Source organism: Melanotaenia boesemani, chromosome 6, assembly GCF_017639745.1.
Source record: "Melanotaenia boesemani isolate fMelBoe1 chromosome 6, fMelBoe1.pri, whole genome shotgun sequence".
Lineage (NCBI taxonomy): Eukaryota > Metazoa > Chordata > Actinopteri > Atheriniformes > Melanotaeniidae > Melanotaenia > Melanotaenia boesemani.
In genome coordinates this window covers 21,011,374-21,076,273 of record NC_055687.1, presented here as the reverse complement: position 1 = coordinate 21,076,273, position 64,900 = coordinate 21,011,374, and the positions used below count along the sequence as shown (strand labels likewise).

The 64,900-nt window shown below is 37.3% G+C and overlaps 3 protein-coding genes across 7 annotated transcripts; all 3 read left to right on the top strand.

Moving 5' to 3' along the window:
* Nucleotides 1-12,803: 12,803 nt before the first annotated feature.
* Nucleotides 12,804-18,006, top strand: sp8b (sp8 transcription factor b). Of its 3 annotated transcripts, none has more exons than XM_041986896.1 (2): nt 12,804-12,912; nt 15,526-18,006. In XM_041986896.1, the coding sequence occupies exon 2, from the start codon at nt 15,559-15,561 to the stop codon at nt 16,861-16,863; it is 1,305 nt and encodes a 434-aa protein (XP_041842830.1). In that variant the 5' UTR covers nt 12,804-12,912; nt 15,526-15,558; the 3' UTR covers nt 16,864-18,006. The 3 variants fall into 3 exon arrangements, with proteins under 3 accessions (XP_041842830.1, XP_041842828.1, XP_041842831.1); XM_041986894.1 differs by lacking the exon at nt 12,804-12,912 and adding an exon at nt 14,958-15,043; XM_041986897.1 differs by lacking the exon at nt 12,804-12,912 and adding an exon at nt 15,127-15,309.
* A 6,838-nt stretch (nt 18,007-24,844) lies between these two features.
* On the top strand, nt 24,845-35,206 carry macc1 (MET transcriptional regulator MACC1). Of its 2 annotated transcripts, XM_041988237.1 has the most exons (5): nt 24,845-24,970; nt 26,197-26,319; nt 26,416-28,445; nt 30,837-31,025; nt 34,103-35,206. In XM_041988237.1, exons 2-5 carry the CDS (start codon nt 26,205-26,207, stop codon nt 34,304-34,306), a joined length of 2,538 nt encoding a protein of 845 aa, XP_041844171.1. In that variant the 5' UTR covers nt 24,845-24,970; nt 26,197-26,204; the 3' UTR covers nt 34,307-35,206. The 2 variants fall into 2 exon arrangements, with proteins under 2 accessions (XP_041844171.1, XP_041844170.1); XM_041988236.1 differs by lacking the exon at nt 24,845-24,970 and having other exon boundaries at nt 26,187-26,319.
* Nucleotides 35,207-53,105: 17,899 nt separating this feature from the next.
* Nucleotides 53,106-54,494, top strand: twist1b (twist family bHLH transcription factor 1b). Of its 2 annotated transcripts, none has more exons than XR_006010814.1 (2): nt 53,106-53,840; nt 53,995-54,494. XR_006010814.1 is itself a non-coding variant. In XM_041988269.1 (2 exons), the coding sequence occupies exon 1, from the start codon at nt 53,261-53,263 to the stop codon at nt 53,765-53,767; it is 507 nt and encodes a 168-aa protein (XP_041844203.1). In that variant the 5' UTR covers nt 53,106-53,260; the 3' UTR covers nt 53,768-53,793; nt 53,995-54,494. The 2 variants fall into 2 exon arrangements, 1 of the variants encoding a protein (XP_041844203.1); XM_041988269.1 differs by having other exon boundaries at nt 53,106-53,793.
* Nucleotides 54,495-64,900: the final 10,406 nt, after the last annotated feature.

Below are 64,900 nucleotides of genomic sequence, written 5' to 3'. Positions count from 1 at the left end.
GCTCTGAAAGCTTTTGGTGGATCTGTGAGCTCATTCTAGTCAAGTGACTAAGGGCTCCCATGTTGACAGTTAACTAAGTAGACAGAGAGGAACTATAATTAGATTCATCTACTCTTATTGACAGATGCGCCAAGACTCCAGTCTGATCAATACACACACTCACCATATTGTTCCAGATACCTATAACTGTGAATATTTGTCTTAACTGCATTAGTTACAGTCAAGTAATTAAATGGAACCTTTTTTAAAAAATGAGTGTGACAACGTTTTTTTTTATATATATATTTTTAGCTCATTTAAAAAAAAATAATTTAAATATTTTGTAGTTGAAAACGTGGCAATATGAAAGACAGAATTATTCAGTGATTAAAATACAGACTGTAACAAATTATTTGGTGACCTCTGAACTGATTTGGACCTTTTCGTTTTTACAAGGAGCAATTTACATCAAAATAACTATATTTAAAGGTAGAAATACAAATTCCCCTCTCTGCATCATCTAATTTTAGAGGGAAGGAAGATGCTCTATACTCTATCTTAATCATGTGTTTGGACTGTTTTATCAGTATCTACACAATATAGTGTTCTTGCATGAATGACTTTGGCCCACCACATCCTGCCCACCGGGAAAAAGCTTTTCCCCGTGAATATCTCACACTCAAACAGTGAATCCATTATTGACAATACCAAACACTCTTCATCTCCCTGCCATTGACGTTTGACCCCCTCAGTATCTTTTTTTTCTATTTAGAATCACTGATAGCTTTTTGTTTGCCATAACTCCCCACTTATATTTTCACAGCCATGACCTTGCATTGACTGACTGCTGAGCAGATTTGCAGATGGCCTACTGGTGTGTAGCAAGAAAGGATCACTATCTTTTTAGCCTTTAACACTGCTGCAGAAATCTACTCAATGGTGACGTCTCAGTAGCTCTCAGAGATGTCAATATCTGTTTTCTGCAAGTCCAAGCAGAACTTAAGCTAATTGCTGTGCATCAAAATTGGAGAAAAAAAGAGGTGATAATTGATATCAATCTACCAATGACAAGTATAGTCATGTTTGTGTTACAGGTAGTCATGTTTGTGCTTTAACTAATGACTGGGATGTGTTCTGCAACATGAAACTGACAATCTTCATTCTGTTAAAAAGCTTTTTCACTTTCCTGCATGTTGACTGATCCACTCTTAGTTACAACAGCCAAACAGGAAGTCATTTTAAAACTTACTACTAATACCTCATAATACCAATTTGCTGCATACACTGTACTTTAGGATAGTTATAAACAATTATGACTTTACTTGCAATCAAATAAAGGTTGAAAGATCGCAACAAGGAACCATTAAAAGTTTGAGAAAAGTTGAGTGAATGTGGTTATTGCTAACAAACTTGGAGCGTGATGGTTTCAACTTGTGACAGGTAATTACTCACGCTAAACGACTGCTGAGAACAGGAGAGACGCTCATTTCTGATGAATGATTCACATGTATTTTAATTTTTTCTGTCCTTTGACCTCCAGGGAAGGCTAATGTCTTTTGGGCAACCCCCCCACCACAACCACCTACACACACACACACATGCACAGACACTGCCTCCTTGGTGCTCCCTCTGAAACACAAACGCACACACTGGGAGAGAGGGCTATTGGAGTCACAGTTAATGGGATTACCCCAGCAGTCCTTAGCCAGCTCTAACCTCACCTCCAGGTCCCACTGTGGCAATGAGAGGCATCAGCATCTTTAACGCATCACGGAGAGTGCTTGTGATACCACGCTGTGGGGACCTCTGCTCTCTAACCTCTTAACACAGTAGCACTCTAACTGAAGTGACCTCTGCTGCTTTATTGAGCTACCCCCAGAGGAGACCTAAACACAGCATCCACCAGGTCACAGTATAAGACACCATTAACCCGAAACCTCTCGCTAGACTCAGTATGTTTAAAAACGTCTCCGCTGACAATCACAGCAGCATCAACACCTTGTAGGTTGACCTTGTCACACAGCAGTCCAGATACTCGATCTTTAATGTGAGGGTCACATCTCTAATGGATCTGTGCTCATGTGTCTGCGATATGTGCAGCTGACAATAAAAAGAAATGCTAATTTTTATGCTACTTTGATACTGAAAACACGGGAACTGGTACACATTCCTTCCTATCCACACTCCCAACACGATTACTTAGAAATGAAGCGGAAAATGGAAGCGATTTATTAACGAGACATTAGAGGCACTTTTAATAACCTTTCCATCCTGCACAGCAGGGAGCTGCGGATTACACCACACAGGTTTCGGTGACACCAGAAAGGAAGTCCCCCGCCGGGTGTGTGAAGAGTGCAGAGGGACACAATACCAAGCCTGGGGTTCTCACATCCCGCTCTGGGCCCTCACCCCAGGGGGAAGGACAATGGGTTAAAAAGGCATGAATGTCCTGCCTATCCAGGATATAATGTAGGTGGCTGCCACTGGGTCTGAAAGGCCTGACAGAGCAGCGGAGGGAGAGGCACAAAGAGCCCGTAATAAAAGAGATTCCTCAGGTCAGTAAAGCATTGCATTCACTCTGGCCTCCATAGCTCACAGCCTTCCCTCTCACATTCACCTTTAGTCTGTAACAACTACAGGATAGATTCAAAATAGCAAACACATCTGTGAAGTGTAAGCATTGTTCTGTTGTCTGGAAATGAATCTAATTAAAAAGTCATGTGTTTTAAGCTATTATTCATATCTGAATAATGACGTTTTTTAAAGCTAATTTTAATAATCTTTTTGTTATTTTTCCATTGTAACTACAGAGTGGAAGCAGACTTACTGGTACAAACTGCACCTGACATATTTTTAAAGGAAGCTGTTCATCTGAGCACTTTGTGAAAAAACCATCTAGATTAAAAAGAGAAGTGTCACTCCCACAAGAAGTAGAGGGAAGGATTAGAGGAATTCTGCGGTATCGGGTGACGTATGTTCGTGCAGAACTGTGAGAAATCAGCAGCTTGATTAGTTTCTTTTAAACGACCGCAGCATTCAGTTTGTCTCAGCTGAGCGCCATGCTTGGGTTACATTCATCTTTGTGTGTGCCAAACGCCACAAATCAAGTGCAGAAGTGTATTTTTTTGCAGCAAAAATTAAAGGACTAGTCAGCCGTCCAGTCTATACAAAACTGTCCCATTTGCTGCATGGAATGAACAATCATTAAAATGTGTAGCATTGTCCAATTCAATGGTTGGGACAATCAGATAATGCAAGGAGACACGGGATAATGCCCAAACAGACACATGCCTTTACTGCTCCCTTAATCTAATTAAACTAAATAAACTTATAACTGATCTCCTCTGTAACAAAACACTGCTGAGGAAGCTAATTTGCTTCCTTGTTGTGGCTCCAGAAACAGATAATACTGTTTTATTACACAAAGGTCACCAGGGAAATTAACTTCTGGGCCAGCAAATAAAAGAAAGGCCTGGCACTCAGAATAACAAGTACACACTGATTACATTCAATCATGAGAGCCCCAGCTGGATAGGACGCTGACCTTTCTGCTGTCTCGTCAGAAAATAAGATATGTAAACTCAGGGTAGGCCACTTGAGCAGGACCATCTCTGTGTTGTATTGTGGAAACAATCCAGCCAGGCAGCTACTACAAGGCAAATTGTGCAAGTTATCCATTTGAAAGAAGTTTAATTTTAACATTTGAATAGAAATTCATGGCGTTTTTCAGACTGGGTGAACACTGAATTGGATTAGGAGCACCCCACTGAATTCACAATGAATGAACAAAAGTTTTAGTTTCTTTGCCTCAAATTAAATACAGCCAAACTCTATCATTACTAGCCCACAAATGACCGAAGAAAATTTATGTTTTTATTTTTATTTTAGATGATCTTACATAAATGAACAATCTAGCAATCATTTGATGATTATCTACTCACATTCTGGCATTGTTTATAGTGGTTTCTCTAACAAGTTCTAAGCTGGATGTTTCTTTTATTGTATACTTTAATTTCATTCGCCTCTTGCTGGTGCAGTTAGTCACTGTCTTCCTTTTTCTCCATGATTGATGTTTACAGGTCATAGCAATACTCTTAACTCATTAGTTAGAAAGGGAAAGATGGGAGCACTTGCTGGAGTGAGATATTGCTGAGGAACAGAGGGAGCTATTTCAACATGAAGACAGAGAAACTTAGCGTCAGTGTGATAATAGCCCCTGAACTATTGCATGTTTCAATCAATGGAGACAGAAGTAAATAAAAACCAGAGGGGAAGATTCACCGGCATCGATCCCAGCTCAACACAGACCTTGCTGACAATCTATGGTCTGGGCCAGTAATGCTCACAGTCATCCACAAAATCAATAAAACCCATCCTTTCAATAGCATCCAATTATTAGCACAAAGTAAAGGCAGCCTTCCTCAATAAATCAGAAAACTTTATTGAAAAGCATCACAGACAAGATAAATGCTAATTGGAATATGACTAATGTGCAATACTAAAACAATACTATTAAAATTGTCAACTATGTCCCCAACGGGGTTACATTTTTATGTAAATGACACTTCAAATGATCAGCATTGATACAAACTTTACACAGTACTGAATTTGACATTAAAATTATGTCTTTTTTTACACTTATTTTAACTTCTGTTCTATATGCAGTTTTGAAACTATTGAGATAAATGTTAAAATGATGTCAGCGTCTACAAGAACTTCAGTAGTTTTACTGAGTCACATTCCAACACAGTCCATAACTAATTGGATCACCCATTTGTAAAATGGTATACAAAATGTTAAGATTTATTATTAAAGGTCTGGTTCACACAAATCCTCCCCAAAAGAAGTTCTCTTAGACATGCAGATTTTTAGAGTTTTGCTCTCACCCCCCAAAAAATAGGAGGTCCATGGAATTTTCTTTGTGGTACTAAAACCACTGAAGAGTGAGATTTTCTAAATCAAACTGACTTTTAGTCAAATCTTTGCTCTCCAGATGCAACTGTGGATAATAATGATGGAAGAACCTTTCTTGAAAGATGTTCACTCAGCTGTGTTTATTCATTTATTTAGTTAGTTAGTTATTCAGCGATGTGACACAAAAACATTTAATCTAACAAAGAACATTCTGGCTTCATAAATTATACCTTTAAAAATGGGCATGTTGTCCAAGTTTCTCCAACATTTTTTGTTTGTCCATCAGAGATCAACGTTGCAAGATGAAGCCTTGTGAGGTACTTTTCTTTATTTTTTTCTTTTAAAAAAATCTAAAGAAAGGTTTGAACATTACTTGCCTGTAGTAAGATGATCTTTATCATTTCCACACCTCCTTCTGGAGGGGCGGCTGTAGCTCAGGAGGAAGAGCAGTCGTCTTTCGACCGGAAGTTAGGTGGATCGATTCCAGGCTTCCACTGACTACATGCCGAAGTGTCCTTGGGCAAGACACTTAACCCCACGTTGCCTCCCCATGTGCCTATCGGGGTGTGAATGTGTGTGTGAATGGGTAAATGTGATAAGTAGTGTAAAGCGCTTTGAGTATTCAAATTGACTGGGAAAGCGCTATATAAGTACAAGTCCATAAATATAAGAATTGTCCAATATTTAAATATGCTCCTCTGCATTTACTTAAATTGTTTAAAGACAAACAATTACTCTGTTTCTTTATGTCACATGAAACCACATGACACCAATAAATGTGAAAAATTACACCTCATTTTTCAAATAGCCTTATATAAATTTATAGCTAAAAATCTTTATATATGTTTCTTTATATAAATCATTGGACCTGCACCACAGTTATAGTACTATCTCCTTGCCCAATGCAGACTCATCATGCATCACTGAATTTCCCCTTCCTTTAATCATCCACAGTCCTCTTCTTTAAAGCACACTTTTTTCCATTTTCATGTAAATTCAATTACTCTCTGTCCATTTTTTTGAAGTGCAGTCACAGATATTGATAATTACTTCTTCCCATTCATTGCTCATCCTTTTAGTTATGCATCTCGTATGTTTCCCTTTTATAAATTTCCTATTTTACTTGTACTTGTGTATAGTGTGTATACTTCTTCCTTATTGAGCCGCTCATTTAACCTTGTCATCATGACCAGCTCGAGTCTGAACATTTCAGGCCAGTCCAGACTTCTCAATGTGCTCTCTAGTTTACATTATGAGTGGTGATATCCACTGTTACCCTCTGCTAGCCCAGGAGTAATAACCATTAATTTCCCATCATAGTTTGTGTTAATTAAAAAAGCTACAGGTCTAATTGCCGTTTAATGTAATGATGTTAGATCTCATGTTCATGTGTTCGGCTCCTCCCATCACTAGCTCGTTACTCAGACTTGCTGGGTTTAATCAGATAGAGGAGAAAGACTTGTCTCTAATTATCTGCTCCGCTTCATCATTTAATCTCACTGAAGCAGCTCTTCACATGTGCTGCAGCCTCAACTTACAATACATCTTTGCTGAAATGAGCCCTGATGATGAAACACTGCCAGAAACTGTTCTGCCAACATAATTATCTGTTTACATATTATTTCATTGTATTTTCACTCAGAAACACCGAGTATTTCTTGGTATTCTCTTAACTGGTTTTAATCTGTTGTCAGGAAGGCTGTCCTTCAGTGCGAAGCACAGAAAGTGTCAAATTAGCAAAGCACACACACACACACACACAAATATGGTGACTGTGTGCTTCATTTTTATCATGTTTGGAAAAAAACAGCATTATTTGGGATGCAGAAAGAACCATTTTCATGCAAAATCAGATTTAAGATACATATTTACATTTGTTTAGGGTGGAGATATGACGATCAAAGTCCCCTCATTAAAGAGTTTTAATAAATAAGTTGTGACAAAGTGTTAGAGTTATTAACCCATAAGAGCCTGATGTGACATATATGTTACATACTGTTTCTGAGACATTTTGCTTCAATTTATGTATAAACTTTGCTCAAAATCCTGTTGAACACAATCTGATACTTGTCTTCTGTCCCCTAATCGATACCCAGAAGCAGAAAAACATTTTATAATAGTTTTAATGTATCACATGGTCATAAATGGTAGATATCCCTCCCAAAAAGATGTTAATTTTTTGTTACATTTTGTTAAATGGCCAAATAAAGACCTCATATTTAAAAAATTTGACTTTTCTTACCATTTTTTTTCATGGGTCGGGCCTTAATGGGTTAAAAAAAAACAATTATTTAATTATCTAAAGTTGCTTTGCACTAGTTGCAACAGAGAGCAAAACTAGTTGTTGTCCCATTGAACACTAATTATCTGTTGCAAGTGTGGGAAGATATTACTCCACTAATTCCTTAGCTTTCTCCAAATACCTCTGATCAACAGCTCATCAAAACCACTGATGTCACAGGACAGCAAGTCTGAACACAAGATCAAACAGTTAATCTTAACCCAAAAAGTATTTTAAAGTGATTTTATCACTAAGTTTTTGATAATGCAATAACAGCTTGTACCATATTTGTGCGCTTCAAAAGGCCAATACCAGCAGCTGCATCTTTAAAAATGTGAAGATGTGAATTTCTTAGAGGTGTTTTGGTTTATAACTAAACATCACAATTCTGCAGTATATACCTTAAACAGATTGACCCCTGAGTCATCGGATAGTGCAGGCTTCTTTCTCTGCATTGCTGGACAAAGTGCTGGTAGAAAGCACTTGCTTGGACTATGGAGGGGAAGAAAATCTGATTAAACAATTAGTGTCAATTAGCCCCGACCAAATCATTCTACAAACAATTGGTCTCTAGTGCCCGGCTTAATTACGGGCGACTTTCAACTCCTTATCAGGAGCCATGTCGCCTGTGATTCATGTCCGACTCATGCTTGTCCCTCAAGCACCATCAATTATCCACCAGTAAACAAAACACCAGGCAAAAAAAAAGAAAAAAAAATAGCTCTAGGTCCCTGGCCTGATTAGCATACCTCTGTGCATGCTCGTCAGCTGCTGAGCAACGAGCAGCAATGAAAGCGGGGATGTGATGAGACAGAAAACTGAAAGGATAAGGTCAGATGATGATCAACAAATAAATAAATAAACATATCATTTTTGTACAGGATTTGTTAAGACTTTGTTAGATGAGGGTTGGCTAAATATTGGCACATATCACATGGTTCATACTCTGCCCTCACACATAGGAGATTTATTTGATTCCAGTCTCTGAAGATATGTAGTGATAAAACATGACATTGTGAGGTTTGATCATGCAAAACAAAAGATGTGAGGTCAGCGCAGATTGACTTCGATACAGTCGCTCACACATAACCACCAAACATGCTCTGTGCACAAAACGTGTGAAGGGGAGCAACAGCAGGCATGATGACATGTTAAATTACCCTGGTGATGTATAGCTTAATGAACCCCTTGTGTTGATCACGTTCCACATTAATCAACAGCCATGAACAGATTCCCTTATTTTCTCAATGCTGCCCTGATAAACTGCAATTTCATTTAACCTTGGACAGCAACTTTAATAGCTTCCACAGGACAACTGTCAATACTTCCCTGGGTATACAGTGATTAAATTGCAAGGCGAGAAGTGTGTCCAAGCATCCTGCTAATCCTGCATCTCCCCTTCTTCACACTGCTGCCACCCCACCAACCCCCCCTTTACCTCAAATCACAATTTGTACTTTCACACTTGCAGTCTGCACTTAAATCAAAAGTCAAAACAGACCTTTCTGGACTGATGTGTAATCACCAGAGTGCCGTTCGTTGTGGTTTTACTTCTTCTTTTGGATAACATTTGGATTTTTTCCAAATCACATTGAAAACAGTATTAATATCTTTATTTTCCCAGTTGAAAATTAAAAAAAGAACACATACATAACTTTAAACCAAACCATAACATTAATGGCCTTTTTGTCTATGAGCTTCCAAGAAACTTTGATAAACTTTTTAAAGAACTTATGTATAATCATGAAGATGTGTGCAGTCTCCAATATTTCCATCACATTTAACTGCCATTTGTGAAGTTTGTTGTTGCCTATGAGCTCAGTGGATAGGATAAAACAAGACAGTGACAGGCAGTGACCTGAGCCCTGTCATAATGATTTTCTGTGATATCCTCCACCCTTGTCAATTTAGCATAAATTACCAGCCATGAAAGGCCTGCTGGCTGATTAAAACCAATTGTCTGGGTAGGGAAGGACAAGGCAACCTCTTTATTATATGATAAACTAACTTAATGGAAGAAGACAATTTCCCCTCTGGGAAATCGGACGGACTCTTAATTAAAGCATTGTGTTTTCTCTGCAGGATAGAGAGGTCTTTCTATAATTTTAACATGCACATCTATGAAAACTTTTTTAAGGAAGTGATGGATAAAAATGAGGCCACAATGGGACAAAAACAAAGATAAAGCATTCTTCCTGTGTAAATATTTGACAAGAGAGTAATGGAAGAAAAGGGATCCTCTGTTTCCTGTATGTGCATCTTACAAATCAGTTCCAATCAGATGATAGTCACACTAAACACTTGATGCCGCTGTGTGTTTTAACAGATTTGTTTATCAAAAACAAATGTGTGACACTTCATAATAACACTTTGATAAAAAAAAAATTATTTGGATAACATGTTTCATTATCACATACAGAGCTGAAAAGATTCCAAGTTGTGTTGCAAACACAAGAAAATCAGCGTTGTTTTTCAGCTTCATCTGCAAACAGTGAACAAAACAAGTTTGCCTTACTCTTGATGACATAACAGAAAAGCAAACATTTCTCTGCACTGCAACGCTTGCTGGCTTCCTCCACCCACACTTGAGTGGTGACAGGCGTACACCCGCACTTCCATTATTATCCAACACAACAAGAATGCCTCCAGGAGGATAATTACTGAAACTTGAAGAGCCAGGGCTAATCCTAAGTACTTCACTTTGTATGACTGCCTTGCCTGCCTGCCTGTCTTTTAGACTGCCGCTCACACTGACAAAGTGTGATGTTTGGCGCAGAGAAGTCAATAAGAAGACTTCATGGCCCACAGATGCAGCAGTAAAGGCAAAATTTGCTGTCATCTCTGTTTGTCATTAACAGCCTCTGTTGGAAACACTCTGATCTTTTACCTCGGGCAACCAAAGATGCAGCCTGGGGAAAAAAAATCATACAATTTAATAAGTTTATCCAGGAAATCCCAGAATGAATTGCTGAACTTATGTGAGTTATAGAGGTGGTCATCATTTTGCTGAAAGAGGAGCATAAAGAACCCTCCCACAGTGGAAGGTGGGCAGCTCTGACAGTCGCTATAGAGCTTCCCCTATAGGGACTTTACCAGAGAATTTCATCTCTGATGTTGTCAGGCTTGTTTTGACTGACAGGTGTTGAGACGGATCATTAAAAGCCTTTCCAGACATATTTTCATGACAAGAACTATCACACAGCATCCACTGCAATTCTGAGGATATTCAGCGTTATTTAACATACAATTACCTTCATATAGGGAGAGAAATTATCCCCATCCAAATTTCCCATGACATGGTAACCATGTGTATCATCAACATGACAACAAAGAATCTACTGCCAAGTAACATAGCAACTTTAAATCACAGCTTTTTAAACAGCCTCAAGAGGGTAGCAAGCTGATGTGTGTGTGTGTATTGTCCTATCCTCTGTCCTTTGCATATTTGCTGCTGTGGAATGTATATTTCCCCACTGACAGATCAATAAAGTCTTATCTTATCTTATCTTATCTTATCTTATCTTATCTTATCTTATCTTATCCTTTTTACAAAACTGTCTTAAATTAGATTTTTGGCCTACTGGAGAAAATGAAAAGCTTCTTGTTTTGATTTTTTGTTGCAGGCAGACAAAACTTGAAAGGCAGGAAAAAGTTTTTGCCTGCTGTGTCCATTCATCCCAGGAGGAATCAGAGGCTCCGGTTCTGCCACACAAAGCTGGGAACAGCTGGCTGATCGATACCCGACAAAGGCTCAGAGGTTAGAGCAGTCAAAAGATTGTTAACTAGCCATTTTCTTTGCCAGACATTTATATCATTGTTTATGGTTCATTGCACCCCTTCAGAACAGGCCATGCAGTCCACCTGCGCTTGGAACACTTTCAGGGCCTCTTCAGACACTTTTCATGACCTCGTGGGGATAAAAAAAGAAAACCAAAGATAGATAGATAGATAGATAGATAGATAGATAGATAGATAGATAGATAGATAGACAGACAGACAGACAGACAGACAGACAGATAGATAGATAGATAGATAGATAGATAGATAGATAGATAGATAGATAGATAGATAGATAGATAGATAGATAGATAGATAGATAGATAGATAGATAGATAGATAGACTATACACATTCCTAAAAAGACACCATGTTTGTGTCAGTATGAGTGTTGTGTTGATGCACACACCTCAGCTTGTAACACATGGCTTTGCTGCCACTGCTCTGGCTTGTGTTGTGAGTGCCCCTGCAGGCTGGCAGAGAGGGGAGACCCTCTCTGTGGCTCACCCAGGCGGAGCGGGGCTTCCTGCACATCTTTTGTCACACCATTTGGGCCCTTGTGTCTGTGGCTGCCCTGCTCCTCCGGACCCATTTGGCAGCCACTATGCAGACAGACATCTGCTCTTTCCAACCTCCTGGTGAATAGAGAAAACAACAACCAGCAGGCCCTGCACTCTTTGCCATCTATCTATCTATCTATCTATCTATCTATCTATCTATCTATCTATCTATCTATCTATCTATCTATCTATCTATCTATCTATCTATTTGTCTATCTATCTATCTATCTATCTATCTATCTATCTATCTATCTATCTATCTATCTATCTATCTATCTATCTATCTATCTATCTATCTATCTATCTATCTATCGATTCAAGGAAAGTATAAAGTTGAAAACTGTGACCTTATAAGTCCATACATGTAGGACAATGTGCTGCAGGTTTAAAAGGATTACCTTCACAAAAATCTATGAAAGAAAGTCCCTCAGGTTTCTGAGCTGCCGTCTAAATCTCCCTATATATAAATATAAATAAAAAAATAAAAATAAAAAAAGTAGTATAGTTTGGTTTCTATGACCTGACTGCTTCCTCCCGGTTTTCCAAGCTGAGTGATTCTGGAGCACGCAATATTGAACACACTTTGTTCGTGCTCAGCAGCCCAGAATAACTCGGTCATTATGGTGGCGAAAGGAACAGGTTTTGAGTTTGATTTCATGATGGTAATATAGCCCATGTGTGCAGGAGAAGAAAGCCTTCAATGGGGACATCTGTTCAAGGCTTACAGTTACAGCCGTGCGCGATAGGAGCAACCTGTGCACAACATATGAGAAAGGCCCGACCTGCTAACTCTTGTTCAAACGCAACAGGCAGCAAAAGACTTTCTTTCTTTCTTTTTTTTTTTTTTTTTTTTTTTAGTATAAGCCAAAAAATAAAATAGATTTTTGTGCACATGGGTTAAAAATGGCTTGCACCTCTGTGTGGCTTCAGCAACTCTGTTTCCTGTCGGGGAGTTATCACACTGTGACCTCTGACATCAGTCTTGCTGGTATGATCACGCAGTAATTTGTCAGCAGAAGGCAACATGTCCCCTGTAGCTCCGGTCACATATCTTGTCAAATGCCTAAAAACGCCATTGCGCATGATATAAACCAAACAATGCCATCCTCTTTAAAATAATATAAATTATTATGATCATCATGAGGGAAAATGTAATGCTACTGTTTTATTATTGAAAAACAAACATTATGAACATTTATTAACAATAACTAGATGAGTTTGGGTGCATGAGGAGGAGGCAGGGGTCAGCAGAATTTCCCCCAAGTTATTCCTAAATGAATTGCCAGTGTAACATTTATCTGGCATGCTGCACAATCCCACCGGCAGCAGGAGATGCTGCGTTTTACTCCGCTGAGAGCAAACGTCGGGGGTCAATCAATGCACTGCGGAGCGGAGGAGCACGGTATGTTGGTTTTATTTCTCACCATTACTTTTGTCGTGTTTTATTCGCTTCAGGCGCTGTTACACATTATTCGCATCTTGATTTTTTTCTACAGCCTGTACGACCGTTTGACAGAAATAAAATATGAATTAAATAAATAAAACAGAATTATTTTGGTAATATATTATCCTCACCGTCAATAAGCCAAGTGTGTGTTTTTTCTTTTCCACACATAATCTGATGATTATGATAAATAATAAAAAGCCAATTTATCGCGACGCCTGTAAACTAGTCGCGCGCTTTAGTTTGGAGAACGTCAACACACTTAAATCTGAGATGGTAATAATTATACCCATAATAAATGTTGTAAATTGTCTCTAAATAATAGTAAATATTTGCAACTAAGTAACACGCTTCATGATTAATAAGTAAAATGCAACTAGAATATATGCATGTATAATGTTGCTGCACCTGTTTTGCACACAGTGCAACATGGAGAATAATATTCTCTCTCTTTTTTCCCACTACCTCATTTTTTTTCACGTCAAGGTAAAGCAGTGTAAATCCAAAAAGCTGTTGTCCAATCCTAGAAACACAAGAATTAATCAGATTGTCCATCTATCACGCTGTGTAATAAAGGAAGCGACATGGGTTAGGCAGATGATGTGATGAATAATCCCTGGTCGTTTTAATTAACTTTTCCATGTCCTGTAATGACCAAGCTGGTCAACAGACCCGGTCAATAAGCATGTTAATATCAAACAAATAAAACTGTGGATGATTAAAAACCTCCTGCGTTATTAAATTTGAAATTCAAATGAAATTTATGCCTCCAGCGCACACTGCATGCTAATCGCCCCGACAGACAGTCCCAGGGTTCAACACACGTTTTGCCTACAAGTTCTTATTATGTAACATGAGCTTCTTCCACACAGGTTTTTACTAAATGTCAGCGGACAAAGTGATGAACCAATTTAATATAACTAGATGATCTTTTTATTTTCAGGCTAAAAATGCAATCACTTACTCTAATAAATTATTTCACTTAACCCACATCACCAGCATTATCTATAGTGCCAATAACCCCCTAAAAAAATCTACATTTTTTGAATTCGGTAATGTCAAGGCAGTAAATCTTCTGAAGTCAACTACATCGACCTCTCATCTTCTTCATCTGCTGTTTTAGACTAATATAGCCTATAATGAAATGAATAATCTCCCCCTCCGGAATGCACGGTGTATACCAGTTTTAATCAAAACTGTCAAGGTAATTGAACACAATTACAGTAATGTGAAAGTTTGGGACTTTGTAATATAGATCCACGGCCAGAACAATGCAACCTTTATTTCTCGTGTAATAGTTTGTGTATATTAACTCTAAAGCAGTTAAAACATGTAAATTCCCGCCGGCTAAATCATGCCAGATCCAAAATAATTTTCATATATATATATATTAGATAAACAAAAATAAAGAAAAATCTGAAAAAATACATCTGTCAAAAAAGAAAACGAACAAACAAACAAATTGATAAACACCATGCACGCAATGCTAGAGTGGAGTTTAAACTTTAATACACATTAATATCGCACTTATTAACTCTTTACTTTTAGGCTCCTCAAAAAAAGAGGCCTAAAATTAAATATAGAAAAGAGAAGTTTCTTTACTCCGGTATCACCGTTTTATTTATTTTTTCTTTTCTCTTTTATCTTATTTACCAATACCCCATATCACCAGCCACAGGTCGTCATTCCGCCCTCTTTAAATTTATGGAATGTGATGTTCTGTAAAATTTCAATAAGTGCCCCCCTAATTCCTCCTTCCTAATTCACTCTCATTTAACTTTACCTTCCTTCCGCTGTCTTTTATTATAGAGGGGGCGGCGAGGGTGGAGGAGGGTGGAGAGCTGTCTGAGGCGCTCTATTGATGACCTCACGGTAGTGTGTGGCGGTGTGGTGTGATGGGGCCGCTGATTGGTCGCCCGTGTCACACCGGCACTTCAAAGCCGGAGAGGCGCCTACAATTGTGGAAGAATGGGCGGAACACATCATTGTATTGCACACCTCTAAAAAAAACAGTGCTCTGATTCATAAATATAAAAAGATCCTCTGAGGAGGGCAGTGTTTTTGTGTGATGGCAACTTCACTTCTAGGGGTGAGTCCAAAAGACTTTCTTACTGGTTTAATTAGTTCTTGTCATTGTCCTGTGGTGGGGATTAAACTTACAGCGGTTGCAAAGTAGGAGCGAAGCTAGTGTGTTGGTTATATCTTCAGGAAGGCGGTTCGTGTGAGAAAGTCGAGGCTAGACGGGTTAGAAGTTGGAAGCGGTGCTTAAAACATGCATGTTTTCCTTGGTGCTCAATTTGGGATTCATTTCTAAGCGCTGGTTGTCGCATTTCACTTATCTGTCTGTTTGTCCAGGTATGAAGTGGTAACAATCGACTATGGTCGTTTCCAAAAGTTTTAAAAGTGAAGCCAGAGATTTTTAGTCTGATGGACCTAATGTTGTTCTTTGCTAAACTGAAATACAGAACTATGTGCGGTTAACCTGTTAAACTTGAAAAACGGACCAGTCACTTACTGTTTTTCTTTCTTTCTTTCATTCTTTTTTTTTCTTTTTTCTTTTTGTCCTTTCAGGAGGAGCCGAGGTTAGGATCGACTCCTTTAGCCATGTTAGCTGCAACATGTAACAAAATAGGGAGTCCCAGCCCTTCACCATCCACAATTTCGGATAATTCACCGTCATTTGGAAAAGGCTTTCACCCGTGGAAAAGAGCCGCTGCGAGCAGCTGCAGCCTCGGATCCGGCCTGTCCGGTTTCGGGGTGTCCCGTAATGGATCAGGCATCTCGGATTCTTTCGGCACCAACAATTCCACCGGATCCAGCGCCTTCTCCCTCACGTCTGGCACCTCATCTAGTTCTCACTTTGGAAACGATTATTCTGTTTTCCAAGCATCCGTTTCGAGCAACTCTCAAGAGTCTAACCACCAGCCGGTTTTCATCTCCAAAGTCCACACGTCAGTGGACAGTTTGCAGGGCATTTATCCCAGGATGAGCGTTGCGCATCCTTACGAGTCCTGGTTCAAATCATCCCACCCCGGTATCCCGGCAGGAGACGTTGGTAGCACCGGAGCCTCTGCGTGGTGGGATGTGGGAGCAGGATGGATTGATGTTCAAAACCCTAACGGAGCGGCGCTACAAACATCCTTACACTCCGGTGGACTCCAGGGCTCCTTACACTCTCCACTGGGCGGATATAATTCTGATTACTCGAGTTTAAGTCACTCTGCTTTCAGTACAAGTCCCTCTCCACACCTGTTGACAACCGGTCAGCATCTGATGGACGGTTTCAAACCGGTGTTATCCTCCTATCCGGACACAAGTCCCTCTCCACTTACCGGAGCAGGGGGGGCTATGCTCTCCGGGGGTCCACCTGCATCTTTAGCGGGGTCTCCGAGGTCATCTGCTCGGCGATATTCGGGCAGAGCCACCTGCGACTGTCCAAACTGCCAGGAGGCTGAGAGACTGGGACCGGCGGGCGCCAGCCTCCGGAGAAAAGGGCTCCACAGTTGTCACATTCCCGGCTGTGGGAAGGTGTACGGTAAAACATCGCACCTAAAAGCGCATTTGAGGTGGCACACCGGTGAGAGACCGTTTGTGTGCAACTGGCTTTTTTGCGGGAAGAGGTTCACGCGCTCCGATGAGCTCCAGCGACATTTACGCACACACACTGGGGAGAAACGTTTCGCATGTCCGGTGTGCAACAAGAGATTTATGCGTAGCGATCATCTGAGTAAACATGTAAAGACTCACAGCGCCGGGGGATCTGCAGGTTCTGGCTCCGGAGGCAGCGGAGGTAAGAGAGGGAGTGATACCGACAGCGAGCACAGCGCGCCAGGAAGCCCTCCATGCCATTCCCCTGACCTGTTGCACCCACCTGAGTCAACCCAGGGAGTGGGCATAAACGGCCTCTAAACCTTTCCATGCTGAAGCAGGGAAAAAAATTAAAAAGGAAAAAAATAAATAAAAAACTGTACAACTAAGTGTTGTGATGGCATTGTCCAACAGGACACCAGAGTGGACATACCTTGATGTATGCGACATGATTCATCCAGAGAGTTGCTATTTAATGAGAAAGCAGGCCTATACTTTCCTTCGACTTTTTCCAAGTGTTTAAGACTACTAACTGCATTATTTCATAGCTGTGCCATCACAAACTTTTCATTAGTATGTTTGCGGTGTGAAAGTGAAATCAAGTTTTTCTGTGACGCACTGGAGTAGGGCAGAAGTGATACTTTCTGTAGCCCGATCCTAACTAGCTCTATTGATTAATTTCTAAGCATAAGACAAAAAATAAATAAATAAATTAAAAAAAAAATTTAAATAAAATAAAATAAACACAGCTGTGAAATATTAGGTCCTGCAAAAGTTGCTTCTGCTGTCATACACAATATTCTCAAACCAAACACTGGCACTTTATTATCAAGAAAGATAAATTGTTTTTGTCATTGTGGATGGACAGCTCAATGAACAAATACCTGTAGACTATAGTGCAGTATGTGCAGTATGCTGAGATGTGGGATTTTCATTATTTCGTCCCATAACTGAGGAGCAATTAGGTCCAAATCCCATATTTGCTATACACGCCACAGTGCGCCAAGTTTGTAAGTAGGCCAGTCGAGGTTACTTACACTTTACTTTGCTGCAAAATGTCTTGTATATAAAAGAAATGTAGGTTAGAATAATTACAGCCCAATGTAAAGGTGCGCAATGTATTTGTCCAGGAGACGATTTTGTATAGGTATTTCTAGTTGTATATGGACTCTAGCAAAATATTTGAAAATATACGGAAATGTACTTGGATTTTTCTTTCACATGGTATGAAATGTATTGTGGGGAGTTTTATTTAACCACAAGTTCTTGTATTTAGGGGTCTATCATTAGGCGCACTTTGAATTTATTTGTATGGTTTTGAAATCATTTACTGTTTACCCACTCATTTAATTTAAGTAAGCATGTTGTAAAGTGATTTGAATTTTTCCAGTGATATTTTTTTCTCCTCTTCCTGAGAATGGCTTTTTATGTGAGCCACTCAATAAAGTCAGTATGAATTCAGAAGCAGTTTGATCGACTCAGTTTGTTTGATTGTTGAGTCGATAAATGAATTTATTAACAACAAAACGGATATTTTGAAAGTACGATGCATCATTTTAGATCACATAATCATTTATGTAAAACTTCGTGTTGTCAGTGTTCAGCTCTCTTTCTTTCTTTCTTTCTTTCTTTCTTTCTTTCTTTCTTTCTTTCTTCTTTTTCTTTTTTTTCTTTTTTTGTTACAGTCCAAATATAGAACAACATCCACATCAGCACCAGGACTTCACACTGTAATAATTAAAATCTCTAAAGTATTTTTTGAAAATGAATCGAGGACCTACTTAAAATAAAACTAATTTAGTGTTGCGACAACACAAATATGGGATAAACGCCATTATATTTGCTCATTTCTTTATTTTCCGTGAGAATGACTCTTAAATGTCAACATCACAGCTTAATTATGAGTCTATTCGGCTGTGTGTTTAACTAATCACCGGTAAAATGATATTTCTGAAGAGACTTAATTTTCATTGTCGCTCTTTCACTTTTAAATTTTCTTTTTTTTTCTTTTCTTTTCTTTTCTTTATTTATTTATTTCTTTATTTATTTTTTTGCCATTCTAATTATTTTAGGGTATATATTTTAATGAATGATAATAACTCCATCTCGTAAGTTTTCTATGCTCTCAGAGGAACCTGCACAGCATTTAGGGTCTTTTGTTAATTTTTAAAAAAGTATTAATAAACACAGAACAAATTTGGTTTTGACTAAAAAATATCTTACATTAACTGATGTAACTGTAAACATTTAAAAAGTTGATACGGATACTACAGAGAGATTTAGTTTTATTTCAATATTTACGGAGAATGTTCTCGTGATCTAGAGAGATCTTAAAAGTTCCACATAAAATCGGGATTATAAGCGCAAGTCCTTAAAGAACACCACAAATCTTTAATATCTTGTTAAATTTATTTATCGGTGTAGGTTATGTCAATCTTAATAAATCCTTTGCGACAGTTTGTTTGGACAACTATAGCAGACAACTTGTCTGGGGGAAAATCTATTTAAATTTTATTTAGTGGCTCCGTTTTTATATTTATCTGTCATTACAAGAGGAAAAAAGGGATACGGACGAGATCCAGATGTTTCCTGTTGACTTCATAATTTATATTTTTTGTTGTCTCTGGTCATATGAGTCTAGATTAGGCCACACCGCTGGTTTTACAGAAAACTGTGACTTCAAATTAATTCGCTAAATGGGGTTACAAATAAATGTCTATAAAAATAAGACCTCTTCGTTTCCCTTCGCTTGTTTTCTTTTTAAACTTACAGTGAGGAATAAACAAAAGTCAGGGTCGAATCTGGTTGACAGCTTTTTTTGTACAGCTTTGCAGCGCCCTCTAGCGGTTTTCTTTTCACCAAACAGCACCCCCCCAAAACCGGTCTGAGTCCATCCGGAGCGATTTGGCTCTGATGTATTTTCCAAAAAAAAGCTTCCAGTGGTACAGCACTTTTATCTGGTGCAGGAGAAATAAATAAAGAAATAAATAGTTTTTTTATTCCTGCAAATACAAATAAAAGTTTGGATCAGGAATGTTTACATTTGTGAGTTGTGCGTAAGTAAGTAACATCAGAAGTTGATCACATGTCTTCACCTCCTCTACTTGGTCTTTTGGAATCACGCCTGCGTCCTTGCCCATGGGCAATGTGGAGACAAGGTATTTAAAGTCTTCCCTGGCTGTGTGTCAGACACAAGTCTTAAATGTGCTCAGATGCATCTCTGGAGTATGAAATAATAAGTAAATTATGATTTTAAGTTAAGACACTCTTATATTTGCCCAGAAGTCCTCTATTAGCAGTGTAATAAGGTTTCCAGAGAGATGCTTGCTCAACTTACAGTCTCCAGTTCTGGGGGTTAAAAAAAAAATACAAGACAAAAAATGTAGGAAATGCTTACGTACCTGATGTTACCAGCTATTTTTTCACTCTTTTTTTCTCGTTTTTTTCATGATTACATACTATAATGTACAAATTCAGACATAATGCAAACACACATTTGATACGTTTTGCTGCGTCTTGGCCTGGACTCCCTTTGGACCTCCCAAAAGAGGTTTTTAATCTCAATGGGACTTTCCTGGTTAAATAAAGGTTAAAAAAAAACTTGCACAGAAAAACAAAGTTATAGCTGTTCTACCTCAGTTGTCTGCAGTCATAATGCCTTTTCACTTTTTATACTTCTTTAGGAACATACATAACATTTTTGAACAAGTTAGCTATGTACAGGGATATTTTGTTACCTTTTAACTAAAACAGCATCTAAACTTGCTGCAAATTTATGTTTCAAAGAGCTCAATTTAAATTACACTTAAGTGGTTTTAGTTTTGATACTTGATACATAAAGGCAAAAATAAAAAGTCTTACAGATTACATTTAATTAAAGCTAAAATTACTAGAGTACAATTTAAGTTGTTTGCTGCATTTTGTTTTGTACAAGAAAAATAGACCATGAGCAAAAATTAACCCTTGATGATATATAATTGATATATAATTAAGAAGTGTGAAATCTATTTTAAGTTCTAATTTTAAACATTTCTCAGCCTTGTATTTCTCAACTTATTATACCATAAATGATTAGCAAAATGTGTAAACTGATCCAATTTAATGCTCTACTTAAAATAAATGGCTTCTTTCACTTGAGTTTGAGAAAATGAAAAAGTTTTGTGTTAATACTTGAATTAAAAACATATTTTTTAAAACAACCATAAGGAGCTAATTTGTTCAGAAAGCTCTAATTTCACCCTGCATGTGCTGCTCTGTGTTGTCATTTTATTATCACCTTCCCAGATTGTTGTAGTGTCACTTGGTCCTCTGAGGGACGTCCCACCACTGGCCTCATTTGAATTAAACTAGTCTCAGGAAGTGTACGCATGCCAGGTTGAGAACTAGCCAACTGTGGACGTTCACAATAAAAAGCTAACAGTGTGTTAGCCGCCAGTTCAGCTTTGATCAAGTTGCATAGAAAAAAGGAAAAAAAAGAAAGAATGGGATAACATCAAAGGAAACTGGAGAAAACTTGCATTGATGATTTTGTGGATCCATTGCTCAATAAAACCTGATCAAAATCACACTTTTAGCAGGTTCTTCATGCAAGCTACAACTGATATAATGAGATGTTCTTTTTTAGCTTTTTTTTTTTTTTGTTTACCAGTAAATCACAGTTTTGTCACAACACTTCCCACTGATAATGCATCTGTGGCCAATTTTTGTGGTTAGCATCTCTCACCAAACTGCAATTGCTCTCAAATCAGCCAATCTCATGGGAAAGGCAGTTGGACAAGGTCCAGAGGTTAGTCAAAATAATTAAGAGTAGTTACAATATGACTGGCGGGGGACCTTTACACAATGCTTTCAGTAATTTAAATTAATTTATATCACAGGTTGTGTTTCACCCGTGTGATCAGGCGAGGGGGATATCTACACATTCAGCCTCACTGTAAGAAGCTTAACTGGCTTTCAGGAATTTTAACACCAATTCACTGCCATCATAGCATGAATGGATAACACAAATTTCAACTCACAAATGAGCAATTCCAAACAGCTTCAGCCGAATGCACAAATACATACATTTTCCTCTGTTAAAATCATTTAACCTAAATTCACAAAAATTAAATAGCAAAACGATTTAAAAGAAAATTGGATTTAAGGAAGTAATTTATTGTCTATAAAAGCCCAGTGACATGTTCAGGATATGAAAGATGATGTCCTGAGCCACCATCCTGAAGCATAAGTTGTTTTAATAACAGGTGCCTGAACTTAAACATTGAGGTTAACCAAAGCAACCACTTTGCCATTAATGGAGCAACAAACATTAACCATCAAAATGTTTTAATGGAGCTTATTTTAATGCTTGTTCAGTTCAGGAAACTTACTTGAGGATGTGAATGCTTCTCAGTTTTAGATGGTTTTCTTTTTGCTTTCCAAAGACAATAACTGTTCACTCCAGAGTCACAGACTTTGCTTTGTTTAGGAAACAATTTGGCGGAGAACTCTATGGGGTCAACTCACTTCCTGGTGTACACGTTAAAACCCTGGTAGTCTGACTGAATGAATGGTAGAGAAATGGCCCCATCAAGTGGTACAGTTATAGAAACAGAATACACTTTTTTTTGGTCACTTTAAAGTCTACATATTCATCTTAGATTGCAGACCTATAAAATATATATTGAAAACATTATACACACACACACACACACACACACACACACACGTATATATACATATATATATGTGTATATATATATATATATATATATATATATATATATATATATATATATATATATATAATTTAATATTTTTTTCATATATTTAAATATATTTCATATATTTAAATAGTAAACAACTGTCATTCTGATCAGCCAAAAGGTTAAAAGGTTAGGTTAAAACAAAAACTCTCTGAACTCTTTCTCTAAAGCACTCAGAATTATTCAGTTTGAGCAGGTAATGCATATCAAATGTTTTATTGGTTAGTACCAACAGATGTTAATTAACACAATCTACAATTTATTTAAAAAAAAAAGAGAAGCTGCTTCTCAAAGAAAGTTGAGCTCCATTAACATGACAGTGAACTGACAAGCATGATTAAAGCAGCATGAAAGTAGCTCACTAACCCCATTTCCAGAGAAGTTGGTCAATTTTCACACATGCAAGAGGGAATCATATTCGGTGTCTTCAATGATAAGACTAATTTTTGTTTAGAATGTGAAACAGGAATATGATGCATATGTCGATGCATATATAAATATGTTGGAAAGGGATACAAGTAACATGATTCTGGGGATTGACAGTCAGCAAAATCCTTGGTGACAGCGAGGGTGTCAAGACTGGTTATAAAAAGAGCATCCTTTGTCTTTCCAAGGAAAGAATTAGTCTTGGCTGACCACTTTGTCCCAAAATCAGTTGGAAAATGCCCAGTCAGGCCAAAAATATATATTTTTCAATATAAAATTGCAAAGACTGGTCTTTCAACATTTATCTAGCATAAAATTGTGAAAAGTTTCAGGGGTAATCGAAAAATCTCCATGTATAAAGACAAAGGTTGGAAACCTCTGTTGGGTGATCTTGGTATTTGGGCTTTCAGGCAACAGCACAAGAAACCATCATCCCACTATGATCAGTATGGCCAAATGACATCAGGAGTACCTTGGAAAACAGTTTTTACTAAACAGTGTGCCACTGTATGAAGAAATATATATAAGAAAGCATCAACTCTGTGCAGAAACATCACTGAGTTCTCAGAGTACAAGCCATCTCAGATGGACAAAAAGACAATGGTCTGTGGTCAGAAGAGTCCACATTTAAACTGCTGTTGGAAAACAAAAGACTTCTAGTGTCTTGGTACCACTAATGCAGGACTGTACCTTTAAATTTTGGAGATTATCGCCAATGTCTTTTCTAAAGTGTTCCCTATATTTCATCAGGATGAAGCAAGACCTCATTCTTCACAACTTACAACAGCAAGATTTTATGAATGCAGTGTGTCAGCTTTACTGGTCTGCCTGCAGTCCAACTCAGTCTAGTATTAAAGATAATGGAGAAAAAACACACAACACCTAAGAACTGTTATCTTTCAACGAGACCAGATACAGATTCCTATGCAAAACTTAAACAGAATCCACAGCCCAAACAATTTAAACATGAGTCGCTATCCCAAATTTTTTATTTAATTGTGTTGCTGGATAAATTTTTTTAATGTTTTTAGTTTTTTTTTTTGTTTTTTTTTTGTAAAGTCAGTTAAGTTTTACAATGAAGAGACTGGAAAATAATTTCCTCTGTGTCTGTTAAATAAAGGCACAGATGAAAAACAAATTACAGTGAAATATTTGCTGCAAAGCTGTAAAGCAAAGAAGTCAACTCTCTTTCAAAACGTTCTCACCACTTCTTTTCTTTATTTTATTAAACAATCAATGAATTCAGATAAAATATTCTGATGTTAGTGAGACTTTTTGTGAGCAAGAAAACCCATCAGACTTTGGATGTAAAGATGATGCTTGTGTTTGCAGGTTGTGTTGGATTTGTTAAAAGTAGATTTAAAACAGACCAGAAGTGTAAAGTCTGATTAAGGGTCTGGTTTTTATTTAACATATTATTATATAATGTGTGAAATTCTTTGACTCGTTTGTCCTAGTAACAAACTTAATCAATACTGATGGAATATAGATAGTATTCTATCAAATTCTAACTACATGCACAGCAGTCTAAAGTATTCCCTATGCAACTAAAAGCAGGACTTTTTCCACACTAAAGTGAATGTAATTATATTTTAAACAACTCGTCTGTAACAGGGCATATTATGTAAAAGTCCAGGCTACTGCAGCCAGCTAATATTAGCTTCAAAACAAAAGTAATCTACTCAAGAGTGCTTATCCGCATTCCTTGAGAACTGCCTGTAGCCACTGAAAGGACATTAAGATCTGGAGATTGCTGAAAAACACTCAGAGGACATTTGCACCCATTTTAGTATTATTCTTATTAAAAAAAAGTATATTATTTATAAATCATTCTCAACAGTAGCATATGTAATCTGTTCAGTCAGATAATATTACTTAGATTTAATTAACTACTGTATTTAGTCTCCTCGTTGAGTCAGCTGTATTACATGGTTTGTTTCTGCAACATGCTTATCACCAATCTCTTACTTGTGTCGAAACCGCGGGTATCGCTCAGTTTCAAGCCTCGTGCGTAAACAGACTGTTGCACTCTGGGTATTGTAGTTATTACCCACTAGCGGTCACGCCTTCACCGGCGTTCCAGTAATAATTGAAACTTCCAGTCCCAAAATGCTCCGTGCCACAGAGCAAACAGAGGCAGGAGCTGTAAGGTGAGGAGGTGAGCTTCGTCGAAACGCCCTAGAAAACAGAGTAAATCATTGTTGTCTGGCTTCTTTCCCTGCCAACGCGCCGAAGCACATAAGCATCTCATGTTGACGGTGAGATAAAATTTTGTTTTCTTTGACTTTAATGACTTTTCCCCCCCGATATAAATAATAGGACGCAACTTTACATGACAGACTTTATTAATACGTAACTACTCAGTAACTCAATAGGCTGTACACCTGTTCGGACACTGACACCGCGGGATGTTGTAGCTGTGATTACTGAGGCTGGAGCTGAAAGATTGTGCTTATGAATTTTTGCTGCGAAGTTATTATCTTTCTGGATTAATAGTGAATGCAAGGTCTATTTGGAAAAAAAAAAGAAAAAACACAAACAAAACAAATAAAAAATAAAAAATAAAAATAAAAAACAGTTAATTATCCATAAAATATGTAAAATATTTATGTATACAATTAAAGTTGTGCATTTGATATTGAGCAGCCTTAAACATATATTAGATAAACCTAAGAGGCAGTAATTCCTCAGAAAACACTTATTACAATGTCACTTCTCTTTGATCAGAGTAAGAAGCCTAGATAGAACCGACATACGTGTCATAGGCTTGACAAGACCAACCTGTTTTTGTGCACTGGTGTAAGAAACCACATTATTAATGACTGACTCACAGTGACAAGTCTTGAATGGGTCGTGTCGTTTTACGCAAACAAGTGACAGGATAAAGAGTTCAGACTGTATTCTGTTGTTTGGAACAGTTTCCACTGTCAGACAGAAAGCCTGAGGCACAAGCACGGAGGACTCTTATTTGAGACAGAACAACTGCTTAAGGAGTTTTCTTTATGGTTACCGCCATCCTGCACAACATTTGAAACTCTGTGTGTACTAATAGGCAATTTACCATTGCAATTGTTATTATATTGATTTCACAAATGGAAAACACATCACAAGTTTTACATATAGCTTAGATGTCCAGATTTGTATTAAGAGTCAATCCTTAAAGATGATTACAATCCCAGGTTGAGAAGCAGAATGTAATGATTTTCAAATCTTATGATGTGTTATGATGATATGCTATCCATAATACAATAATGCAAATCTATTAAATGTTGAAAGAGAGATGTTTTGAGAAACTATTCAAATCTGAACTGGGTCTGTAATTATGTTAGACATTCACTACTGATGAACAGAGTTATTACAAACTGATTAACATAATAATTTCTTAATTGATTAATTATGTAGAGAGAAAGTTTTTTTTTTTTTTTTTTTTTTTTTTGCAAGGGTAGGTTGATAACAAATAGTAAATATAGTTTTATGTTTGCAGATGAAAACATGGCAGCTGAAGGAGCTAGGTCCTTCTGTCGTGTTGGGAGTCTCATCCGGAGTAAATCTGAGGGCACACTGATTGATCTGAGTGACAGTCCATCAACTAGTGCCAAACTAAATGGTAATATGTACAGTCTCAGAAACTAAATACTTGTCATTTTAAAATCTGTAGATAATCTTAACATACCTCCTAACCAAACACTTTAATTTTTCAAAGGTGGCTTTATACCCGGAAGGCAGCATTTAGAAGTTCAACACTCACTTCAAATAAAAAACCCCTTTTGGAACAAATTGTCCGACTCAAACCCTTTCCTAGATGACATTGTACACAGCAACTCTGAGAAACGTATTTCCAACACATCACATGTAAAACAATGCAATAAAACGCATCCAGAAACAAGTAATGATGATGCCAGCAGCACATCTTCAGATGAAGGAAATGTAGGCAATTTTTTGGAACGAAAACACAAAGTCACCAACCAATCAGGGAGGTGGAGGAGTGCTTCAGACATCCTTGTTGATTTGGAGAGAAAGGTGCCAAAATGTGAGAACAGTTTCAAACCACCTGGACCAGTGTTGAACCCAGATTTTGAATGGCTGAAGAATGACAGGGAGGCCTATAAGATGGCCTGGCTTAGCCACAGGCAGTTAACTCGCTCATGCCTGGACTTAAATGTGATGAGCCAAAGCCCTGGATGGGCTCAGACTCAGGCCTCTAACTTCCAAGTTATCTGCAAGATTGGCCACTGTGGAGGTTCAGTACAGTTACCAGAATCCAAAATTAGCATCCATGTTCCACAAGGACATGTTCCTCCTGGAGACGTACAGGAAGTTACACTGAAAGCAATGCTGGACCCTCCTCCTGGACTTAACAACAACTACATAACAACCATGAGTCCACTTCTCGAGGTGCTCCTGAGCAACATCAACACCAGCGAGTTCATATCTTTGGAGATGAAACTGTCAGGAGAAGTGAAGAATGACCCCTTGAGTCAGGTGATGACCACTGTGTTGGGACTAGTGTCCAACAAAAGAGAGGGTCCATATGTCAAAACAAACAACTGTTATATTTACAAGAACATGATGCAGATGAAGCTCCAGGAGTTGAAGACACATTTTTATGTGATTGCGGTTGCAGAGGCCTCTGCCCTGCAGTCTCCTGCTACATCAGTCTGGGATTACCTTGACCGCCAAATAACTGTTGCAGTCTATGGCCCCAGGTACATCCATCCATCATTCAAGGTCGTAATAGTCATCTGCTGTCACGAGGACGTTCCACCTAAGCTTCCGTTTTCAGATGTCTGCAGAGGCAATAAAAACCTACCCCCACTTGTTTTGCAACTTTGGGGAAAATATTCCTTTAAACCAGACAAGCTGAATGACTTTAACATTGAGGTTGACATCACAGATTCAATGTTTAACACCAAACCTGAGGACAAAGTAAAGCAGGTTAGGCAAAGCCAGCTCAAGATAGGCACCATTTTGCATCTGCCTGCTGCATTATCTTGTTCGAGCAATACAGACATGACTCCTTTTAAACTGGATGTACATGTGAAGGAATCAAACCTGAATTCAACCATAGCACATTTCCAGGTGCCTTCCCCTGATGCAGCACCCATCAGATCAGAGAAAAGGGTGTCGAGACAGTCAGAAAGAAGGACTGAGATGGCAAGAGCCTTGACTATTCCTGAGGAAAGTCATCCAGATTCACCCGAATTCAAAGACAGATCCATTAACCTGCAGTGGTATGGAGTTGCCCTGAAGTCCGTTCTCCGCCAGCCATGTGTGGAATACCTGCTGGAGTACTTCAAAGGTGACACAGTGGCTCTCCTTTCCAGGGAGACTGTCAAGTCAGTCGGTAACTTGAAGGTAAAAGAGTGGTACATTGGATTCCTCAGAGGAAGGATTGGCTTGGTGCACTGCAAAAACATCAAACTCATAACAAAGGAGCAGGTGATTGATTTCACTGGCATTAAAATGACCACAGAGGTCCTCTTGGACAACATGACGCTGCCCTTCAAGAAGCTTACTTACATGTACTCTGCTATCCAGACGCTTGTGACGAAACACATTACCAGCTGGATAAGTTTTGCAGATGCTTTAGGTTACAGAAATCAGTTGATGAACACAGTCCAGTGGCGGTATGCTGACACTGATGCAGATAAGGTGGCCTGCATTCTGGAAAAGTTAAAGGAGGACTGCCACAATGAGAAGTGTAGAAAGAAGTTCCTGCATGAACTAATGGTGGTAAGTACAAAAGGAAAATGTATTTTTAAATTATAATCATATTATTGAAACTATTTAAAAAAAAAAAAAAACAAAAAGACTCAAAATGAGGGAAATGTACAGTTTTCTGAAACTGAAAGTACAGCCTATTACCCTGTCAAGGTTTTACATTTCTAGTGAAAGACATAATAAAAAATAATCTGGTTACCAGGACTTAGAATGAGGCAGCACATGACATATTTTACTATGTTATAATTTAACAAAAACAAAGCCAAAATGCAGAAGCACAAAAAAGGCAAAGTTAAGTACATTGCATGATTCAGTAGTTTGTAGAACCACCGTTTAAAGAGATAACTTGAAGTAATTGTTTTCTATACGATGCTGCCAGCCTCTGACTTTGTTGTGGAGGATTTTTGGGAAACTCCTCTCAGTTCATTGAGGTTTGCAGGCATTTGTTTATCTACAGCTCTCATAAGGTCCTGCCATTTCACTCAGATGATGATAACAACCTTCATCAGGTCATTCCAACAACTAAAGTTAGGAATGGGAATCAAAAACTGGTTCCACCCAAGAGCCAGAAAGCATTGGAATCGTGCACCACTGGGCTTACATGCATCAGTCCCAACAGGTGCTGGCCAGCACATTAACTACAAATAAACAATGTGCTGCCAGAAGAGACAATCCAGAACATGGCCACATTTCATTGAGAAACATGACAATGGTAAAAGCTTGTGAGTGGAGTAAAGGACTGGTATAATAACTTTCCTGCTTTCTGTGGATGCCTGAGTTCATCACTGACCAACTGAGAGTTTTCCTCCTACTGGTGAAACTGTTCCTGCTATATATCTCTGTCCGTAGGCTGTTAGCAGCTCATTAGCATTGAGCTCACTTTTAGCCACTGTTAGGTTGAAGAGTGAAGTGTTATGGTGGGCTCATTTTGCATTGTTCTTTTTGTCTGCACATCAGGCCATGCTCAATACGCAGAGGACAAATGATGCACAGTTGTGTAAATAAGACAAAAAGCATCATATTGTTTTGTTTTTTAATAAAAGAATAAAGTATATACCTGTGCAAATGGAAAGGTATAAAGGCAGGTGGGTTGCCACTCAAACATAATTTTTAAGGGGAATAACACGTCACAATACAGTGGTCTGTGTTTATTTTCTTGCATTGTTGGTTAACTTACTGTAAACATCTACAGAAAACTTTTATTTTAAGTGATGTTTTAATACCCCCCCCCCCCCCCCCCCCCCCCCCCCATATTTGACCAGATCTGTAGTTTTGGCACCCACATGAGTTTGAAGATGATCTGAATAATTTTCTTTATATTGTTTATGTGGAGTTTTAAAATATTAGTCAGGCTTTTATTCTACTTATTTTTTGATGCTGTACTTCCGTATTGCATACCTAGATCAGGAATTGATAAAGAACCAGATCTATGGGCAGAATTGATAAAGGCATTGATATCAATAAAATCTTATCAACTGTCATTCCTACCTAAGGTTTTGTTTTCTGTAGTTGATTTGCTGTTGTACTTGGAATCATTATCCTATTTCATAACACAATTATAACCAAGCTGTAGCTGCCAGACAGAATAACTCGCATTTGACTCATGAATACTGTACTTTGGTATGCAGAAGCGTTCACGATGGATATGGTGAGTATGAGAAGCCCAGGGCCCAAATCATCACCCCTCCATCGCTGTGCTTGGCAGTTACTGTGAAGTGTTTTTGCTAATATGCTCGGTGAGGTTTTCATTAAACATAGTCCTGTGTATTATGAAGAAAAATCTTCACTTTGGCCTTTTTTGTTCCAAGGACATTGTTCCAGAAGTCTTGTGGTTTGTAGCTTTGTCATGGTAACTTTTTTAAACAAGAGATACTTGTTCAGTCTTTTTCTAAAAGTTCTGCAATGAAGTTTAAAGTTTAAAATGCTGAGTGTGTCCTGTGGTGTAGATTTTTTTTTTTTTTTTTTTTTTTTGCAGTTTCTTTAAGCATTACGTAGTCTGATCTTGGGGGTGATTGTGTTAATGCTCCAGAGCAGCAAACTGCCAAAACGTGTTCTTTCATATCAGTGCTCACAACTGCAGATGATCAGTTAATAAAGCACATATTTTTTGCAGCACCTGACTTCGACTGGCCTTAATTCCTATGAAAGCATTAAGGTCACAGTTAGTTTTTCACTCATTTCTTCTGCATTTTTATTTGATTTTAGTTAAAAAATTACACTGTGTCTATATGTCATGTTTTGTTGCTGCAGATTTCATGAAACTTTAAAAGTGAAACAGGATGTACTTTCTTTTACGTGACTCTACATGAACCTCTTCAGTTATATAAAGGCCAAATCCTTGTCAAATTTGCATTATTCTGTAATTGTGTTTATTATTCGTTTGTGTTTCTTATTATCAACAAGGGGCTGCTGAAGATGGACTCTGTGAATCTTGTGGCACAGCTCATTCAGAATACCATCATTCTGTCCACTGCTGTGGAGCTGGGAATTCGATGGCGGGAGCTTGCTGAGAAGATAGGCAAACTGTCTAGTGCTCAGATAGCTGGTTATGAGGCACCACATCGGGGGAAGAACGGTGAAGTCAATTCCCAGGTCAGTTTAACAGTATACACAGGCACAGCTACATGATATGACAGCTATAAGATAGCCTGTAGATCTATCTTATAGGCGCCTCTCCCTCGGGTTGGAAGGGGAGGGGTTGGAATAGTGGCCTTCCTGTGTGGAGCTTGCATGTTTTCCTCATGTGTACGTGGGTTCTCTCCGGGTTCTCTGGCCTCCTCCCACCATCAAAAGACATGCATGTTAAGTTAATCAGTCACTCTAAATTCTGCCAGGGAGTGAGTGCGAGCGTGAATGAATGGTTGTTTGTCTCACTGTGTTGGCCCTGCAATGGACTGGCGTCCTGTACCCTTCTAATTGCTGGGATAGGTCGCTACCCTGCGACCCTGAATTGGACTAGATAGCAGAGGTGTTTCCAGCCTTTAAGGACATGCTGGGCTGAGCACAGACTGCATGTAAATTCAAAGATAAACAAAGGATTGTTTTTATTTTTCGAATATAAAATAGGTGTTACAGTAGACAGTAGTACACATGGAAGTAGAATGTAGAGTACCTAAATTATAATTCAATGTTGTGTGTTTTGGAAGGTTACATCTGAAGTAAACCGAAAAAAAAAGAAAAACATCATGGAGTTCAGTTCATCTCTCTTCACCTGCTCCTTTTTTTTCTTCAACTGACTGTTTCTTCCTCTTTCCCTGTCTTCTTCACTTGTTCCGTCTCTCACCTTCCACCACACATCTACCAAAAACACAATAAAATGTTAAACATTAAATTGCTTAAAAGAGCTAAATAAATTCAACATGTTCAATGACAATGAAAGCACGCAGCCGTCTTGGGTATGTAGAGCAGTGGTTAGCAAATGGGAGGACTATGGAGTACTGCAGAAGGTATTTGAGATAAAATATCAGAGAATTAAAACCTTGAGTAAAAAAATTAGTAGGAACAAAATCAAGAGAAAAGTACTAAATAAATCACATATATGAATATTTTAGTGTTTCCCATGTCACATTTGGGATATATATATATATATACACACACACACACACACACACACACACACACACACACACACACACACACACACACACATATATATATATCATATATATATATATATATTTATATATATATATAGAGAGAGAGAGAGAGAGAGAGAGAGAGAGACAGTAAGCTCTCCAGATGACCTAGTTTTTGCTGTTACGGTGCTATGAAAATGACTCGATCATGTATACAACCTAATTTATTAAAAAATATGTATATATATCTGGTTATTTAAAAATCATGCTCAAGTTGACCAGCTAGTTAGTGCAGGTTCATCACTGTTATCCTCGGATCTGTGACCATGCCGGCATGACTGGATATGTGACATTTTTACAGCGCCCAAACAAAAAAGTAGATTTCCTGGAGCAGAAAAGGTCACTGAAATGTGCCATAGTGCTAACTAATGATAGCTAGTTAGCTAGCAAAGTAATATCTAGTTAAACAGAAATTATGTGTAAAACCAGAACCATAGTTGGGGTTACCCATTATTTCCTTGACCACACTGACAATCAGCTGTGATGTTGACCTGCAGGACCATGAACTGTTTTTCAGTTTTCAAATATGATTTCTTACCTTTAACGTTTCTTCTGCGTCTCTGTCACCAGACGACTGCAGCCCAATAGACTTATTGTGTCAGTGTCTGGAGCAAATAAACACTTGGATGAGGAAGAATTTTCTACAATTAAATAAAGACAAAACTAAGATTATTCTGTTTGGTAGCAAAGAGAAGAGGGTCGGCATTGGCAAACACCTGGAGACTCGGGCTCTTAAAATCACCGACCAAGTTCGTAACTTTGGAGTGTTGCTAGACTCAGACCTGACTTTCAGCAGCCACATCAAAGCTGTCACTAAGAAGCTTTTTACCAGCTCAGAAACATCATAAGAATTGAAAGTTTAGTCTCCCAGAAACACTAAGAGAAACTCATCCATGCATTCATCTCCAGTAGGCTGGATTACTATAATGGTCTTTTAACAGGACATCCCAAAAAAGAGCATTAAACATCTGCAGCTCATCCAGAACACTGCTGCTAGAGTTTTAACCAGGACTAAGAGATCTGAACACATCACACCAGTTTTGAAATCTTTACACTGGCTTCCAGCCAGTCACAGAATAGATTTTAAAACCATTCTGATTGTTTACAAATCCCAGAATGGTTTAGGCCCAGAATCCATCTGTGGTATATTCAGAGAATATAAAACTAGCAAAGCTCTTAAATCCAAAGACTCTGGTCAACTAGTCCAAACCAGAGTCCAGACTAAACATGGAGAAGCAGCATTTAGCTGTTATGCTGCAAACAAATGGAACAAACTGCCAGTGGAGATTAAACTTTCACCAAATGTAGACATTTTTAAATCCAGGTTAAAAACATTTCTTTTCTCATGTGCCTATGCATGAAATCTACATGTTAACTTTTTAACTTATCTTGCTTTTAATCATTTTAATGTAATTTATTATTTTATTGTGATTATGTATTGCTGCCTTTTACTATTTCTTAATATCTGTAATGCCTTTGTTTTATGTAAAGCACTCTTAGTTATCCTGTACAAATTTTTTTATTTGTATACAAATAAACTGCCTTACCTTGCCTTTCTTCAGAAATTTGCTAGCCATTACATCCCGTCTTATAAATTAGAAAATCAGCCGTTTTGCTGCTCTGCCATTCTGCTCATGCACAGAGCAAACATGGTTAGGGGAGGAGAGAGGTGTGTGTGTTTCATGGTGCTACTGTAGCAACATAGTGTAACCTAACAATTGTTTTGCTTTTGGGGCTTGACTCTAAAACATTACGTTTTCCAGGGGCTGAAACCCCTGGAAAATTGGCTGGCGATGCCACTGCTAAACAGCATAGAAAATTAGTAAATGACTAGATCTGTGTTACCTGTTCCTGGTTGTAACATTTTAGATGTTTTCACCTGCTCCAACACAGTTGAAGATTTTCATGTAATAGTGATACGCTAATAATATGACTCTTTGATTTCATTCAGGTGTGCTGGAGCACAGACATGTCAGCCATGCAGTTAACATAACAGCATTATAAATTTAATCATTGTATAATATTCTGTTTCAGTCCATGTGGAAGCCTGCCTATGACTTCCTGTACTCCTGGAGTCTGCGTTACGGAGAAGGCTACAGAGACATGATCCAGGATCTGCATTTGGTTCTGGATAAAATGAAAAACCCTGCCACCAGACAGTGGAGGCACCTGACAGGTGTGCTCATCACAGTGAACTGCCTCGATATCTTTCGAGACTCTGCTTTCCCAAAACCCTAAACTTATTGCTCTTCAGTGAGGAAAACATCCTGCATATGTTACTAAATTTTTCTGTTGTCTGACAGCTTTGCTCAAGATGCATTTTCATTGACATTCAGTCTGGCACAATCACTGAATGCTTTCATAATTAGTGAACTGTGAAGAAAAACTAATGAAAAGTAAATATTTTATCTGTGCCAGTGTCATGCAGCCTTAAATTTAATCTATATTTTAGATAGATTTTTTTCAATGGCATGTTTATGGGGTCAGTAAGTCCCAGCTGCTCTTTCTATCATTCATACCGTGTTACAGTCTGTTTCTGCCGCTCTTTATTAAACAAAGGTCATGTTTCTAAGCATGTTCTATGCTGTTCTTTATATGACATAATACATAAAATTCGTGACTGTATTTTGGTTGTTTAGTTTTTGTCGTGTTGGTTTTTTTTATCTGGGTCAACAGCATCTTTATGGCTCTTATTAATGTTAGATTTTATAAAATCTTGTTTTCGGTAACATACTGTGAATAATTAAATGAACAGTTACAAAACAGATAAATATGAACAGTGTTGCTGTGGTAGGAACAGCTCATCAATCTTTGTTATTTGTTGGGGTGTATGTGTTGAAAGTGATACTGTTCTACCAAAGTCTAAGTTACATCAAACATGTAAACAAAAGAAGTTACCATGTCACAGAAAGTTGTTTGTTTTTGCTTTTGTACTGTAATATGAAGATTGAGATGATTTGATTAGGTATACAATGCAGTGACTGCATATTCATGATGTTATATTTTTGTAAAATTAAATTTCAGTGCCATGTACACCACACGGTATCTTCATTCATAGAAATGAATGTACTGAAGGTACATCTTTGATATTGAATTGTAAATGTTTTTCTTGAGATATAAATAAAGTATCACATATCAGAGTTCAAAGGGAGAGTGGAGGTATCAGATAATTTTATCCAATACCATCCCAAAATGAGGTCTGTGTGCTTTTTTTTTTTTTTTTTTTAAGGTACTGTACTTTTATATTTCACTTTTATTCGGGTCACACCGTGCAAACAAATGGGTTGATGTGTCAGCGTTGCTCATTGAGTTTCTCAGGCTGTTTACTTTACCCTGCACTGTTTGCTTAAGCTAGTTTCAGCTGAGAGCATTATGTTTCTTTTTCAGGACCAACTTTATGTGAATGACCTGCAGGAAAAGTAAAGTCAAGCAAGAAGAATATTGTCAGGCAGGAGAGTGAACTTTTCAACAGAGAATGATCTATAGTTTACAACAGTCTATGTAAAGGCTATCCATTTACATTACAGACCAAAATCAGGCATAAAATTATGATTTAGTTTCTATTAATTCTGTTTTTTCTCATCAATCATTACATTAACCATTGCCTAAACAGCCATATCTATTTCATTCAGAAATGCATAAAAATAGAAATGATTTTGAAATAAATGTTGCTCTAAGCATGATTTAAATAGAAAAAAGTCAAAGTTTTCAGCAAAACCCAAATTACAGGAATAGACCTAGTCCTAAACATTAGGTGTAAGATTACATTTCTTTGGAGAGGACATGAATACGGGAATCCTGCTGATGTTTATAGAGCATTGCTCTGGCTCATTCCATCCTTCGTTAGGAAACAGGACAATGGTTCACTGTTTTACTGAAAAGAGCTGAGTGTTAGTTCAGAGGATTTTCAACCTGATTCTCAGGTTTTAACATGATCCATCATGGTTGAGCTATAAAAAAAAAAGTTGTGACTAAAGATTAATGATTAAATTTCCAAACTTATGTGTCCTGTACCATAGAGTGACGTGTATAAAGGTCAACATCAAGTTTCTTTTAATTCTTAAAAAAATAGGTGTAATGTGTTGATGAATGCAGAATTTTCTTCTAATTTTAAAACAGGTTCACATACTAAGACATTTAAAAAGTATGCAAAAAAAAAAAAAAAAAAGACAAATGTCTTAGACATTTATATTAATGTGATGGAGACCTTGCTGTCAAAGAGAATAGTGTAAAAGTACAGAGTGAAAAAATAAAACCGAAACACCACATGCCCATTATGATGTGTAGTGAGGCATTAAACTTTGCAACTAATGAAATGTGACCACTTTTGTTTTGGGAGCCTTTTATGGCAGCAGCATTGTGAGTGTGCAGATAACAGTTATCTATTACTGTTGCCTGTTAATCTTTCAACGTTTGCAACCAGGCTGTCATTTGTTGTGTTTGAAAAGAGGAGCATAAGTACAAAACACATGCAGTTTATGGAAAAGTGGAAACTCACTTTATTTAGTAAAACCAAGAAAAACATTAATGACGAGGGGCAACTCAGGCAAATTTTAAGAGAAAGTAACACAAGAAAAAGCGGGATTATATGAACTCAAAATGAAAAGAATAAGGCTGTGGGACAACAGGGTTGCAACAGAATTAGAGAGCGTGACAATCTGGGAAACTTAACTGGGAACATACTGGATGGAAAAAAGAAAAGTCACGATGAGCAAATCATAAAATAACATTTCACAATGAAATAACTTCAGTGCTGTTGTATTTCACTCTGAGCTAAAAGCCAACAAGGGCTGCTGATGTTTATCAATGAATGCTAACGTTCTTGTCAGTGACTTTCCTGCCAAATCTGTGTCAACAGCCTGTTTCTGAAGTTTTAAGTGTATCATGAAAAGTATCTTTAGCTGTTTCTTCTGTCTCTTTTTATACACAACAAAATGTGACAGTGAAAATGTTCCCAGAACTGCACATTCCAGGTAGCATCCATTAAACTTTCAGTAATGCTTCTAAGCACAGAGGAGGTTTATTCTGCTACAACTGAGATTAGCCATGTTTGCACACCATAATTTGTGCACATTTCTGATCTTTATTTAAGCCAAAAACTCAAACTACTTCACATTTCAAAGAGTGTCTAACACAGACCCTGTTCATCATCAGGACAATGGACAAGGTGACTTGACAAAAAAGCTCATCTCAGCTATTCAGTCTGCATCAGAGATCTACTTGGGATTAAGGAGAATTTAGCACAATATTATTTCTGCTTAAGCACTGACTCTCCCAGCTGCCAAGAAAAACTTAAGTATACCAATCCATTACCTCTTTATTTTGTTTAAATGGGATAATGCATTGGCTGAGGACATGCTGACAGTCTTGAGTGCAGTGATGTGTTTTACTTCTTCCTCCTGCAATGGCTTACAGTCCTATTTCCCAGTAACACAACAAAAATGAACTGTTTAGTGACATTTTCTCCTTCACTATAAAATCTCATATGTTGATCCTCATAAAAAAAAGAAAAGAAATCTTGCTTAAAAAGATCCACTCTAAAGTCACTTATAAGTTTACCTGAAATACAGATATATGTAGGTGATTGTTCCAAATTGACAATTGGAAGAGAAATTAACTTGTTTTTGTTGCATTTACAGAATTAACAAAACAAGTTCCCTTTAATGGAAAAGTTGTATTGACTCTTTAAAGTTTAGGAAAATAAAATTTTTAAAATTAATAATATGAACCAGGGCTAGTGTGGGTGGGAACAAATTAATTATTAGACAATACTACATATATTTTAATTGCTGTGCAACAACATGAAGTTGTTTATGACCCAGGATTAAACCAATCCACTAAACTACAATCATTCAGGATATGAATGCACTTACTTTTTTTTCTGTTTCTAAATTTAGGACGTAAGTAATTTGCTCTTTGGCGCTAAATGCCTCAGAAATTTATCATCAAATTTACACAGTCCAATTTGGCTTAACCTTTTCTACCTGTTTTTACCATGAAAAACACAAGCGTTAAGCTAACTATTGCAGGTTACCTGTGATGCAGAGAAGTTAATTCTTGTATGTTTAACATCTAAACTATTATCAGGATGTAAAAGAAATCCAGCTGATCCAAAATACTGCAGCAAGTCTTCTCAGGGGATTTAAGAGACATTACATTTCCTTAGTTTTTGTTTCGCTTCATTACACAAATTATATGTAATGAATCTAATTAACTGAGCAATGAACGAGACAACTGTATTTTTACTTAAATATTAGTCTGGCCACATAGCCTTAAATAGCCTCAGTGAATTGACTACACATAATTTCTTTAATAGTAGTCAGTACAGTTTTTGTTGTTTGTTTTTTTTTGTCTGTAATCATAATTTGTTAATGTGAAATAATCCCCACTTCACTGAATAAAGGATGTAATCCAATAACACTGCTTGTACACACAGAATGTGTTTTTAGAAACCGTCAGACACATTCAGTCCAGTGGGGGGCGTCCTTGTATTGATATTAGTGGTGGTTTCAGAGGTTCATGCTAATTCATGTATCTTAGCAATACAGCTTTCTCTTTTGTTTCATATATATCATTAATTTTATATAATCTCTTGACCCCCTTTTGGTTATGTAACAACTTGCATGAGAACACAACCCAAGATTCTTCTGAATTAAATACTGTGTTTAAGAAACAAATAAGCTGGATTATTACATTTTATCAGCTGAATGTTAAAAGTTTCACAGCAGTAACTGTCAAACTTATCCAAGGATATAAAAAGCACATTTTCTATTTTCCCTTTTTTCTCATTTTTTATCTTCATAAACAAATTTTTAACACACAGATGCAACTCATATCTGTAAATCTGCTGTTATAAGTGACCATACCCAGAGTCAAAACTAATTTTTTAAGCACACAGCTGTGAGAGCCATCCACAAATCATTGTTATGAACAGAAGCATTCCTCTGTCCTCCAGGGTATACAAGACTTCATTTGGTTTGCCACCATGATATATGTTGAGGGCAAGAAGTCATATAGCTTTCAATTTATTAGCTTGGTGATTTATGCTTGCTGCAAAGGTGGTGGTAGTATCTCCTAGCCCCCTCAGCCTCCACCTTCTTCCACTCCACCACTTTCAAATTGGGCTCTAATAATTTAGTAATAGATGATGTGAAAGAGGAGAAAGTTTAGCAATTAGAACAAGTTTATACAAAAAACGTGGGTTTACTGTTTCTGTACCCACACCTCATTTATCACTAAAGGATTAAATGATGAACGTTGCACCCTCCAAGATTGTTGGACTCCATATTAATAAACTGAAACCTGATCAGAACAGAACACCTACAATATAGCAAGACTCTTGACATAAATTTGGATTTAAAAATAATCCAAAGTACAAAAAGTTAGCTGTCTTTACTCACTAATGGGGTTTTTTAGGATGTGCCTGTAGGATCAGTTACGTTTAAGAAACATATGAAAGCAAAATAACTCAAAACAAAGTCTGTAAAATAAAACCAGGGAGTCGAAATTGTTGTCAGAAAGTCTCCAAATGCCTCTTAGAAAAAATAAAGAGACTGTTGTAGTTTTATAAACCTGCTGATTTACAGTTTCCAGATTTAGCAAAATGTGTTTGTGTTGAGTGTTATAAGGTGTTGACTGTTGCCCTGAGATCAGTGCCTTTCTTCTGACTAACAGCCTGCATGGAGCCTCTTCTCATGACCACCACTGGGAAGGAGGAAGCTCTGATACCAAATGACTCACCAGGAAAAAAATAACCTGAAGCATTTGGCAGCATTAGAGCGGTTTTATGAGTAATCACTGTCCACATCCTTGGACACATCCCTTTGCTCTCACTCTCACTTTTTCCACTAGCTAGCCACACATAGTCTGAGTTTCATCATGGTGAGGAACCATGAGATAATGAAGATTAAGAAAATTATAAGACACAGATACATATTTTTCTATACAATCAGTCACACCTGCACCTCAAACCACAACAAAGACCTTTACTGAAATCATTTTGCCGTCAAAGCGATGATGATTTTTCTGTGGTTCCCTCTGTATTTGTAGAGCTTTTGTTTGGTTGGTTTTTTTGTTAATGTGATCACATCCTATCCTGCAGTAAGAGGTTATGTCTAGTTTATTGTGATGGTGTGGAGAAAGTGCAAAAACAGCATCTGCTCGCACATCTGATGTACCAACAATGACAACCAGATGAACACATCATGACTTTCTACAGGTCTTGAAGATACTACAGGTGGTACTTAATTTTATTAATCAGTATGTACAGTGGTATGAGGTGCTAAAGTTTAAAAAAAAACAAATAAAAAACTGCAAGATTTCAAAAAACAGTGAAACAAAATGGAAAACAGAACTAAATTAGACAAAATTACAAAAAAATGTAATAACACAACTTAAGAGAATACAATTCATGAAAAACAGTAACACAGAAATAAAAACAAAATTTCAAAGAAATCAAAGGTTTTGCTTGTTTTGCTCTTACTCTCAGATGTAAGCGGCTTTGGAGAAAAGTTTCTGCTAAATGACTGTAGAATACAATAAAATGTTTGTAGAAGCATTATTTATTAGCAAATATGGAAAAAAAAATTAAACATGTCAACATTTTAACAAACCATTGCTTGACTGTCATGTTGCCGCTGTGTTTTCAGTTTGTCTTTTCTCTGAAATGTTGTGTTTTTTTATCATTATTTTTATGGTATATGGTATAAGTAATTACATTAATTTCAAAGCACTACACTCATGGGTCATTATGCAGAACTTGGCAACAAACTGTTGGATCCATCAGGTGTGTTGGAGCAGGGATGCATCTAAAACCTGTGGTAGAGTGGCCTTTGAAAAGATTCCCACACTAGTAGAAATTTCCCTTACTAGTACATGTCTTGCATTCACAACCATGAGCACAGAAGTATGGTCAGCTATATTTTCCTTTGAGTGGAAGAACTATTTCTGAAGAAATGCTGCTGATGAATATCTGACTAGATTGCTGATGATGACCAAAGCTTGCGGCATATTTAATTTAGTACCTGGCTGAAGTGGAATTAGTTTTAACCACTTCAATGCAGTGTGGTACTTTCATGCAATGCTTTCCTACTGGTTAGGCCCCTTAAAATGTATCTTGGCTCTATAAAGAAAGAGAGAGAGAGAGAGAGAGAGAGAGATGTCAGGAGATAATTAATGGGCTGGAAATGAAGAAAAAACAAAGTTTTGATCCCAACACAGCTTTTCTTAACTCAAACTATGCTTACATATGAGAAGATCAGAGGGGAATCAATTTTGGTGGAACTGCTAACGGCTAGCATTAATCAGTCTATCAACCCTTATTTGTACAGCACCCAAGGGTTACTGTAGTTCAACAGGCTTTATAGGGGACGGACAAGTTAATAGTTCCTAAAATGTCACGGATGTCTGAAAAATAGCAAGGATCCCTGACAAGTCACATCCTAAAATAACGGTAGTAGTCAAATAAATATGTAGGGGTAACCTAATAAAACTTTACCCTCAGAAATCTGGTTGACCAGACATATTCCAGTAACAAAATGTATCCCATAATACCTACAATACTAAGTTGTAGTATGCCAGGTTTCACAGCACTACTGCTTATTTTTGAATTATAGACACATTCCTTTTACATAGGATGACTAAGAATTTGCAGCAGATAATGAGAACAGCTAAAAGCTGCAGCTGTGTCCACATGTCACAACAACAAAGACACTGATGGACTTAAGTCCCTAAAATAAAGCTTCATTACTACCCTGCAAACACTTCTATTAGGCATCTAAAAATGGTCATGCTATGGAGAAATTAGGTCATTTGTACTGGTGAAAGTCTTCCCTAAAAACTATTTAAATTCTTTTCTCAAGCTGATACCTTCACATATTGAGAGAGCTGGGTGGCCGTGATCGCACAATTTCCTGATTTGTTAGAATGAGCAACATCCGGAGACTAAATAGGAAGGAAAAAAAAAAAAACTACAAATCAGCCAAGATAAGGGAGGGGCAATAAATCAGTCAAAGAAGAGTGTCTCCTTGGTTAATTTCTGTCAACCAAGGGGGAGAACAAGCAGGGCTGAAGGGTTCCCATTCCAAAATCAACATAGCTGAAGAGGTAGGCCTATTGTGTCCTGACAGATTGGCCTAACTGCAGGAGGAGGAGGAGGTCGCCTTTAACTGACACACTGGGAGGAGCAAAGGTGAGCAGAAATCTGGGGGAGATGGGAACACAGCTGTGTTACAGAGAAGAGGTATCACTACTATATCACACATAATTTAGCAAGAACTTCCTGCAGAGTTTGTTTGAGTGGCTTTGAATTTATGAAGGTATATGTTAAAAACTACTATGACAGAATGGGAACATATGTCTATCTATCGATCTGCAGCCACCATGATCCTTCTCGCTTTTCCTCTGTTGTTTTTGGCAGAGAATAGGAGACCTTCTATGTCTCCTCTGCCCTGATTGCTCCCCAGGTACTTCAAACCACCCCCACACCTCTGCCCATCATCCCCCTGTACACTATTCATCCTCGTGCAGCTGGAGCACTCTGTTTGACCTCCTCTCTCCTCACAGGGTCCTTATTAACAGGGGCTGTGCACGGCATGTAAGGTTAGAATGAAAGAACCACTCTGGACTACCGTCACTGTGCACATTATTTACATAAGTTTGCTGTATGTGACACGGTATGTGCTCCACCAGGGTTATTACACTGGGCTTTTGGCCACTGGTGATTATAAAGAGACACTTGTTGCATTTCCAGCTCTTTGTTATTCTGTCTTTATTTCATACTGATACCACAATGGATGACATTCCTGCCAAACGTGGTGTTTGCCAAATATGTTATGTTCAATATCAGTAAAAGAAAACGCTGCTTTGGAAAAGGGGCTTTAATTCTTTTACTGTTGTCATGATTATTACCCAGCATGCACCTTCAAAGCATTTCTGAATGTGGGTGTGCTCTTCTGGAAATATATTGTCCATTCCACAGATGCCTGCAAGAACAGCATATTTTAAAACAGCACTAAGAGCTTCCTTCTGTCCTGCTGTGTTTTGTTTGATCAGTTTCTCTGAATGCATGCCGTTTAATAAAGTGATTATTGAGATGTTTTCAGTTTAAGGATTAGCTGCTCTTCTCCCAAAAATGTCAGGAATGTGGTACAGTCTTATACTGTTAGCTCTGTTTTCTTGCATTATGGAATAAAGATGGTAAAGTCTGGCATTTACATCCACACCATATGAGTTTAGTGAATTTGCATTCTTGTTTACACTGTTTTATATTGAGGTTTACACTAGTAAAAAATAATTAAAGTAATAAGTTGTTTACAGGGAGGTTTGTAACTGTTGTTTTATTTTATTAATAGCATTTTCAATATTATGAGTACCACAGAATACCACTGAATTAGAGTGATGATAAAATTCACAGAAATACTTCAGACTTTATAGCACGTAACCAAACTTATCTGCATGAATTGTTTTAAACCAGGCGTGAGATTTTTCTGTATTTGGGTAAAATGGCCTTTAACACTGTTCACTGGTATTTTTAAGCAGTTTTGTTGCAATACATTTACAACGTTTTAGATAATTAAATTAGCAAGAAATCTTAAACAGATGTAAAAACTGTTCGTTTATTTTTTAAATAGTGCCACATTTTTAAGGAAATGCATTTGTGGGATGAGCAGCAAAGATGAATATGTGGGGTGCCAAATCTTCTCTGCCAACAAAAAACAGATTATTCTGGTACTGATTGTTTTTTAGCTTCTGATTTCCAGTTGCTGACCATCAGGTGCTTGATTGACACCTGATGAGCAGCACCTGCAAACATTCAGGGAAGAAAGAGAACATTGTGTTGATTGCCGCACTAACAGGGTAACAGCTTTTGGCAGTGTGATGGTGCGGGATCACCCTCACTGGGAAACAAGACTTGTCATCATTGGAAACAATGTCACTGCCAAGTGATTTTGAGATGAAATTTTTCAACCAGTGGAAATCCCATATCTCCACTGTCTGGAACCAGGATGACCACTCTTGCCCCAACGGCACAGGGTTTCTTAGAGACTACCTCCAGAGTTTGGGAGCGAGGCAGGTGGCAGTCCTGACCTAAACCTTAATGAACACTTGTGAAACCAGCCTAGGCGTGTTGTTTGTGCCAGTGGACCTACATGACCACGTTGGCTGACGTGTAACAAATACTAGTCAAAGAAACCCAAATTTCTTTACTTTTTGAGCTAAGTTTATTTACATTAGCTTCTTTAGCAGGCCAGCCACTGACAGTTAGTTTTCTTTTTGGGCACATTCTCCTCACGACATGGACCAAGTTAATAAAAAGTTTCAGAACAGGGCTACTCATTTCAGTCCTAGTGTCACAATCCAGGTTTTTCATGGATCCCTGCTCCAACACACCTGACTCAAATTAATGAGTCACTGTGCAGAACTTGATAGGCTGATCCCTTTAATTTGATTTAGGTGTGTTCAAGCAGGAATACACTGATAACCTACTGGATTGCGGCCCTAGTAGGACATAATTGAGTAGCCCCGTTTCAGATAAATAGAGGTTGGCAAACACCAGGTTTTGCTAGCTGTAGCTTGAAGATAGTCTTTATGAATAAATGTTAATCACTAGGCTCTTGCAACCTCATGTCTTGGTTTTATCCTGACACTCATTTCAGACCTGGCAGCAAATCGGAAACACATTGTTTCAGAGCAAAGTAACATGGTTTTTCCTTGTCACAATTTAAGCAGTAAAGCTTAACCTTTATTGTCTGAAAAATAAGTTATAGTACAAGTAGGAATCATTGTTTTTCTGGATTGTTTTTGCATTTTCCATTTTCCATATCATCCCAGCTTTTACTGATATGTTTCAATAATATATTTGTATTTATTTACTCAAGGTATATGCTGATTTTGTATTGGGTATCTAACGTAAATACAAAAAATGTTAATACAGGGGCATGTTTTTGTGTTTACACAATTGTGTTTCAACACCTCTTCCCTGCTCCAAGCATTTGGGAACTGGGATGACAGACTGTTGTAGTTTTGAATGTGAAATGTTTTCCCATTCTTGCTTGATATTAGATTACAACTACTCAACAGCTTAGCCTTATGTGTATTTGTCTTCTTTTTCAGTGAACAAATATTTTAATTGGGTGATAGGTCTGAACTGCATGAACACTTTATGGCACTATGGTTTTTAAACCATAATGCCATAAAGTGTTGTAATACAAGCTGAATGTGATTTCACAACATCTTGCTGAAATAAGTAAAATTTCCCCTGTCCTCGTGGCAACATGTTTGCTCCACATTGGAAACAAATACCTTTCACCATTGTTTGGACATCACACATTCACATGTTACAATGAGCAAAATGACACCTTCCAATTTGTCCCTAAATATATATATATATATATATATATATATATATATATATATATATATATATATATATATATATAATTTTAGCATCCCTGAATTGTTTCTTAATGTTTAACAATGTTTCATGGCAGAAAATTAAATTATTATGGAACTGAAATTATTGTATTTCTGTGGATGGACACAATGGTCCTTCCTTTCATGAAATTTCATGAAATGCACCATGATTTTCAAAGTGAGATTTCTTTTTGTGTCTGTACAAAATCATTTTTACTTTTGGGAGATATTAATCAATTTGCCATTACAGCTTTTTAACTCATCAGATAAAAATCACTGGCAAAAAAAAATTAATAAAATAAAATAATAAAATAATGAAAAAATAAAAATTACAAGATAACATCGTGGTAGATGTTATAATCCAACATTGTTTGACCTGGATCATGTTCATGTTCTGGATCTGGTGATCCAGAAGGTTCAAAATATTGGGGGTACTGGGTGGGCTGTTTTTTGAAGTTTTACTCAGGTGAGTGACCCTATGGCTTGGTGGAGGTCTGCGCTCCCCAAGTGCTTCTAGTTGAATCAGAATTCAGTCCTCAGGAAATGAGGAACTGATTGCTTACTGGTCTTTATTATGTTAGCTAACCATCATGTAATCGTTGGTAACTCTAAGTTCTGCTAAATGTACCCAGAATGAACCCAGACCAACTGTATGTGTAAAAATGCCAAAGAAAATCTTGAATCTTAATAAACCTATGTTTCATGTTCACAAGCAAGTACTGGTTAACTACCCATTAGTCCCTGATTTGTTTCTCTTTGGTTTCCCTGGTAACTACCTATTAGTTCCTTAACAAGCCTGGACTGTGTGTTCACCAGTAAGTACTGGTTGACTACCCGTTAGTTCCTGATTTGTTCCTAAGTCATTCCCTAGTAATGAAGCACATTATTGTGTACTTTGTAATGTGTTATCGAATTTTTAAACTCATGGTAACACCTATGACACCAAGCAACAATAGCCCAGATAAATAATGATAAAGCTATAGGTACTCAATGAACAGATATTTCCATTGCATGGGTCAGTATACTGGTCTTTATGCTGCAGTGTGTGTGTGTGTGTGTGTGTGTGTGTGTGTGTGTGTGTGTGTGTGTGTGTGTGTGTGTGTGTGTGTGTGTGTGTGTGTGTGTGTGTGTGTGTGTGTTGGCATACGTGGTCTGCTGGGTGGCAACATATTTAACAGGCAGCAGAAAATATTGTGTTATGGTACTGATGTATATGTTTTAGCAACAGCACAAAGGATATGAGATTCCATGGGCTGAATGTAGAAACCAGTGAAATTCTGATCATTTGTCTTTCCTCTGCATGGAGTTTGTTGTTGTTTTGTGAGAAATGTTTAGCCAGTGAAACTCTTCTTCAAACTACCAGAGCAGGGTCTCTGTTTGTTTTGTGTGTGTGGAGGGGTGTGGGGGTGTGTGCATGTGTGCGTTTGTAGGTGTGTAGGTGGGTGGATGCATGTGTGTGTGTGTGCGTGTGCGTGTGTGTGTGTGTGTGTGTGTGTGTGTGTGTGTGTGTGTGTGTGTGTGTGTGTGTGTGTGTGTGTGTGTGTGATTGTGTTTTAAGCAGAGATTATACTTCTGGGATGCCGTTCTTCCACAGACCCCACATCACTCCAAGCTTACAAGCTGTGAAAACATACTGGACATTTGTTGGTTCTTTGTGGCTTATAAGGTGTCATTGTGTGGTTGAGCTGTCTGATATCCCACAGAGTCATTAGGCTCACATGAATAGATCTAACAGATTTATCACATTTATGCGAGTGACCAGACTTATGTGCACTTCTGCATGTGCATATACATCAACCTTTCAGTCCTCAAAAAATCTGCACTTTTCATAGATAAGACTTTAGAAATGAGCTGTCTTCTCTGCATTTTCTCACACAAAGTTAAGCTGTACTCTGCTACAGCAATGCAGGCTTACACCACGATTAGAACCTGCAACATCAAAGCATTCGACTTTCAAAGGATTTCTTTTACTGCTAACTTCAGGAGTCTTGGCTCCTATATGTCCAGACAGCTTATAAAGGACTGTTTCATCATTACCTCCCAATTCAACACCCAAAATCCTCTTGCACTGCCACCGGACCTGTGCAATCAGAAAAAACCCTGATACAATGTCTGGATTTCTCTAAAGAATGGGGCATATTGAGACTATCCCTGAGGAAAAATGTTGTCATCTAGCTCTGCTGCTTGACCTTGTTAGTCTGGAGGGTTGATTAGAGACTATCTGGAGCTGTTCTTTGAAGAACGTGCCTCTGTCTTTTCTCATCCTGTGCAGTTGATCCATCTTGGCGAGCTGGCACTGGAACCATTGTGGTTAGTCTTTAATGGAGTGAACATGAATTTCACTGTCAACTGTGGCAGACTAGTACATGTGGAAGACTGTGGTTTGTTATTTCAATAGATATGAGAGGGCTGATAGAGAAACACTGCCTTCCGAGGCCAGAGCAGAGAAAATAGACAGGTCTCTGCGGATCTGGCTCTGAGTCAGAACTTAGTGAGTGAGAGCCTGAGTTGTGTCTGCCTTCATGTGACCTCGGGGAGAGGTGGTTAATGACGATTTTGGGGTCACTCATGACTGGTGTGTCAAGTTGCATGAGTCAGTGATATACATTTGCCTTTATCATAACACCAACCATCGTGAATTGATAAGCACTAAATCTTTTTTCATTAGTTAATTGCCACGGATCCATGCTGAATGCAAGCACCGTTTGGTAAATCACACTGAAAACCAGCCAGTGTTGTTTATCTCCTTTTCAAATACTTGTACTTGTCATTCACTGACAGTCTGTAAGTGACTGATGAAGGTTTTGTCTTTATTAAAGATCAACACTGGTGGAGTTGTCTTCTGATGACATCATATTTTTGAGAAGCAGCTGTGTTTTCTCAGAGTTACTTCAGCAGCAGAGAGCTGAACTCTACAGACAAATCTGCTAAAAATGTAAACCCAAAGAGGGGGTCCTTGTAAGTTTATGGATTATTGTTTTTTAAAATCTGTAATGATCTAGAGTCCGAATGATTTAAGTGAGTCACATGCTCATATGTCATCAGAGCATCCCTTGTACAAGCCTGTCTGCAGTGGGGACTGCTTTTACGAGTAATTACACACACTGGTAAAGGGTTCAAAATAGTAAAAGTTCAGCTGAAAGAAAAGAGAATTGGGAGAGGCCAATTAATTTACACAAAATCATCAGAGACTCAAAAGATATAATCGGGGAACATGTAAAAGCAAACATAAATGAGCACATCAAATACAGTATTAAAACAATAACTTTCCAGGGTGTTTGTTGCCATCTTACCTCATTTAGTCAGGAAGCGTCTCTTTAGTAAACGCTCAATATATGATCCGTCTTCGCTGATTAATTTTCTTTCCTGCTTTCCTTTTTCTAGTGATTGTCTGAAAATTCTCACATAGGCCTACAAAGCCAGAAGGTTTTTTTTTTGTCCTGCCCTGTTCTGTCCTGGGTTTTTATCCACCACCTCCAGCCAGGTAATATTGCTTTGTTTGCTTTACTTTATCATTAGTTTTTAGTTTTGGCCCTGGTTCTATTACCTTATAGATTTGAGTTTAGGAGAGCAGCCTAAACCCATCTGTCCTTTATGTAGCTAGTTCTGTCTTTGTCTCATTTTTGTTTTGCTCGGGCTCTCGTGTCCATTGTTGTACACTTGAAAGTACTTGCTTTTTATTAAACTTTATTTTGATTGTTTCTGTTTGATGGTGTTTTTTTTGTATGTTTGTATTCTTTTAGTCAATTCGTGCTTTGGGTTGCAGAAGAATTTGATTAGTTTTCTTGAGGAAAACTTGATACATTATTAAATTCAGTTGGGGTTGCTGGTTCACCTTTGAAACCAGAAATTCATTCAAGGTTTCAAAAAAATGTGGTCGCTATCCCATACTGTACACATATCAACAAGTGTATGCTGATAAGTAACCAAGGCAACGTTTGCGTTGTAAAATGATTAACTTTCAATGAACCCAATCTATGATGTTTTCCAAACCCTGACCGGATTGTTTTGATTCCTTAACCTAACCATGCAACGGGGCTGTCTAACCCTAACCTAGAAACTATAAGAACAAGTTAAACCCAACTGGCAATTGAATTTAAGGAAGAAAGTAAAAAAAAACAGCTGTATTATATGCTGATCTTGACTTTCCTCTACTTGTTCTTAATTGAATGAGCAATCTATCGATGTTACACAGGTTGGAAGACTTATTGTAATTAACACTACATGTAGGGTACCAGTATAGGACCAAATTTATTTTTGTTTGTTAAGTTTGGGATTTGTTTATTTCTTCACATTTTAAATCACTTTTTTTCTTTACTGAACAATTGTAATCATGCGAATTGGGACTGATCATCAATTAACTATCGAATATCCCAAGCAGCATGTAAAACCATTACAGACAAAGAAAAGCATAAAACAAAAGTATAAAACAAAAGATAAACACAGTGGATTATTAAATCAACGTGCCTCTTTGTAATGCTAATAATTCTAAAAGCTTTAAGGCACTTATTTTTTAAGGTAGTTTTATTCTTAACAGACTCATGGGAGGTTTTGAATTCAGTTATATTGCCAGAAAAATTAAGAAACCTTAACATATTAGTTCACAAAAGCTCAAAGTTTTTGTTTTGCAAATAAATCCCACCAAAATGATCCTAATTATTTCCAGATGCAGGTACTATATTCTTATGAGCTACTCATTATTCTTGCAAATTGTATATTCATTTGCTGCCCAGCCTTAATCTAAAACAACTCACCACACGGATAAATATTTTTATCATCTTAAAATGAACTCTTTTTTTTATTTTGGGTAACAGCACAAATGGCAAGTGTGTACTTCTAGCTTTGTTGAGTCCTGAAAATAGTGGAGATGATATGTTTTTTTTTTTCTGACAGGGAAAGTAACACATTTTTGTTCATTAATCTTGAAATGTAGTCATTACATTTACTAATGAAGTTACATTCATCAATACAAAGAGTTTAAAGTAGGCATAATAGTAGAATACTGTTGTAGTTCTTAATCCAGACTTAACAGAGCTACAGGAGCAGTGACAGCAGACAACAACTGATTTTGTCTGCAGTCTGAACTAAATGTTTTTGAAATCTGAATAACTGAATATCTTACCAGTAGTATATATACAACTGTGGCCCAAACTTATTTTACCAGTCAGTTTTTGTAGTATAAATATTTTCTTCTATGTAGCGTATATTCATTCTAAATTATACTATTATGTGGAGTGAAATTATGCTTCCAAAGCATTTTCCAATATATCAATAACTGTACTAATCAGACTATTTAAATGGGTCAAAATTACATTTCAAAAGAAAGTTTATTTTACTAATTCCTTCAAAGATATGTAATTGAATACATTTACCTCAATACTGTGAATTAAAGTTGACTTGTTAACATGAAGAGTTAAAATCTTGTATTCTTCATATTAAAAGCCCTGATGCATCATTGTAGAAAAAGAATAAGGTATTAGGTATCTGATCAACATCATTTAAAACAATGCAATATCATCTGATAATTTTGTAATTAACAACGTAGAATCCATAAAATTTAAAGGTCCCATGTCATCAGTTGTAATATATATATACTGCTTATAGTTTAATTACCAATATGAAAAGGAAGGAATAACTGGGTATCTGTGCTGAAATCTTGTTTCCTGACTTCAGTAGCACTATTTGCTATATCTTTGTGAAACACTGAAACAACATGTATGCATTGGTTTTTTTTACTATTGAAAAAGTGCTGTAGTGACAGTAAAACAAAGACTCTCTTCTAAGGGACTGAATAAGAAGCTCCATAAAGTTTTGAGGCTAACAGAATCACCTGCCTATCCTCAGCCAAATGTATGTGTATCCCCTTGATTTAGGAGCAAATCCCCAAACCTAATAGTGGATCATGAATTTTAAGTGATCCAACTGGATATCCTTCACCTCAGCCATGTTTTCTAAATATATTGTAAAGGAGAGATTTCAGTGACCACAGAAGACACAAAAGACACATTCCAAAGCTAGTACATGGTGTACAAGCATGGTAGAGCAACAAAACACTTTAAAGAAAAAGAAAAGAGGAAGAAAGAAAAAGAAAATAGCCCATGTGTTTTATTCGATTACAAATTACTTAATTTACAATTAATAAAACTCAACCTTTCTTATTATTAAAAGACATTACATGAATAACATGAAGATTCTACCCAAAATACTTAAAATGATCCATTCAGATGTACGATCGAAACTCTGTTTATACATTACATTTTATTGTCACAATACATGATACAAGATACAACACAGACAGATACAATGTGACTGAAGATTTGCATGCTGACCTATGAGGTGCAGCAGGTAGAGGGTAGTGGAGTGAGATCAGCACCATGGACAGAGCCTTCAGACAGGTATATTCACCTTGAAGAGACTTGACTGGGTCCGGCCACCACCACCACCTCCACATATACGCATACACACACAACAAACATAAGGCAAATAATGTCTTATTATAACATAAGGGACATACTAAATGAGTAAGTTTCACATTTGTTCTCCTGTAAAAGCATTTAAATGAATGAGCATGTGCATTTTCAGCAAGATACTTTTATTAAAAATTATATTCTGTTTAGTTGAAAAAAACGTTTTATTCATGAAGAAACAGCTCAACACTTAAACAAGTCCTGTGTTTTCCCTTAGAACAATACCTCACTCTCAGGCCTCCACGAAGATGTAAATGGATGTTTCGCTGGTGTTATGACCTCTGACCCTAACTACCCCCCTGTTTCCTGAGCCAGATGCAGCTCCTGTGGAACACAGTCTTCTCAACCTAAACAAAGTAATCCTCCACTAAACAAGATGGATATTGTATCACCAGCCTACCTAATGCCAAAGAGCAAAACACACAGAGCATCCCTCTCTTGGCCTCTGAATGGAAACAACAGGGGAGAAATGTTTCCTTTCTCAGTGCTCCTGCACTCCTCATTGTACCTGAGGTTTTAGATATATTTTGTGGTATGAGATAGTTTGTGTGTGTGTGTCTCTCTCTCTATATATATATATGATATAATCGGACAAGATTACATATAACACATTAAGGTTATTGAGATATTGACATTAATCTAAAGTCCACGTGGGTGAGGTGTACCGAGCCATTGCAAAAAAGAGAAATAAAATACTATTGTGCACAAACACACACACGCAAAAAAAATTTTAATAAGTTGAAGAATAGATAAAAGGATAAAAACAGTAGTTGAGAAAAACAGTAGTTCTGATGTGTTGGTTAATCCTTTTTTTTTTTTTTTTTTTTTTTTTTTTTTCAAATAGTTTCGGTTCATTTTCATCTTTAGCAGAAATTACCTTCAACCATGACCTTGTGATTCTTTAGTGAAGTAACCTATAAACTCATATTAAGGTCGTAGTATTTGATATTTGTTTATTTTTTTTATTATTATTATTTTTTTAATAATATGAAAGAGCACCTCAAATTATAATTTCCAGCTCTGGCTTTGTGGAGAGTGTAACAGTTCCTCGGATGTTCCCGCCCCTTACCTCACGTAATTCATGCTCTTGGCCAATCCTGTCCCTCCCCAAAAAGTTTACGCCATGCAGCCTATAAGAACTGCTTAAGTTTCTCAAGTAACAGAAAAGACTTGCCCTCCCAGGAACCCATCTATGGATTCTTTGGTGTCTTCACAGCCCGACAGATCTTCAGGTGGACTAACTTCTTGACTTAATGAGAGGGAAATAATTTTGGGGGGGGACTCTCTCTGGTCGCCAACAACCCAGGTGGAGATGTCTGAGGAAAATCTAGGGGAAGAGTCCGGGAGCTCTCCTGTCTCTCCTGTGGACAGCCTGAGCAACAGCGAGGGGGAGCTGGACAGACAGCCGAAGAGATGTGGGAGGAAGAGGAGACCGAGCAGGAAAAATGGGGAGGACTCAGATAGCCCGACCCCTGGGAAAAGAGGGAAGAAGTCCAGCAGCAGCAGCCCCCAGTCTTTCGAGGAGCTCCAGTCGCAGCGGGTCATGGCCAACGTCCGGGAGCGACAGAGGACCCAATCTCTCAACGAGGCGTTCGCAGCTCTGCGGAAAATTATCCCCACTTTACCATCGGACAAACTCAGCAAAATACAGACCCTAAAACTTGCAGCCAGATACATCGACTTCCTCTGCCAGGTCCTGCAGAGCGACGAGCTGGACTCCAAGATGTCAAGCTGTAGTTATGTGGCTCACGAGAGGCTGAGCTACGCCTTCTCTGTATGGAGGATGGAGGGCGCTTGGTCCATGTCAACATCTCATTAACATCCGGAGAAATTATGCCCAAAATGGTACGCTTGGTTTTTCAACTAAACTGCATGATCCAAGCTTGAAATAGGTAAAATAAATAAATAAATAAAATAAACAGAAATAATTGTAATGGTCCTGTTGAGTTGTAGGCTAATACAACCTGTCAAACAACTTAAAACAACTTGATATTTTATGCTTTTCTTCACATTTAAGTGACAGTTGGTACTTTATCTAACTTACAGGTGACTGCTGAATATACTTATCACATTCTGAAGGGACAATCTGGAGTCCAATGCTGGATACATGGGATCATTTACACCAAAAACGACTGAAACTCTGCAAGGGGGGGTCCGTTAGGCCCGTCAGCCGTTAGCTCCAAACTCCACAAGAGTTTTCATGTTGTTGACGACGAATGTTGAAAACATCTTTTATACATCTTTTTCTACTTTTGTTTAATGCATGCTTTTGGACTGTTTTCTGCGGAAGTCCAAGTGCATCATTGAAGTCTCAGTTTTCTGTGTGAGACTGTGTAGCTCACATTATAGGCTGACTTCGTGGATCTAACCTGTGCAAAAAAGGAAAAAAGTGTTTTCAGAATGCATTTATTTATTTATTACTGAAACGTGTTACACTGAGGAATAGATCCTGTGTGTCAAATAAAAATAAAAAAAATCCTATTTTTTATTATCATTTCTTTTGTAAATGTTTGTATATTTTTTGCATTAAAGAAAAAGACGAAAGGGAGCACTTTGTTTTGCCTGTTTTTTTTCTTTTCGAGGGTGAATGTTACTGACAAATGACTGAGGGCGAAGTTGAAATAAAATGCTCTGAAATTCAATGGACAGTATGAATCATAATGTTTTTCATTCATGTATCCAGCAGCACTTGCATAGCTATATACTTACACATCATATTAATAACAAAACTTGCCAGTCTGGGAAAGCAAATAGAGCTGTTACTGGCTTGAGTAGTATAATTAATTAAACACGCGCCTTTTTTTTTTTTTTTTTTTTTTTCAGAACAAAGAAAAAAAGTTCAGTTTGATGAGTTTCTCACGTCATTTGTAATTCAAACTGTTTCAAGAAAGCCCGTGTTAACACATGATTTAAACTCAAGAGGGTTTTTTTTTTTCTTTTTGCAGGCAAAACATGCTGCAGAAAAAACACAGGTTATATAAAATTAAAATTTAATTAAAGATTTATAAGCAGCTCCAGTTTCTCTCACACTGTCTCTTTTCCTGAGTTTGTTTAGAGTTGGATTAAAGTCTGTGCCTGAAGCTCACCATTGTAAGTAAAAAAGTTATACAGAGGTCATGTCAGCTTGCCAGTCGGCCCAAGCAGACTGTTTCTCCTTTCAGCCTGCAGCTGGACGTAAATATAGTGTATGAAGAGTTTTATTTTGTTATTTTCCGGGACTGATATCATAGTAACAAAATCAACATCATAGCGTTAAAATATCTCACATCAGCAACAATCCCGTGTGAGCTTATCTGCAAAAAGCCTTGAAAGGTATTCCTGATTATTGTCACTAAATAAATCTTTCATAGCACACTGTTATCGTGCTGTGATTGATCTCAGTGATCTGGGAAAGTGTTTCTCGCTGTCCAAATCAAAGTGTGTGTCCGTTTGAAGGTGTGTAATTGGCTTGCAAGGCATGTATGGAATTCCCAGATGTCTATGAAATTTAAGAAGGCCGTGAAGGTGCAGGCTACATACAGACTATTCTCACCGAATATCTCAACAAAAACCTCACAATCACAGTCAAGGCCTAAAGATCAACAAACAGCTTTTAGTGAGTTTCACAGTTAAGAAGTTTGATTTAGATAAACAGTAAACAGAGGCTGTGGACTGATGGGGACATTCATCTGAAAAAGCTGACTTTTTTATTAAACACTGCAATTCAAGCCCTTTCGTGATGTAAAAGTCTCAAATAAGTTTCCTTTCCCTTTTTTTCTTTGAAGAGAGGAGTTGGCAATTGACTCGATGCAGAGGCACAGAATGAAACCTATTTAGAACAGATGTTAGTATTTTTTAAAAAGTCACGTGAAATGAGCAGATGTTCCGACTGCTGTGCAGAGACTCGCGGTGCAGTGCATTACTCTGCAGAGAGAGCTACGGAGCAGCTTTGCTTTCACACAGACGCTTATTATGAAGCCACAGTCCTGCTTGTAGATGACTTTAAGTGTTGCATTAATTACCGTGGATTATTAAAGGGCTCTCCAGAGAATAACATGGATCTGGATGATCACTTACACTTTATAAAGGTATGGCTGAGAGAAAACGGAGTCTGCCGCGCCCATGATTTTGTGAGAAGTTGCCTGGGAGTTTGTTTGGCTGTAAGGAAATGCAGGATGTTTTTGTTTGTTTGTTTTGTAAGCTTCAAACGGGACTGTTTCTGCAGTTAAAGTTTCATAGCTTTAAAGTGGAGTGTACTTAAATGTGTGTGTGTGTGTGTGTGTGTGTGTGTGTGTGTGTGTGTGTGTGTGTGTGTGTGTGTGTGTGTGTGTGTGTGTGTGTGTGTGTGTGTGTTGGGGGTCGCTCTAAAGGAGGGGACTACCTGAGGAAAGCGCAAGGATTTATCATCCAACTGTTTCAGAAAAAGAAATGCATGAAGCAAAAGCCCTGACTGACTCTGTAGCGTGAGTTAAATCAGTCATGGACTGTAACTTAAATATGCTCATAGCTTCGCTGTCGACCTTTTATTATTATTATTATTATTATTATTATTTATTATTATTTTTAAAATCTTTTATTTTTTACTAATGCTAAAACTCAGTTTATTACAGCTCAAAAAAAAAAGTTTTTTGTCAGAAGAGGCCTGTTAAGTTTTTGATAAATTAGACACAATGAATACAATTGATAATTTTTTTCTTAATACAGCAACATTCTTAGCAATCTTCACCTTTTCACACACACACGCACACACACACACACACACACACATATATATATATATATACATTGCACTGTACTCTAGTGCACTGCACTCTAAAAAATATATATTAAAAATAGGATTATCTCTGTACTGATCAGGAGAAAGAGGCAGATGCAGACTTAACAGATTTAACCAAATGCTATAAGCAGAATCCAGAAGTCTATTAAATGCATAAATAAATAAATCAGCATTTATCAGACATGTACTTTGTTTCACATCAAATAATGTCTCTGAGTGAACATTAAAACCAGGACTAGCTGAGATTTGTACTTAAGGCAAAACTGGGGAGAGGCTAAATAGAACCAAGCAACTTCAGTTAATCTGCATTTGGAGTTTGCTGATTTTTAATTACATTAATTCTTTTTGTTAAAGTGTGTATATTGTGCTATACAGACATGAAAACGTTATTTCAGTTTTTAAAATAACGAGAACGTTGACTTTCACACAACTGAACTTAAGCTTTGATTTTCTATATGACTGAAGAAAAAAATACATATCCACATGTGGAAAATGCAAATATTTCAACAGCATTATAGAAACTTTGTTCTCAGTATGTGGTTCCTTTTAATGCTTAATTCATAGCTTCAAATTTGGCTGAAAGAGAAACTGCATGAAAGAAGTAAGAGGAGGTGAGGTTGCAGATAGACGGAATTCAGCATAATAGCAAAAAATAGATTATCTTCTGTGATCTAAGTAGCTTTTTCGGCTGATGGCATTTTCAAGTGCATGTTTCATCCATTATCTTTATAACTGCAGAAAATAAACACCTGCATCTGTGTCCTTTTTTAAAAGACAGCAGATCTCAGGAGTCAAATTATGGAAGACCGTATTCCTACATAAAAAAAAAAAAAAAATTAAAATAAAATTTTCCATGCCTTGTCGTTCATTCCCTGAAGTGACTGGAAGAGAAATAGTTTTGTTCAGCTAAGCGCAAGCTTTAGTCTTTTTTGCTATTCCAAATTTTCAAAGCTAAAAAAAAGCAATAAATCAAGAAAATGGTCTAATATTGTTGTATCATTTGAATTCCGCTTAGAAATAAATGTGTGTTATCTGCAAAGGGAAGAATAATTTCCTGTGATTCTAATCAGAAATTTCTGTAAAATGTTAAAGTACAACAAATAGACCTGGAGACAGTTTTATTTCACTTTATTAAGAAACAGAGGCATGTCTGTGACATGGGTCACTCTCAATATATATGCATTTACAATTCAAACAGAAATTGACAAAAAGAATTTAATTGCCTCCTTTATGAATGTTGCCTCTGAAATAATTCAAACTTCTTCAACTTTAAAGTTAAAACAGATCATTGTTTATAACCTGACAAAGAAATGCCTTTAGACCCCTCCCAAAAAATGTTTGACTGCAGGTTCAGTGATATTTAAAGTATAAATAATAGTGACAGACACGTGTGGAGCACTGGCTTGGTTAATGTAAACGTGTAAGAATAAAGCATTTAAAGGGTGATTTTATGTTTGGCTTTAAAGGTATTTGACCAAATTACCACAGAAACATTTTTGTCATTGTAGCTGTCTTGCTGATGATCTTCTTTGTTCAAATTTCATTACTTCTCTTTAAATTTAGAAAAAAGGCATTTCTTTCAGTATACATTTTGAATTTAACAGCTAGCAGAAAACCATATACAGGAAGACCAAACTGTTAGTGAATCCCTTTGTTTTGGGGAAACACTCATTTGAAAAATATCAAAACACTGTAAAGTTTTTGTGTGAAAAGATGAGATGCCCTTAAACTCAACGATCACACAAACTTAAAAGATAAAAATCTTGATGTTCATGAATATAAGCTGACACAAAAACCTGTTTGGCTCCTTGACAAAATGGTAAACTTCATAAATCTGCCTGCAGACTTTGCTGAACAGATGAATGATTTCATCGGTAAATATGGAGCTACACAGGTCAGAGTTTCATCACTCTGAGAGGCGTGTTGGTAATAAAGAATGGCACAATGATTCTGCCATGTGATCTGATAGCATCCAGGATGTCCAAATGGCACAAAGACTGTGCACCTTATGTTTAACCTTTGTTGCATGTGATGTGTGCCACCCAGGCTGCAGACAAGACACGGATCAGTATGTTTTAGGGATATACACAATGATGTCACAGACAAGAAAGGGCTGGAAAAGGCTTGGCACCTTTAGGAATTGGCCTGATCCCCATTGGCTCTGCAAAAACGCTGGAATAATAAACAGGCAATCAGAAGGCAGTGTGAGTGTAGACAAAGGCATTGCAAAACTTTGCAGATAATAAAAGCAGATTTTTTTTACTAGAGGCGGATGATTATTTGTGCTCTTCAGTTGTTCATAAATAGAGGGCCCCTTGCAGGAAGTATAAACATACAGATGAAGTGGAGGGTAGTCATAGTCCAACAGAGTAATTTCAGACATTCCTGTTTATGTTCAATCAAGATCGGGTGTAACTGTAGCCTTGGTTTGGGCATGAAATACAAAGGATTATTTCCTTAGGGAAAGAATGGGGAAAAACTCAACACAGAATATGTTTGATGAGTTTCACTCATGTTGGAAACTGAGCCACATATCTTGTAAAACTTCACAGACCATAGATTAGTCCACTGAATAAATGTATAAATCCACAATGAACTAAATTCCTATTAATATAATAAAAATCTATGAAAATTTACATTATTACCATGAAACAGTGCATGCTGTTGCAAGGTAAAAACTATGGACTGCCTCAGATTTAATTAACCTCTTCTTGGATGGGATATAAGACAGAGCACAATTTGTCTCTCACTGAGGCGCAGAGAGAAACATGCAGGCCTTGCATATTGCCCCGGGGTTAACAGGGGCTCTAATGATGCAGCATCTTTGCTCCTGTCCCTAAGGGTGCTACTCTCCCTGGGTATTAATCCCATTTGCCTTCATTAACCTGCTGGCCCACCGGCCCCACCAATCTTGACTGGTAGGACTCCACTGACATGCTGATAATTGATGTGTTGTTACCTTGAGTTACAATGCTCTTCTTATTCCTCCCACACCATCTCAAAAACTTTATTCTTTGAGAGTTTTTAACAGGAAGTGGCATTGTGTAAAAGAATATTCAAATTATCAGTGTAAAACGTGATTTTAGGTTATTTTCAGGTTATTACAATGAAAATACCTCACTAAATAATTAACTATAATAGTGATTGACTATTTTCAGGGTTTAAAAAATGTTGCCCCAATGATCTGAATGTTTCAACCTCACTGAAACGACAGAAGCCAGTCTTTAGTTTTTTTATCTTAAATCTCAAGCCCTGTGCTGATCCTGAGCTCTAGTGGAAAAATGGCCCCAAATCCAAATTTGCTGGAAGGCTGTGTAAAATGTAAATAAAAACAGAATGCAATGATTTGCAGATCTCATAAACCAATGTTCTATTCCCAGTAGAACATAGAAAAACATGTCAAATTTAGAATTTTTGGCATTTTAATATTTACTTGTGTTAAATTTGATGGCAACAGGTCTAAAAACAAAAAACTAAAAACCATGAAATTTTGAAAGGGTTACAAAAAAAGTAAAAAGAAGAGCTGGAGAAATGTGTTGCAGCCTTTTAAGTTATTAGGTTAGTAACATAATAACAGAGAACCTTAGAGAGGCAGAGTCTCTCAAAAAGAAAGGGCAGTGGCTCAGTAATCTGCAAAAACATTGTGTCCACAAACTGCAGAGCACTGCAGAGTCTGTAAGAGGTAAATTTAAGTCATTCAAAGTAATATTTAGTATACTTTAAATATTTAATGATTGACAGAGCATAATATAATCAAAATTTAAAAAATCTAAAGACTTCACTGAAAGGAACAGGCATGCAAAATCTAGTGTTGGTTGACAGTGAAATTCTTGTCCTAAGGCAGCAGTGCATCAATATCAGCCATGTTTCTGTCATGGAAATCACTGCATGGGCTTAGGAACTCTTCCACAAATTATTCCCACCCGCAAATACAGATCAAAGCACTGTCAGACAAAACAATATGCACCTATCCAAATGATATCTTTTTCAGGGAGTGCTGTGCATATTCCAGCAAGGCAATATTTAAATGCATTCTGCATCTATTATAACAATATTCTTCACAGTAGAAGAGTCCAGAGCCTGGACTGGTCCAGGACCTTTCAGCAACTGAAAACATTTGCTGCACTATGAAACACAAAATACAACTAATGACTCATTATCTTATATCAAACAAGAATGGGAATGGATTTCTCTCCCAATGATCCAGAAACAGCTTCTCTTCATTCCCAGATGTTTATTAACTGTTGCTAACAGAAGAGGTGATGATACACAGTAGTAAATATGGCCCTATCCCAGTACTGTCTGAGAAGAAGGCTACATTAGAACAAAGATGAGCAAATATTTTTCATGAAATAATAAAATATCTCACGCTCAGCATTTCATTTTATGTTTAGAAATATTTGATGTTTATTATATGTTATATGTTATATATGTATGTTCTACTACTGTGAATTAAATACTGCTTTTTGAACATTTTATGTCGTGGCATTCTGTGGTAAAAGTATCTCTTCTACCTTCTGACAGATTTAACTTCCAAATATCTAAAAACATAATTCAGTTATGTTTACTGTGAAATAAAGCAGTCAAGAGAAACTTCTTTAAATCTATTTTTTTATTATGTAGGGAAGGTAATTTATTCCTTTGAATAAAAATAATGACTTGGTATGTGTTTCTTTACATTTCAGAGGGACTTTTGCTGCAGATGAAGACACTTCAGTCCACTGATGGAGGACCTAACTGGTCAGGTGACCAAAAAAATGACAAGTATGACAATGAAAAAGGAATTGAATTTGTTACTGAAAGAGCATTTTGTGAGCAGTTTATTTCCCTTGAACTCTAATTCTAATGCATTATCACTCTGTGCAGCAGCATCCACTGATCAATGTTGACTGAATAATCTAAAGTGTGTGTTCTTGAAGTTATTTTCACAGATTATGACATTGATTGCACTTTTAAAATTTTGCTACTACCCTTAAACTGCTAATATGACTAATGCAAGTGCAAATAATTCCAAATTCACATGGACATATGCAATAAACACCTGCTTGATTGTAAAAACTTTACCTTTTATAAATAAAGATAATCGGACCTGCATGTAAGACAACATAAACCTGATCTTTTCTCTGCTATTTTCATGTCATCACAGTGCTGGCTTCCGCTTCCGCAATGCTGTTTGTGACCTTAGTGCTAAATCAAGTTCAAAGAAAACCACTAGTGTTTGGCATAGTTTTACATGAGGGCAGAGGCAGACCCATTTGTTTGGTCAACCTCTGGCTCCCTCTTTGATTCGCAGCTATCTGTGACCCCAGGCAAAGTGACACCACTTAAGGCTCTTCATTCAGCCACAATAGCAAGACTGATAAGATCTGCATAATAACTTACTTTGCTTTGCACAGGATCGCAGAATTTTAGTGTAAATGCTCTAAATCTAGATAAGTGGATTTCAGAAACACTCTTTGTCGGACAGGGCAGCCCCTCCTGAAATAACAAAAATAAATAAATGGTAACAGGAACTATAAGTTATTGGATTCCTCTAGACTGTGTCTGCACCTTCTATTAAAATATGAACCTTTATTAAAAAATTTTTTAGATTTAGAGTATATCTTGTGCCTGAGTTAGACTTAAGTGTATGGCAGTTTATTATTTATTTATTCTTTTGCATTATAAACTAGAGGAAATAATGCTTTAATTCCTAATGCAATGAGTCAAGTTCTCATTTGGAAAGACTAGAATTCACTCGCTTTTCTTTTTTGAAACACATGTACAAAATTTGAGAAATGCAGCATCTTTCGTGAGAGGGCAGGAGTTTGTTCTGGACCGTGTTCTGCTGTTTTTGTATCAAACAGTCTGGTACTGGAGAACATTATCCAAAGAAATACATGTGGCACGTCTTCTTTCCATGGTAGTTGCTGAACGCAACTGGAAAACCATCAGGGAAAAATAGTGCTGTGTTTATTTTATAGTACAAGAGTATTATTGCATTAAAATGATGATGATGTTGAAAATGATGAAAATGTATTATGATTAGATTGTTACTTTGGGACAAAACATTTAGTATTATAATAATTTACCAAAGCAAACGAGTGGCAGATTTTCTCCCATTGCAGGCACTCTCTTGTGCTTTTTCTTAACAGAAGTATTTGAATTATTTTAAAGGATTTAAATGTATAAGTATACAGGAAAACAACTATTTGAAATAATGTAAAATAAAGAGAAAAGCAACTCCAAATGATTTAAAAATTGACTTCCTATAACTTAACAAACTCATGCAGAAAGCTGGACTTTACGTTTCTTTATGTTTCAGTGAGTGATTCAGGAAATGTTTAAGAAGAAATGCCTGCCTAAGTATGTTGCATTGAGTCACCTTTTCTCACACACGCACAACTTTTCTGTGTTATTCTGATTTTGCTTCATTTCCCTGACCTTTAACACTTGCCCCAGAGAGATGCAAATGCCCAACGAACATAATGGCTCCCTTCCTGTGTAAAAACTAGGCCGTAAAGGAGGATAATTAGAGTTGTCATGACAACATTGTCCAGCGGCCGATGGAGCCATGTTCGCTTGCAGAACTTCAAACGGTATCAAAGCTCCACTGGCTGGTACACCAGCTCTGGTTTGAATTAGGGACTGACTTCCACCATCTCTCCTCAGATACAAGATCTATATGGAACACCCCCTTCAAAAAAATTCAAAAAAGGCGAAACTAGTCCTAATCCAGATGGACCGAAAGATCTGGATTTCATTAAAGACAATTATCTTATCTGTTTCATCTCAACGCTGCCCCAAGGGTTGGCAGGCAGACCACTGGGTTTTTTGCAGTTTGAGAAAGCCTGCAGCCAGCCAGAGGCCTGTGGATCAGGTCATTAAAACACTCCTGCCCCTGCTGCTAGTGATAAAATATTTTCATGCTTTTGTAAATAGATTTTCTTCTTTCAACCCCACAGGACAGAAAAAACACAACTTTTCTTCTCTGGATATTCCAAGATAAAGGCGCCCTAAATTTTGAAAAAAGTAAGCTAAAATTAGCCAGTTTTGCTCTCAGGTGGAGTTGCTTGAGTTTGTATGAACTTTTGTTGATTTTCTCTTGCTAATGTGTAGCTGTACTTCATCATCAACGTGGAGCTTGGATGTTGTATACCATCCAGCCCACATGCTAAGGCTTGTGTAACAACACGTGTCAAAGAAACGTGTCAAAACAGCTCATAAAGTACAGACACAATCTGAAGGCCCTGTTCAGGTTGTCATGTTCTCTTTTAATATTTAATGACAGTTGGGAAAATGCTCTTATTGGGTTTCTTGCAGAGGAATGGATGAGAAAATTGATACCATTCTCAAGTCTCTCAATCTGAGATGAAGCTAAAGCCAGAAGAAAATTAGCGTAGTGTAGCACAAATCCTGGAAACAGAAGAAAACAGCCAACTTGTCCCTGTTTAAAGTAAAACAAAAACTCTGTCTGCTTGATATCACTGATCTATGTATGTATTTTTTAACTCCTGCTACCATAATTTAAAAAAAAGGTATTAATAGATACAATTACTGTGTAATATTCATGTACTGGCCGTACTATCACAAAGGTTCAACAAAGTACCTTTTAGACTCCAGGGACAACTTTAATGACTTCATACGTAACTTAACAAAATCATAAAAGACCTAAAGACCACTTAGACTTTAATACCAATGACTCCTGACTTTATTTTGACTTCCTGTAAATCTACATAAATGCAATCCCCAGATCTACAATAGCATTTCATTTAATTGTAGTAAATAGGTATATAATTTAAAAAGCATTGATAATTTGTTGAATTTTTTAAAATTATTAAGTCATTCCAGGGAATTATATTTGATATTTTGAGTTGTTTAGATGATAGACCTGATTCACTTGGGACTCAAGTGGAAGGACTGGAACTTGACTGTGCCATCTTCCCAAATCTTGAAATTTGAACTCTTGAAACTGAAATCTCTAGTGAGTCACTACATTTACTAATATTTAAACAAAACTGCAAACTTGATCTTAATGAAGACAAGAGTAAGCTGGCGATTCCCAGTCTGTGGTATCACTGTCCAGCACCTGACATCTACCCCCATTTAGCACCTTGCAACTCCAGTGCAATTTAAAACTGCACCACATCATTAAGTTAAATATAATCTGCCTTTGAAATGTAAAGCAAACACTTTAAATGTCCTTTTCGGAAAACA

Coding starts and splice junctions, on each gene's coding strand:
- sp8b (XM_041986894.1), top strand. CDS start 15,023: ATGGCAACTTCACTTCTAGGG. Junction 15,044..15,525: donor TGGCAACTTCACTTCTAGGG/GTGAGTCCAAAA, acceptor TTGTCCTTTCAG/GAGGAGCCGAGGTTAGGATC.
- macc1 (XM_041988236.1), top strand. CDS start 26,187: ATGTTTGCAGATGAAAACATGGCAGCTGAAGGAGCTAGGTCCTTCTGT. Junction 26,320..26,415: donor AACTAGTGCCAAACTAAATG/GTAATATGTACA, acceptor AATTTTTCAAAG/GTGGCTTTATACCCGGAAGG. Junction 28,446..30,836: donor TCCTGCATGAACTAATGGTG/GTAAGTACAAAA, acceptor ATTATCAACAAG/GGGCTGCTGAAGATGGACTC.
- twist1b (XM_041988269.1), top strand. CDS start 53,261: ATGTCTGAGGAAAATCTAGGGGAAGAGTCCGGGAGCTCTCCTGTCTCT.